Source organism: Aplidium turbinatum, chromosome 7 (genome assembly GCF_918807975.1).
Source record: "Aplidium turbinatum chromosome 7, kaAplTurb1.1, whole genome shotgun sequence".
NCBI classification, from domain to species: domain Eukaryota; kingdom Metazoa; phylum Chordata; class Ascidiacea; order Aplousobranchia; family Polyclinidae; genus Aplidium; species Aplidium turbinatum.
In genome coordinates this window covers 5,080,014-5,152,102 of record NC_137478.1, presented here as the reverse complement: position 1 = coordinate 5,152,102, position 72,089 = coordinate 5,080,014, and the positions used below count along the sequence as shown (strand labels likewise).

At 37.4% G+C, this 72,089-nt stretch overlaps 1 protein-coding gene across 4 annotated transcripts; it reads left to right on the top strand.

Annotated features, from left to right (window-relative positions):
• Nucleotides 1-32,761: 32,761 nt before the first annotated feature.
• Nucleotides 32,762-53,478, top strand: LOC145774123 (thioredoxin domain-containing protein 3 homolog). Of its 4 annotated transcripts, XM_082585279.1 has the most exons (23): nt 32,762-32,868; nt 33,199-33,256; nt 34,465-34,568; nt 34,863-34,934; nt 36,251-36,367; nt 37,205-37,283; nt 37,862-37,938; nt 38,740-38,832; nt 39,144-39,298; nt 40,573-40,713; nt 41,412-41,512; nt 42,158-42,302; nt 43,323-43,436; nt 43,779-43,918; nt 44,236-44,336; nt 44,859-45,016; nt 45,638-45,777; nt 48,381-48,425; nt 49,694-49,726; nt 50,141-50,233; nt 51,296-51,493; nt 51,524-51,766; nt 53,316-53,478. In XM_082585279.1, exons 1-23 carry the CDS (start codon nt 32,839-32,841, stop codon nt 53,339-53,341), a joined length of 2,463 nt encoding a protein of 820 aa, XP_082441405.1. In that variant the 5' UTR covers nt 32,762-32,838; the 3' UTR covers nt 53,342-53,478. The 4 variants fall into 4 exon arrangements, with proteins under 4 accessions (XP_082441405.1, XP_082441404.1, XP_082441403.1 ...); XM_082585278.1 differs by having other exon boundaries at nt 45,638-45,750; nt 51,296-51,766; XM_082585277.1 differs by having other exon boundaries at nt 51,296-51,766.
• Nucleotides 53,479-72,089: the final 18,611 nt, after the last annotated feature.

The following is a 72,089-nucleotide window of genomic DNA, read 5'->3' as shown; positions in this document are numbered from 1 at the left end:
TCAGATTACACATTAATCGCATATCATTAAAATAACATAGATTAGCCTACTATTTGAAACGTAATATTTGGCCCAAAAAATACACTTTTATTTTGATGTTGCTGTATTTATTATCTGCTGTTAAAAATTAATGCAGCAGATATTTCTGGCTAATCATGCAAATGCATTTTTTCAGATATTATTTGATCCAGTAGGTCTATTAAAGCTTTTTCTGGAAAGTCAAATCAACAGCCCAAATGGGAATGCTAACTTTTGACAATCCTTTGGCTGAAAACATGGAAACCCAGGAAGAGGAGACAAAAGAAAGTAAATTTACAGGTAACATTTGCGTTGAAAAAAAGAAATTTCAATTCTTGAATTGTTTTATCAATTTAGATTGCAACTAAAAAATATTTTTTTAAAGTACTCAAGGTATAGTGGCTAATCTATGGAAGCGTTTGGGGCAATCTCCGCCTTAAAGTAACTTTATTCACGGTGAAGCCTATTTGCACATTTATAGTCGAAGACCTACACACCATTAGCCTACGTTTTGTTGAAATCGCCCCCCACCCCTTAAAGCTATTTTATGGATCCGCCCCTGTGAAAATAATGTTCTCATCAAAATATTAAACTTGTGAAACCCAAATGCATTGAAGTACAGACAACGTTATCAGACTTTACATTACTTTGTTCCATTGCAATGTCATTTTAAATCTCAGATTGACAATTCAACACTTTACTCCATAAAGTTCAATTCTCAATACAACTTCATTTATTTAAACTTGAATCAATTCTTGTTTATGATGATAAACCATTACATATGATCACAGACTTACCAAGAAAGAAATTTTAATTTTTCGTTTTCAAAACCTACATCTTTTTCCGAGCTCATGCTTTTCTTGCTTGTTAATTCTATGGTCATGTGTAATGGTTCATCGTTTTTGACTGGTTCCCCAACAAATAATCTTGCATTTTAAAATCACGTTTACTTTTCTTGAAATTAAACGTGACCATCCAGTAAGCGTGCAAAACTTTTCCTCCACTTTCGAAACTCTCTGATTGCTAAACTAAGCCTTTTTTTAGAGTTTTCACATTGGCGTTTGTCATGTTTTGTTGTAATATATTCCAATTTCTGAGTATTTACAGATGTCACAAAGATGCAAATCTTTTATTTTATTAAAACTTTTTACTCGAAGAAACTCAATTTGTACTTATTGGTGACAGAAAGTGTGCATTTCAGTGATCCAGGTCCCAAACTACATTCGTTGGAATAAAGAGAACTGGTTCAAACTACTAGGAGCAGGATATTTCTGTCTTCTTTTTGCTGCTACTATCATTGCCACAATTGCTCTAATAAGAGTTAATGGGGTGAGCCAGAAAATTTTCTTGAACGTTTAAGTGAAAGAATTAGAAAAGTCTTTTATTATGAAAAAAAAATACAAATCAGCGCTTTCAAAAAAAGAATGCTTGTTTCTCGGCAGAACAACTCTTTTTACCTTAATTGAATGCATACAGACGCTGAATTAACCAAAAGAACCTTTAACATTGTAGCTGAAATGCATCTTGTGAAAAATAAAACCGACTTTTTAAATCAACTTCGATTGCTACGCATTAAAAATCCAGTATTCGTCATTATTTCTATAATGACGGGTGCTTTTAGTAAAAAAAATAGCCTACAATACTTCGTTTAAAACTGTTTAAATTTTCCATAACAAGAATGAACATAAGCTCAGATGATTTGTTCTTTTGTGTGGGCGTTGGCTAACACTGAAATAAAATTCACAAGTATTTGTTGACGCATGTTTTAGTGAGCCCAGCTTCATTGAATGTGAGATATTTCCTGACGTTTTCTTTTCGAAAATCTATCGATGAATTGCTTTCAATACTTTGTATCTGCCAAATCGTGCTGCGGATTGAATTGCTATTAAGTGCACGACAATTATATAACATACAATTTAAATATTGTCATTCACAACAGATAACACAGTGGAGTTTTATGTAACTATTCAATTTGTGCAAAAATAACATAAAACTAAGTGATTTGCTTACATGAGTTAAGTTTCTTTATTTTAGGCTTTTCATTTTTTTATTTGATTGACAGAGAGTTCCAATCCTTGTATTTTTTCGTATTTTGCAGGTAAGAATTAATCATCACTACATAAAAGAAATAGAAGATCTATCTCAAAAGTTAACTGCTCTTCAACAAGGTAGACTACACAATACAAATCATACCTATTTATTGTTACATTTGTTAAACCATTAAGATCCAATAAGAAGCAAACGAGCTGGGATATGGAGTTAGTATCGCAGAATCAAAAGAGTTATGGCTGGTTTGAGTCTCCCCTCGTGGAGTTAGATGGAAGTATTTTTTTTGCGACTCCACAATACTAAAAAATAGCACTGTTTGTTCTATCTATTGTACGTATGAACTTGAAGTGTAACTGCTCATAAAGAATTCTTAAACAATGACATCGCATAATACACTGTGACGTCATAATGATAACAAGCGTTGAATTTTAGCAAAGCATGCTTACCATGTGGCCCACAATTGTTATTAATAATGATCGTATATAAAGTGGTCCAATGAAATATTTCAATGACTAAAAAATCTAAATGTTTTTGAACCGTGTTTGCCCACTATACACACAGTATTTTAAAAAAAATGGTACTTTTTATTGTACAAACAGTTAGGCTATACAGTGTATTGTCTTAAATAGAGTGTCAATAATATTTTACCAACTATCCTTCATTGCAAGTAGAAGAGTGAAGAAAAAGCAATTCATGATTTTTTTTTTTAACACAAAGTTTCCAGTAGGCTACGTTTGAACAAGTGAGTTATTTTTGTTTCAGAATTCAAGTCTTTACCTTCCGTGAAAGTGAAATTCCAAAGTGACACAACCGACATCACCAAACAGAGTATAGGTGAGAAAGTCAAACTTGTTTGTCTTTTTGAATCGAAAATGGATAAGCATATGTGTCTACCCAGTAACGTTGCCAGGGTGGTCCATTTGAACAATGGTCTGGATAAAATTTAGAAGTACGAAATCTTTTCACAATGCATTTGTTTAGGATGTCTTGTTTTGGGGCCTGCAAATGTCGTTGGTATTGGCCCAATGCCGCTGCTCAATGGATCTTGGCCTATCACGGAAGTTCTTGTATTTTTGTGGTGCTTTTCTGAAGCGAAAAGCATCAAAAATCTAGTAAATTTTAATCAAATTGCTTTTGTCAATCCCCCCTCATTCTGAATTAAATAGCTCTAACTACCTTCAACTTTAAAAAACTAAAATACCATTTGATCAGTTGCTATGTCACAATACAACACTTTTTCACAAGATATCATTTATTTCCGGCTTTGGTTTATAAACAGAAAAAGACAGTTTTTTTTCAATTCACTGAAATATATTAGCCGGCCATACGGGCAACATACATCATCAAACAACTAGGCAAGGAATTAGAGCAAGTAAGAAAGGTAAAAAGTTTTGGAAGCAAATTTAAATTTTCAAACTTTTCTTTCATAATGCAGCTAAATTGTAACATTCCCGAAAAAGAAAATCTAGACCATTCCGTATACGACACATAAGTTTTAAGGCGTCATAGCTGATGTCAACAAATAAAGTCAAAACATTATTTTTTCTGTAAACTAGGTCATGTTGTGTAATTAATAACTGGCATTTATCAAGGAAGCAGTTTTCAAATTTCTGCCAAAAGTCATTTATCATTTCGTTGCAAAACATGACCAACTAAGGCGCAAAGAAAAAGGGCGTTAAAAGATTTCTGGTAACGACAAACATTCCTCAAACTTAGTTCGTTAGTTTGGCTTGGCTTTACTTAGCATTTTGTATTGTAGTTTTTCTCGAAGTAAATTGTTTTAATAATAATAATGCTTGCTTTTATATAGCGCTCTTTTTATATAGTTTTTATATATCCATCGCAGAACGCGTTGATCCCCAGCGCTTTACAAAGCAGTGTTTGCAATAACAACAGAAAATAATTTCAATGTTTATCACAGCTTTGGTGAAGCAGAGTTTTTTAAATGGCTTCTTAACAAAATAGGCAGAATAGGGTAGCAGAATAACTTACATTAGCTTACTCACAATTTAAGCAAAATACCGTATTGTTACATGAGTTTGGGGCTAAAACAAGTTTTCCTTGAGATTTTTTATGAAACTTTTTATGATTTTTATGAGACCATTCTTGAAGTTACTGTTACAGTGAGGTTCGTAATGGCATGTAGCCTATGCTGTTTCAAACGGTTTATTTGAATACCGTATACTAGAATAAGTTGTGTCTAGTAGAAAAATGCTTATCGGTAGCTTGTCACTGTAAGTTAAAAGCAGGTCAGGACGAAAAATACATTTTTGATAAAAGAAGCTTTGCAAGTTTAGCTCTACAATAGCCCAGTAGCACACAATTAGTCAAAGTATAAGTTTCTACATAACAGAAACAACTCTATCAGAAACACAATAGCATATCTACTGCAAATTAAAAAAAATATAGTTTTGTAGCCTACATTTTTCTAAATACTAAAGTTTGAAGAACATTTTCACAAATAATTTACAATCCCAGGGCAATAAAATCATCATAACGCCATAATTGAATAACTTGGTGTTTGCGATAGAAAAGTTATCGCAAAAATGTCAAGCCTTATTTTATCGGTTTCTAGCAACTATTGTAATCATTTTTCAAATCGAAGTTATCTGAAGATATTTCATTGTACTGATATAAGGTCTATGAGAGGATATTTTGGGCCTAGTAGCCTACCAATGAGATACTCGAACCCAAATCAAGACACGTTTAATTAAACGAACTACATTCAAAGAAATGCGGTGGTTTCTTCAAGTTTTATGGGCCCTAGTAAAGTTTGCGGCCCCCCAAATCATCCCGGTTTTGGGCCCAAAGATACCCCCTAGACTACTGCTGGTAACTACCCAATTGCAAATGATGGTAAATTAATCTTTTCTTTTCAGATTCTACTCAAATAAATACATTTGATTCTTCATTACAAAACGTTTTGCAAGACTTTAGACAACAACAGCAGCAACTTCAGCAGAACTCCAGCCGTGACGTGTCAAATCAAAATGCTGGTCAGTTATGCAATAAGTTTCATTACTTTAAAAGGCCTACGAAGAACGAGTTTTCAAGTTTCTACATGCAAAATGAGAGTACAACGTTGTGAGATTATATTAAAAAAATTGATTGTTTTTTATAGAATAGCTGGAAACTTAAAACTCAAAAACTTCATCTTTTTTATCAAATTTAAAGATTCAATTTACAATGTGTATAAACTTTGGTGATTGGAATTGTCACGACATCCCACGATCTGTGTTCTGGGCCAGACAGCAAATCAATCGTTTTTTACATTGATTTTTAGTGTTAAAAACGGTAGGTTTGTTGTCTTGGGGAAAATTTACATGCAGTTAAATACGAAGTTGATGGAAAATACCGACCTTAGCTTCACAAAAAGATTGAGCTGAAAACAATTGAATTCAAAAACGAATAAAGTAACCATACGAATTTGCAGACTTGTTTAATTTGCAACAGTAGTTTAACATGTATTGTCGTTTCTTATTTCAGCCATTGAAGCTCTTGAAACAAGAACTACTGACTTGATTGGTAATCTCACCACAAAGATAGCAGGGTTTGTTGAGAATGAAGCAGTGCAGCAAAGCGTAGCCCTCAATAAAACAATTGGATGGCTCAAAGATGGTAATACATTAGAATAGTTTTTAAAGAATACAACAATGACTATTAACTATCACCTTGTGGTAAAAATGGTGTAAAACATATTTTGCTACCGTTAGGCTGAAATTTTTTTCTGCACCTTCTTTCGTTTTGTAGTCAAGTACAAAACATTAAAATAGCCAATATCATCATCATCATCATGTTTTCGTTTCTGCCAATTCAAAGAAAAACAAAAACAATTTGCCAATAATTTTATAAATTGCCAATAATTTTATCATTTGCCAATAATTTTATAGACGTCTGCAAACGATACTGCATTTGCAACAGTAATGCTGAAACGAGAGCATGTTGTCACTGAAACCATTTTGCTGTTATAAATTAAAAATATATAGAAATATTAAAAGAAATTTCGGCTTACAACTGTTGCAAGCAGTATCGGAGGTGCAGAAAGTCAACAGATAGGCTATTTTTTCTGTAGCAAAAATCTAAAATGGCTTTCTTGCCATGAATTTATACTGCACTAGAATTTATAAAATTCACCATACTTTTTTCAGATTTAACTGGTTTGATTGAAATGTTCAACAAGTCTATAAATGACGTTTCAGATGATATCGGAACTTTACGGAAAGGTTAGTATCGTGTGTAGCCTATGTCATCTAAGTTTAGATTTTGTTTCATAAACATTTCATAAATCAAATCATAAGACAGAACGAAAAATAGCTGTCTTTATTTCGAAATTTATATACAGCAGTAATGCAATAAAACATTAATGGCACCTAACATTGTAAAGATTTGTATATTTATTTTAAAATTGATTGAGGTATCTGCAAAATGTTTAATCATAAATTAAAAACGAGAATTCTCGTTTCAAAACGATAATTACAAACAGAGATTCTGTTTCTATCTTCCTTCTTTTCAACTTTCTTATTTAGTATTTAGCAGTGGCGTAGCTAGGGGGGCGGGGGGCGGCACTTTCAGACTACAATTTTTGATTTTGAGTATAATCTGATAAAAAACGAGTTTCATTTTTACATGCTTTTTCTTGAAGGGGTGGCAAAATCTGAATCCGCCCCGGGTGGCTCATTCCGGCACATTCCCTACCTACGCCAGTGGTATTTAATCTCTTATTTTATCATAGTTTTCCTATATCTTGTATACACCAATAAAATGAACAGGGATGTTAATAAGAGTTAAACTTAGGGTCACTTCAAAGCAAAACCTATTGAACACGTTTTGAGATCCTTTTCTTCAGGCAAAGATTTCGAAACAGTTTTCCACCTTGGGTAATCTTTTAGTTTTTTACACCATACTATTCTACACAGAATTGGTGGAAGCCCGTAACACCACCTGGTACATGGCATACAACGGCTACAAGTATAAATTTGTTAAAACTCGCCAGTCTTGGGAAGCAAGTCGGAGAATTTGTCAGAATATGGGAGGAGACTTAGCAACTTATGGGATGCGAAGCTTGGAAATCAGAAAGTGTGTAGACTATGGCTGTTTGACTAGATGACTGGAAGGTCCCTTTAATGCCTTTTTATCGTTGCCTAAAAATTATTGTTTATGTTTTCTTCTTTTACATGTTATTACTGTTGTTTATGCAAAGGTGAGTAAACTGTTCCTTGTCCTTTGCACTGTTTCATATTATTTGGATCACGCTTTTAAACTTCTCGGATTTTATAAAAGTTCTCATCCAGCCACTGCAGCCACTGGATTGTATTGCTATCAACCGTTGTATCATAAATTTAGATCCTAGCTATGCCATGCATCACATTTTCTTTCACCCAGTTTTGTTTAATATTACAAATTCATTGTTTTAGACGTATTGCTCGCCAGTTTCCAATACAAAACATACGAACTTGGATTGGTCTTCATGATCTCAACCTAGAGGGAGCATATCAATGGATAGACGGTGTCAATGCCACAAAGGCAAACACATTTTGGAAGCCGGGAGAACCAAGCAGAAATGGAGCCGAGAAAGACTGTGGGCAAATTTTACCAGAGCATCGACAATATACAACAGATGATGAAGAATGTAGTGCCAGGCGTGTTGCTTTATGCGAAAAAAAGATAGTTTAAAATATTGTGCTTTTGTGTTATTGCTTTAATTTCAGCGTTTAATGTTTGTAAATTTGTTATATTGTAAATAAAACTTTCGTATTTGAATAATCGTTTTGGTAGCTTAATGCGAGTTCACCTCCAACCAAAGCGATTCATGTCTCTGATAACCGTGATTGTGGTGTTTAAACTTTTAGGTGTTGGTCCAGGAAACCTAATACCGGTAGTTCAAATAAGTAAAAAATTAAGTACAACAATTAGTAGTAACTAAAACAACCGAAGAGTGCCCATTGCTGAAACAATGTGATAATAAATGAATCCAGTGACGAAGTTAAAACAAAATTGGGGGGAAGGGGTCAACGTCATCCTTGAATTATAATGGCTTTATAACGTTGTAATACATATTTTTTTTGTGAGGAAAGCAAGATAAAGTTTTGAAGGCGAATGCCTTACCATGCCCTCGCGGCTACGTCTTTGACTAACCCTATACAGCCTGTTTCACTCTAACTTGGGATCATCAGAAGGTCTTTATTCAAATAGAACTATATTTGATCCATACAGAAAAAAAACAAAGTAGGCTAACTTCAGCGGGTTTAACATGATGTATTACATACACAAATATAACATAATTAAAAATAAATTTTAACGTTTTCGACACGTAGGCCGACGTGCGTCCTCATCAGGAATTAAATATCTGCAATATATACATGTGATCTGTTTTCCACCGTATAATGGTTTCTGATTTCCTCTCCTCCTGGGAACATGTCAGGACAGTTAAATTTCCTTTAATACGTTACTGCATTTTGTTACAATGAAGTTGATTTATAGTGGACATTTGGCTATAAAGTCAGGTGTTTAGCGCTTCTTCGCACTTCTGTTTGAGTGATGCCATTACGAAAACAAACCCAAAGATTAATCTAAACTAAAAAAAAGTCTTCTAATTTTCGACAAAAGTAAAGTTTGAAAATCGGAGGTGTTTTTGATTATCATCACAAAAGTTGATCACTTCTGATTGAGCTTATATAAGTTACAAGTTGCCTTATAGGCCTACTTGGAAAATCAGATATGTTTAGAAAATTAGGTTAATGTCAGTGATGAACACAAAACCCTAACTGTAGAAAATAAACTTTTGTTCATTAGTTTGATTTGCAGCACTAATGATTACAACATGCTTTCGAAGATTCAGCTAAACATAAATAAAAGTTCAATTTCTGCGTAAGTCCTATAGTTTTTATTCAAAATTGTGTTTGTTATTTTGATGTTGTCCATAAGTTGGAGGCAACCTTCTGGAATTTCGAAAACTGAATTGAAGTAGCCTACTTCGAAGCTTTGCATTTTACTGATATTATTTTATTACCACGGTTTTATTTTTCGTTTCAGTTTTATTATCACTTAGCTATTTAAAATCATTACGCAGAGAAAATGGCATTGCATTTTGGGAAAAATTTTTTTTTTGTTTGTTATCTTTCTTTTTTTTCTGCTCCCAGTAAGGTCAGTCTTGTTGTTCTTGTTCGAAGAAGAAGATCTGTTTTGTGGTTACATTTGTGAAACGTATACTGTTTGCAATCTTTGATTTAAGAACTTTTTGTTTCATATTATACTCTAAAAGTAACCTTGCTGAAATAAACCAAATGCTGCAATGAAAATAAATAATCAACCGCTCGATGGCGCGTTTGATTTATATATTTTCTAACATTTGGTGATCAAAAGCTCTATATTTTAGTAAACAAAATTATGAAATTGTGTTTTTCTGACCTGGCTATCTGTCACTTGTCCTGAAGTGTGAAACAGGATTGTTCTAGTAAATCTCAACACTAAATGCAAATGTATTACTTTTAAATCTAAAATTTCAAAGTAGGCTAAATATTTAGCTTATTATATACTTAAATTTCATTTAAGGTTGCTATAAGCTGTAGCTTTGGTACAACGTTCAAGCTTTTAGTCTACATAAAAGACCACAGGGCTTAGATTTCAAATCGTTTGATTTGATTGATTTGTTTTCATCTCATAAAGATTGACTGCAATGTGGAAATGAAATATTAAGTTATACTCATCAACTTCGCCTACATTTGAAAAACAACTTGATAAAAATAAATATAAACAAACGCCAAGCTTATGAATAATTTTTTGAATTTTTTGGGTTGTAATAACATTCCCATTTAAGGTCATAATATGATTTGTTTCATAAACAATTTGTTAGATTCTTTTTGAATGTGAAATATCTGCATGTATCTACAATTTCTATGGTACTCGTGACTTTCACAATGCAGCAACGTTGCACATTTCAAGAAAGAAAAAGGAAAGTTTTGGAAAGATTTTATAAGGTTCTAAAACATTCAACGAATTAAACTCAATGAATTAAAACGACAACATTTTTTCAAAGATTCATTCCAGACATAGCTTGTCAACTTTAACCCTATTGGAACTGACGGGCGGACAGGTTCCGTCCATACCTAAAACTTTCATCGATTACATAAAAGCTACTAGCTCAAATTAACTGAAGTTTTATGAATTTTCCTAAAAATTATTCATGTTGGGTTTAGTACTAAAATGACACTTTTGCGAAGTATAGTTTTTTAGTTATTAGCAGTTTTTGGCACCCTACTGCCAAAATTGTCTGCAAAACTAGTAAAACATTAATCATCGTGAAATTGAATAGGGATTGAGAGGGATTAATTCCACCACTGGATTTTGCATCAGCAGTTGTCGGAAGAAAGTAGCCTATGGCAAGAAAGTTTGACTAGACCGTGTGTGCCTTTAACGAAGAGATTAGCGATTTCCAGAAGATTATGACGGAGACATCAAAAAAATTTAAAAAGATTGCCAATTTTGTAAAAAAGCATTAGTTAAAAACTGGTAGAATATGTGTGTCCACTTAAAATTTTAACCAGCTTGTCAATAATTTTGTTCTAACTTTGTGAAAAAAGTAACCTCGTAACGTTTTTATATCAAAAGTTATTAGAAAATAAAAGTGTGGATGGAATAAGTCCACACGTCAGGCCATTAGCTGCCAAAAATAACTTGGTCCGAATAGGGTTAAGTAACGTCGAACACTGATGATAAAAATCTTCCACATAGAAAATACAAACAAAACAAACGACATGGGTTCATAAATATTTACTGTTTTACTTTTAAAAAACATACATACTATAAAATATAGGTCATATTTCAGTTTCAGGTTTGCCATCTATGTGTTTATATAGCTGTTAAAGCTGTTTAATATTGCTGCTATATGCATCTTTCATGAATGGAATGTCACCATAAACAAACTAAACGTCTCCATTAAAGTGTTTAGCTTCAATGCAGCCTTTTTATGGAAAAGAAAGAGCTGTACGTTTAAGCACTAAGTTTAAGAACGTCGAGAAACGTATTTGTTAAAATGACGAAACGCAGTCAGAATATCAGTCTTTTTTACATTGATTGAACGTTGACGTTGAATCAATGTAAAAAATGACTTATTTGCAAACATGGAGTGTCGCCGTCCTATTGAAGGCTGCGTATGGCGGGCATGCTAATCAGCAGCGTCCGCTAACAGTGTTATTCAATATGTTCAGTATTCGTTATTCAAAAAATCTATACCTACAACAAGCTTTAGCAATAATAATTAATTTGTATGTTTGTTACAGCGATGCAAAGAAAAATCCTTCGGTTGGTGATCACAGATTTTTGCTGCTGGGTTCCGATTTCTGTTATGACTTTTGCTTATTTCAACAACGTTTCTATTTCAAGCGTGGCTTACGTAGTGTCAGCCATTGTACTGTTGCTCATCAACAGCGCCTTGAATCTAATTCTCTACTCATCCTTTGTTGAGAAGTTGACAAAGAAGATCCGCAAAGGTGTAAGGAGACACTCTTACACGCGCTCTACAGTCACTGACGTCGTCTCGGAATCTAAACTTTGAATCGCAATCGCTCAACACGTCGAAAACAATCACTATCAAAAGATTTCATTGTTTAGCCAGTGTGTTTTGTGCACGTTATTGTAATAAGTCTTTGATGAACTAATGAAACAAACCAGACATGATCTTCTTCTCTCGTGTTGTCGCTATATGTCAGGGCATCCGTTGGTTAGCCACTGCCTGGTGTCGTCATCGATGGAAACTAGGCCTTCCATACCACCATGAGGTGGTCTGTATAGCCGGCAATCCTTGATAATGTTGGCTTCCGTCTGCACCTCACAAGCAGCACTCTCTGCCAAGCCCCAGCGCAACATGTCTGCACCATAGCGTCCAACACCAGTGAGCAAACGGTTACGCCTTGATGATGCAAGTCTAGAGAGGCCATGGCCCAGCTGGTTCTCGGGCAGGGATCTAAATACTTGGCGAAGTGGGGATGTGCTGCTTGACCATTGTTCACACCATGCCGCGTGGTACCACTGTTTGCTAGGGCTTCCACCAGAGGCTGCCAGCAGAAGGTCTTGTGCAGCGCGTTGAAATGGCTTTCTTGATTTTAACCGCTGCTTTGGTGGATATCTCAGCGTGGTTCGTGTAGCAGATGGCCGGGGTTTAGAGCTTTACGGCTCAGGGAAAGAACAGCACGTTGGCGCCGTAGTGCAGCTGGCTCAATGTTTGCAAGGACAGGCAAGCAGTCAGTTGGAGTTGGACGGAGGCAACCTGTGACAGTTCGCAGGCAGTTGTTGATTGGCACATTGACAAGGTCAGTATGGGCGCTTCTGCACCAAGTAGCAGCACTGTATTCAGCAGGGGCGTAGACTAAGGCTAAACCACTTGTTTATCTCTACCCCCCACTTCCGGCGCCTCTGCTAGTTCGTTGTGGCTTAGACCAATGGCGTAGCCAGAAAAAAAAACTTTGGGGGGGGGAGCAAATATTTGATGAATTGAAGAGAACAACAAAGTGTTCCTTTCAACAACATGAACTGGATTTAAGCCATCGCCATTTGATGTGCAGTGGCGTATCCTGGTGGGTTGAGCAAGGGAAGCAATGAAAGTGGTGGGGGGTTAGAACGTGCCGAAGGCACTCGTATTCTAGGCGGTCCGGAGGCATGCCCCCGGAAAATTTTTGAAAAATTACACTCAAATAATGGATTATAGCGCTTTCTGGAAACACTTTTAGGGTAATATTTGTATGAAGCTTATTAGCAGATAAACAGCTATTTACTTATTAAAGGTAGTTCTAACACACAAACGGGCAAAAACTGCGGCTAAAATTAGAGAACACCAACAACTCAGCTACACAAAAACTCAATAACTACACAAAAACCCAACACAGTAAGCCATTCTGAAATTGCTTCCACAAATTAGTTCAAAGAAACGTAAATCGCGTAAACTTTGCACGATTCACGATTTGCAAAATTTATTGGTGTCTTTCTGTGTGTCTAAAACAAGTCCTGGGGGTGTTAGGCTAATAGCCAGATGTCTTAGAAAACGTTATAAATTTCTACAAATTTTATTAAATTTTCAACAAAGAGCTCAACTTTGGAATCCAAACTTGGAAAAATTGGGAGGGGGCCATGGCCCCTTTCGCCCCCCCCCCTGGCTACGCCTGTGGCATAGACCACCAATAGCCTATAGACTTTGATTAGATTTGACATTTTGAATACTTAAGTAACCTTAATGCTTTTGTGTAAGGTGACGGTAATAGGCTATTAGCTTACGGAACGCCAGTCCAACTCTCGTAGTGTAGCCTACGGTAGTCTATGCTTGAGTAACACACTTCAAACACAGCTTCCCATGCAACAGTGGGATACTAAGTTATAATTTAATGAATGCAATAATTTTCAGAGTGCGCGTTGCTTATTGACATGCCGCTCATATACAGTCGTCGGCAGGACGACAACACCTCTTAGCACGATAATGGTGAGAGTTAGTCAGGACGCGGTAGTCTTTATGATAGCCTAGTCAACGCAGCAAACATGATGTTGAGCAACAGAATACGCGGTACCGTAGCCTACTAAACGAAAACCAACAGAACGTTGACAGGCCCGAAATCAACAATAAACACCCCTCAACAACGCCCTGCCGTGGGCTATCGGTTACTCAACGATATAAAAAAAAGAGTTCCTATAGGCTACAAGTTAAATATTTGTAGCTAGCCTACCTATACTTAAAAATGACCCTACTTTTGATTAGAAAAGCGCCGCTGTGAGCATCGCAATCGCTAAACACGAACACACGATATAACAACGGCAAAACTGCGTATAGCCTATGAGGTAGCCTAGCAGCTAGAATGCGATTAGGCATTCTTAAAAATTCAGTGCTTTCAAGTTTCAATTCCTTAGCGAGGCTCGAGACTGCGCTACGGTGTGGAACAGATTGAATGAATTCCAGAATTCTGACGCACAATAAGAGCGCGTGACGACAGAGAAAGCTCTTGGGTGCTACAAGACAAACAATACTTCAACTAGTGGAAAATTCATTTTGTTTATTTCGCTGACTAGGCCTATGTCAGAGGGTCCAAAACCTTTTCAAGTAGCCTAGGCTATTCGAAACTACCAGGGCCAAGCTTTCAAAGAATTTTCTTGGACCGAAGACTAATTGTCCACACACTCCCATCCCTCGCAGTCGTATCGCATAATCCCATCCCCAATCTTAATCTCATTGACCACACAATCTCGATCCCACAATCAATAGTCCAGTCGCTGAACTTAAAAAAATGGTCAAACCCGGAAAAAAATAATACCAAGCTGAAACTTTGCCAGGTGGTTCTATTGGTGATGTGGAGTCACCAAAAAAAAAGCCCCATGAATCCCCGTTGGGAATAGTGAGTTTTGGCCATTTTTCCATAATGGCCGCAGCCCCCATAGGACAAAAATTCGAAATTGTCTAAAATTGATGTTTTATACATCATTCGAAAGATAATTTCATACTGAATCACTTTTATAAAAGAACTATGGTCAAAAAATACACACGTTTGAAGTTATTAGCCATTAAATGCGGACTATAAGGCAGAATCCACCATTAGGCTTTAGCCTGGTGCTTTCCGCACTAGATATAAAGTCAAGCGAACAGCACATACATATGGGTGACTCCAGACGCAAGCGCGACTATGATGATTATGTAATGTTTAGAGATTGGCTTGAACAACGCAATCCGTTTACTTTTGCTGTTGAGCATCTACAATCCTTGACATCCGACTGGGTTTCTATATCTGGAGAAGATTTGGTTAATTGTGAGAGATCAGAAGAAATAGGAGCAATCATTCAAAAAACATTGGATGGTCAAAATTTAGCAACTGCAACTATTCAACGCAAAACCTGCATTAAACCACTTGAGGTACTTGGAAATGTTGTAAAGATAGACAAAGAACACGTAAATGTCATCTAATCATTCTTTTTACAAGACTGACCGCTGTTGCAGAACGTGAAGACGATGTTGAGAAGTACTTTTCATTCGAAATGACACCATATCCTCCTTCACTGTTCAAGGATGGACTTAATAATCAAAGCTGCTTTGAGAACAACACTAATGAATGATACAGAAGCTGTTGGTAAGGACCAGATTGATAAAAATTCATTGTATGTTGTTGATGGAGGTGCCCTACTTCACAGAGTCAGATGGTTGAAAGACTCAACATTCGCTGAATTGACTCAACTCTATGCAGGGCCTGATTAAGGCTCACGGGGGCCCGAGGCACAGCTAAGTTTAGGGTCCCCTGTTGGCAATCGCTTTCAATGCAATGCCATGTACTCTCTGCGAATGATCTTACTATCTATGATCTATTTACTTATCTATGATCTCTCCGTGGTCTTACTATGAAACTATTACAACTCATTCCTGACCGACACATGGTTAAGTTTCTGGCAGAGACCATCTCGAACCGTACCTTCATACTGCATACCAACGAGGGAAAACCCAGCAGACCACGCCGCCTGAAAAATGGCGTCCTCCAAGGGTCAACACTATCGCCACTCCTATTTAATATCTATATAAGTGACCTCCCATGCACTACATCGCAACAGTATGGCTATGCGGATGATCTAGCTCTTCTATATGCTCACAGGAACTGGCATGAGGTGGAAAGAAAACTTGAAACTGACCTGAAATTGGTGGCTGACTATCTGGACAAGTGGAGGCTCAAACTGAATGCGTCGAAAACAACAATCTCTGCTTTCCATCTAAATAATCGGGAATCTCAGCGTCAACTGTCTGTCTCGCTAAAAGGAAATTCTTTACCATACACTGCAAACCCAACTTACCTTGGAGTAAAACTTGACCGGCAGTTGACCTACAGACCCCACATCGAGTCACTCCGTGCCAAGGTTACCTCGCGAAATAACCTCTTGAGAAGCCTAATAGGAACAGGATGGGGAGCCCGAGCATCAACCTTGCGTACAAGTGCACTAGCCTTGGTCTACAGCTCAGCCGAATATGCCTCAGCTGTATGGAACCGCAGCAGACACACAAAAAAGATGGATGTGTGCATTAACGACACCTTGCGCATCATCACTGGCTGTCTCCGCCCCACACCTACTGCTTATCTGCCAACTTTGGCTGGCATTGCTCCTGCTCATGTCCGTAGGGAAGAAGCCTCTCACAAACTGGCTCTACATGCGAGACTCGATCCTCAACACCTTCTCTACAGTCACTCCCAAACAAATGGACCAGTCAGACCTCAACGCCTATCATCAAGGCGCCCATTCCATCGGTATGCTACACAACTTGTGGATAAGAACTTCAGCTGCATGGAAACATGGGCCCAAGAATGGAACGAGCTGCCACATATCCCTCCCCAGTTTTCAGTTATGCCAGCACTCTTCATCCCTCCTGGAGCAGACCTCTCAAGAAAGGCATGGGTCACATTGAACAGGATCAGATGTGACGTTGGCTGTACTGGAGCTAATTTGTTTAGGTGGGGGTTGCATAATTCGCCAATATGTGTCTGCGGAGCGGTAGAACAAACAATGCAACACATACTCCACGAATGTTCCATATTACGACCCCCAAGTGGAATCACTGGTATTCGACAACTGGACCCAACTATCGTATCTTGGCTGCACGAGGAGGCATTGCCAATCTAAGCTACTACAAGTCAAACGAGAGAAGAGAAGATGCGAATGATGTAATATGGGCTAACAAATAGTTCAACCAAAACTATATCTTCATAAATAATAATTTAGCCAATTTACTTACAACTTTCTAACAGTATGAACACTCTTATACTTGTTACAAAAATTATGAGATGAAAAATCTCTCTAACAGATTGAAAATTGAGCTTATTTCAATTTCATATTGGAAACACTAGCAAAATATAGGCTACACTTGAATTTGAACTAGCAGAGTTTATTAATGGTTCCTTGAAACCAGTGCTGGGTTAAACCCTTTGTGGGCCCCAGGGCCAGAATAATTTTGGGCCCTCTATTGTCAAACAGACCTATAATATTGTGTATATTTTCACTGCACCGACATGGAAATGTGTTCATTTCAATAGACTTTCTCACCAGTTTAGAAAACAACACAAGTGTAAGTAACCGCAAACACAGGTCTATCATTTCTTAGCGACACCTTTGCTCGGAATGAAAGCCAAAAGTGTTAACAATTCCTAATAAAAAAAATACTGGCAATGGAACATATCAAACATATCGGTCACGACGCGGTAATACCATCGTACAAAATTTTGACTGTTTGAACTTTGCCGCCCGGCACCGCGCAGAAAAAATCTGAGCATAAAACCAAAACTGTAGAAATTATTAATTTCCATTCAGATTTGGTAATCTGGTAACAATATTGTTTTTCACCATTTTTATGTTTTATCTGGCATCATTACTTGTTCTGTCAACCAAGGTAAAAACATGGTAATTGTAATTTGTAAACAAAAGCAGTGTAAGCAGTGGCGTACGCAGGATTTTCTCAAGGGGGAGGCCATTGAGAGTAGCGTAGCCAGGAATTTTGAAAGGGGGGGTTTTGACGACCGGTGGGCGAAGCCCGACGGCGTTTTCGCTTAAAACGACACCCAGCGGCGGGGAATCTGGGGGGCCTCCCCCAAAAAATTTTGAAAAACTACTTTGAATTTGGTGCATTCTGAGGGCATTTTCAACAAAAATGTGGGTATAAATATTCCTGTAAAATGGTGCTGTCAGGTGGCATAGCAAAAGGATAAGATCATGTTTTCTTCGGCATTTTTCGGAAATAAAGCTGTCTCTATGTTTTCTTGTTGTTAATTCCTGGCTGAGATGTTTGGTATTGGCAAAACTCGCTCTTTTAATGCAATTTTCTTTAAAATCAGGCAAGTTTTTTTTAGACTGAAACCATCATTCCCAAGCATAAAAAAACTGAAAGCATCATTCTCAATATCGTGACATCACATGCGTGTCAAAGTGGGGTTGTAACCCCCAAGGCCCAACCCCCCCCCCCTTTGGCTATGCCACTGGCCATTGATATCCCAGACGTCTTCATGATATCCCAGTATGGTTTTAGTTTAGACTTCATCCATTTTTCTCTCACTAATCACTATAATAGGCTTACAGAACACTATGCTACATTGGCATACCTGGGGTGGGGTAAGTGGATTGGGCCATGTATTTCGTATTGGCTTAGTCTATAAAACAACATTGTTACAGTAATTGCTTTGAAAGAGCAATGCAAAACATATTAAATGCCTTAATCTACGTCGTTAACTACTAAAACATTTTTATGGGGGGGGGGGGGCATGGCCCAATGCCCCCCCCTGCGTACGCCACTGAGTGTAAGGCATTTTGAGGATCAGGTGTTCAATTATTTTTATTGAACATTATTTCATTCCAAGGCAAAGGTTTCATAAGTTTATGTAGGCATTCAAGTTAATTAAAGTTTTTATGGTATGGTAGCCTAGGTTAGTGGCAAAAATAAACAGGTCCCTTGTGTTAAGAATGATTTTTGTTTTGTAACGCGTACAACATGTGATATGCCAGGCTTATAAGATATTTGAAGATAAGAGCGATTTCATGTGCATATATTCAGAAATGCATATATTCATTTATACAGAAGAACGTTTCTGCTAAAAGTACAGGACAGGTTTTTCCTGCTCGCAACATCACCTGGCCTAGTCAAGGATATTTACAATTACGGTATTGTAAATGTTAAAAATGAAATGATAATTAAACTATCTGAAATGCTATTTTGCTTACAGCTAACAATTTTTCAAAACAAAACACTTTTGTTGATGAAAATAAATTGCATATGTGAATTCACAAAGAGCCCAACCCCATTTTTTTATTTTACTTTTTGTGCTTTCCGATTTCTTTCAATGAAAAGAAATTGAATACACTATGTGAATTCAAAAAGGACCCTCCAGTTTTGTTGTTTTTCATTCACTATTTGTGCTTTCCGATTTATTTCAATGTCTTCTAAATGATTCTTTAAAAAAACAGCCAAATTTTTCAAAGATATCGGTAAACACATAAAAAATACCCTATCAATTTTTTAATTGATTTTGAAATGGGCCCAACTAGAGCAGTTGCACTTTAATTTCTCTGTAGTTTCTCCACAGAATCCTCACAGAGTAAACTTTTTAGGTAGGATGCTTCTTACCAGTATGTTTAAGCATATAATCATTATCGAAGTTTCACCACAAAAGTAAATGACCAAAATAATTAAAACAGTTGTGCCAAAAACACTCTGTGGCAATTGGGTCCTTTTTGAATTCATATATTCAATTGCATCCAACCTGTTATATGTTAAACACATTTTTGCAGATCATGTTACTAACGTTATCGCATTTTAACTGTAGTAATGGTGTTTTTAGAGATGTTTCAGTGTAGTTAGGGCCCAAATTTGTATATGAGGGCCCAAATTTGAGATGTTTTAATATAATAAGGGCCTAAATCATCTTCTTAATGGACAAGTACATGTGTGAACTTTAGCAACTCAAAAAACACTTTATACTGAAAAAAAATCAAAAATCATATTATTTGTGGGCCCCCTGAGATGGTGGCGTCTGGGCCCCCTTGACACGGCACTGCTTGAAACCTATAAAAGTATTGACGCCTACGGTACTAATGTAAAAAAATTGGGGGCCCCCAAAACCAGGGGGCCTGAGACCTGTGCCTCGTTTGCCTCATGGTTAATCGGGCCCTGACTCTATGTATCTTATGTTAGAAGACACTATGGTTCTGCTCATCCTATCTTTGATGATGATGGCGTATGAGCGATCTTTCCAGGCAAGATTGAAGGGCAGGAAATCATCAGCCACTCAGCAGTCTCGTCGTCCAAGACCCTCAAACCATGCGCACCATGTGGAGGCCGGTGAGTTAGGCAGTGGTGGATGACATGGTCTGCGGTCTGTTCCGTGGCACCACACTCGCATTCTGATGAAAGAGCTAGGCCCCACTTGTGCATGTCCGAACGAAAGCGGCCGACGCCAGTTCGCAGGCGGTTAAGCCTGGTCCACGCAAACCTTGCGAGGGACATCCCTGGTGGACGGGGATCGGCGTCGGGTATGAAGTCACGGAGCGTGGAGGTGTGATTTTTCCACTCCGTGTTCTACATGTGGTTCGTCCAGTGTGCTGCACTTAAACTAAGTTCTTCTGCGTTCTTAAGTAGTTGTTGTGCGGCAGGCACAAAGGGGCGTCTTGATTTCAGCCGCTGCTTTATAAGTGGTTGTCGCTTGAATGTTGCATGGAAGAGATGGTCGGGGTCCAGAGCGGGGCGAGAGAGAGAAATCGTGGTTCCTTTACGGCGTAGTTCAGCGGGTTGGATGCCTGTTAGGATGGGTAGGCAGTCCGTCGGAGTGGGACGCAGGCATCCAGTCACAGTACGCAATGCGTCGTTGATGGCGGTATCAATCAGGTGGGTGTGAGAACTACGACACCAGACCGGTGCGCAGTAGCCTACTCAGCGGTGGAAATCTTTAATGGAATGTTATCTTTGATGGATATAAATACGCTTCTACAAAGTCAAATGAGCATATTCGACAAACTGCTAGTAAAAAGTGTCCAAATGTTGGAGTGGCGCCCAGAAGTGGCGTCTATCAATTCTGTAGAGCAGTGGTTCTCAAACTTTTTCAGCTTGTGGCACATTAGAAAAAATATAAAACGCACGCGGCACACTTACAAAAGAAGAAAAGTTGCTTTAAAAAAAATGATTTTCACGTGTCAATGCGATGGATGTGCTTGTATATACCAATATAAGCTTCGACTGAAACGAGGCTGCATTGTTGACAAACATACTAGAATTTCATCGTCAATTTCAAGCAGTCTCTCTCGTTTACAGCTTTTAATTTCAGTCAAGATAGAAAGTGAGAAAAGCCATGTTCACATAGCCATGAAGATGCAAATGGCAATATAATTTTGCTTGCTTTTGCACGGATCATGAAATAGAATTTGGAAGCAGACAGCCAAAACGCATCCAAGTTTTTTTGTGGAAACAGCGTTTGAAAAAATGGGTCGTTTCGTAAATCAATGAGCTGTTCTTCTTCTGCAGAAAGATTGCTTGATTCATTGCTTCCAAATGGTGAGAAGTAATGTTAGCAATAGCTAACATAGCAGCCCAGTAGTAACGTGGCAATTACCCTGCTGTATCGGCAATGCCATAATTGGTTTCATCGTCACATGTGCTTATTTATCATCTATTGAAGGAGTTAAAACGTTTTTAAGTCGCATGCTTGTCTGAATGGCTTATTTTAAATATTTATACAGTTCTTTTCCAAAATTTCAAAAAGATTCGCGGCACACTTGAGAATCTGTGGCGGCACACTAGTGTGCCGCGGCACACAGTTTGAGAATCACTGCTGTAGAGGAAGGTCGGGTTAGTTGAGCCACTTTTTGCATTTTTTTTATATGAGTTGGTTTTATTTCTTCATTCACAGTGCTCTACCTTCTGCGTATATTAAACAATATTTGTAGGAAGTACAAGCCTTATTAAACGACGACAACCGGGTCCACAGGTGTTTAAAAACTATTAGTCAAATGGCTCAACTAACACCACGGTAAGGGTTAGTTGAGCCATCATTTATTATGTTTGAAAACACAAATTTAACCACGTTTCTTTTCCAAGCCTTAGTTTATATTCAAAGTAATAATATCAATGTATGAAAACAGGTTAACAATTGTTCCAAGAGTCGCTCGTAACTCAATGTGCAGATAAAATAATGAAGATATTGCTACGGCATCCAAATAACACCATTTCATTATAGCTTGACCACGTTTATGACCTTTTGTTGAGTTTTATGTAGTTCAAAGAGATTTATTGGACCGTAAACAGACTTATCCAACGGCTGCAATCTATGTAAGGTGTGTGGAGGTATCGTAAGCATTATAACGCCCTTTATACACTGGCTCAACTAACACCGAAGGCAGTGGCTCAACTAACACCTTAACTATACCGCCATGAAAATGTTAAAACTACAGCAAAACTTCATGGCACACTATGCCGCTTTTTATTCAGAACGTAGCTTGTTTGGTATGCTACCAAACAAATTAAATGAAACGGTCTCAGTAACCAAGTACAAAAAATATTATTGGACATACCTCTATTTTCAAAATATACTTTCCAAGGTCAAAACTCAACTTTTTAGCTTCAGCACCACATATAATATTAATCGTCAACTCAAACCAGATGGGAGACCACGCGATGAGAAACTTTAAGATCACATGATGATAAAATGTGGTTACCTCACCACATTTAAGAATTAAAGGAGGTGGATCAACTAACCCAGTGGCTCAACTAACCCGAGCTTCACCTACCAGCTACACAAGATCATTTTCTTTCGAATGAACACAACAAAGCTCAATTTATTGATCTGATTTCTGAGAGTTTGAAGAAAGATGGACAGCAAGTAACTACGGTACGTAACTGTGATGGTGATGCTGACACTGAAATTGTGGAAACAGCAATCGATCTTTCTGCAAGCAGACGAAATCCTATTGTTATTGTAGCCGACGATACAGACATCATTGTTATGTTACTTTATCATTGGAGGGAAGATTTTGAAGATGTTGTATTTTTCCAAGAAAAGGCTCAGAAGGGATGGAGCATGAAAACTGTTCCACCGGCAGCAGTGGCCGAGTGGTTAGCGCGTTGGGCTCGCAGTCGAGAGCCTGCATGTTCGACTCCAGCCACCCGCACTTGCTGTTGTTTCTCTGGGCAAGAAACTTTACGATAATTGCCTCTACCCAGTGATCGATTTCGAGTAATGGGTAGTACCAAATTTAAGTCATAAGTAGAGTAGATAACCGGAAACAGACATTGCAGTCGGCTGCAGCGTCGGTCAGGTGTACGTCGGAAGGCGTACACCGATGCATAGCGCTCAAGTCCGCTTTCCCGCAATGCAGGATAAAAGATAATAATAAAACAAAAACAAACAAACAAACAAACACCACCACTGGAGACAATCAGAGAACATCTTCTGTTTATTCATGCATAGTTCAGCTGTGATACTGTTTCGGCTCCATTTGGGAAAGGAAAAGTAAGCTTTCTCAAGCTTGTGAAAAAATCTGATGAACTGAAATATTTATCCATAGAAATGAGCGATGTTTGGGAAGACCAAGCTACGCAGAAGAGAGGCAATTTAAGATACAGTAATTTCCTTGATCTTTTAAACATCCATGTACGGTAATAAGTTATTATTTCATATATATTTCCATTATTAATTCTACTTTAGACATAGAAAGTATATGAAGATGGCAACCCAGGGGTGTGTTGGACTCCTTAAGAAAAGGACTGGAAACTGACGATCTCGGGGTTTTTAACTTGAGTCTGAATGATTAACTTGAATCCTGGCTTAAATGACTTCTAGAGAAGCTAGAAACACAATCTTGGATTTCATATTAGGGTTTTTGAGGATGGCGAGTTCAATAGTATTATTTTCAACACCGTTTGAGGTCATTTTCAAGGTCAAAATATTATATTTTAAGGTCAAATTACAGAATTTTGGTCATTTTTGCCAAATTTTGCGTCTAAATCGTAAAGCAAAACTGTTTGAAAGAAGTCTGTGACGAAATATGCTATTACATAAACATCATATGTAGTTCTCAACACTATGGCTATTATCTAAAAGAGTCAATGATTACAATATAACACACAAATTGACAATACATAACAAGATGACACTATAATAGACAATGTCTATCACTAGTTGGAAAGCTTTTCTTGCCCCCTGAGGCATCCCAAAGGCTTTTCTTTGTCACTTACATTGAGGACATAAGCTTTCAATTGAATGTTAGCTAAAGTAGTACAAGCAGCATTATACTACTAGCTAAAGGTGCATCTACAAAGGATAACAACTCAGCAAAATGAAACCGGCAACGCATTTCAGTCTTGCAATGCAAATTACAGCTTTGATTTCAATAAATTGTTACGTCACAAAGGCTTGGAACCGCAATGTTTTGCTAGGGCATATGAAATCACCAAAATATTTCCGAAAATAAATAAAAAGAACTTCAAAGAACTTACGCAGTGTAGAGAAAATATCTTACACAATAGATGCAGTAGGTGCACAATATCATATTTCGTCACAGACTTCTTTGAAACAGTTTTGCTTTACGATTTAGACGCAAAAATGGGCAAAAATGACCAAAACTCTGTAATTTGACCTTAAAATATGATATTTTGACCTTGAAAATGACCTCCGGTATTGTTGAAAGTAACACTATTCAACTCGCCATCCTCAAAAACCCTAATATAGAATCCAACATTGTGTTTCCAGCTTCTCTAGAAGTCATTTAAGCCAGGACTCTAGTTAATCATTCGGACTCAAGTTACAAACCCCGAGCATGGGAGGTTCCAGTCCTTTACTTAAGGAGTCCATGGTTGGAACCAACCAAATCCCGTCCGCCCCGATAGTTCAGTTGGTTAGCGCGTCACTTCTGGAACGAAGAAGCTTCAAGATCAAGCGGCGCTGGTTCGACTCTCGGGTGTGCGCTTGAGCAATGTACGTGGTCACAGCGGTAAACCATAATCTCTTCGTGGGAAAATTGTAACGTAAGATTCCCAAATCCGTTCGTCTGCATGCAATGACCCAAAAATAAACACACTTTCGAAACGTCTATTCAAACAGTGTATTCCAGTAAAATTAGCCCGAGGCTATCGAAAATAGGTGTAACGCCTACACCTCTAAAAAAACTGTCACTACAATACAGATTAATTGGATAAAAGACGGAACCTTTGTCCAGCTAGCAAGCACTAAGCCAACAGTTAAATGTGCGGCCAACTTTCAAACAATCATTTTACGAATGACCAGAATAGATATCAATATCTCAAATTCACGTAGAAAGTAACTGTGACGCAATAAATAAAAGACAATTATGAAGTCATTCCAACAGGTGTTTAAGCTGATGTAATATTTCCTGTTTAAACAGGCCCAAACAGGTCTTATGAACGATGGTGCAATTTTGGCACATGCTTTAGGAATTTCCATGACGTAATATTCAGTAGACTTGAACGGTTTTTATATGACGTTTGATTTGGTGAAAATTGTCGGGAACATAGCGGCCCCTAGTTATGACAGTCTGACATGGCATAACTAAAAAGAAATGACGACAATTGTGAGCCAATGAATAAAAACACATGATACACAAATTGTTTGAATCACTCACGTTTAAGTTAATACGCAAATACAAAGGGCATGCAAAGAATGAACAGCAATAAGAATAAACACGACGATACATGAAATTGGTACCATAGGTACACGCTAAATGACGCTATATACAATGGTTGCGCTAATAACCGACTGTTCCGGGCTCAGACAAGTATCGGCCACCGCAGACAAAACCAGGCTCAAACCCTAACACTTAGGTGTTCTTTACGGGAGCGAGGCACGAAATATCCCTCAACACGTAGTCTACTTTCACTTTCCCCGTACTCTCATCATAGTTGCAGACGGCAACTTTGGCTCTACGAACCACAGGTTTCCCTTTCCTAATTTGTGGAACTACCTCATGCACCCTCCCAAGTTGATACTTCCCACGTTTACCAATGTCTTGGAGAGAACCTACCACTACAAGTTGACCAGGCTCCAAATTCTCGGCCATTTTTAGCCATTTTTTCCGGCCCTGAAGACCTGGCAAGTAAAAATCGATCCATTTACTCCAAAACTGCTGAGAAAGTGACAAATTGAACCGATAATCCCTTCTTAATTGGTCACGATCATGTGGTTGCCCAACAGCACAGTATGGGTCTAAGTATGGGGTCAAAAGTGAGGCAGGGGTGATGACAGTAAAATCCCTAGGGTCGTCACTCAAAGGTACCAAAGGGCGTTCGTTCACGATCCGAACGGCACTGCCTGTGTACGTAAGCAGTTCAATAAAATTGGGCTTACGAGTTGAAGAGTCCAAAATGTGAAAAAATGCGATTTTAAATTGTTTTACCATTGCCTCCCAGGCGCCACCTTGCGCCGGAGCATACGGAGGTATAAATTCCCAGTTTATCTCTCTCTGTCTCAGGGCGTTGTGAAATTCAGCTGATTCTATCAACTCGGGTAACATTATTTGAAAGAAGCATTTAGTCACATCAGCCATGAGACCAAATCTACCAAGCCGAAATCTAGCCAAGACATCTACCAGAGGGTTTAACAAGTCAGGACCCGAAAACATTACATCATTAACACAAGTTCCTCGAAATTCAGACTTGCCATCGTAAACAATGCGCTTTTTTAATTGTGACGTCACAAAGTATGGTAAATACCATTCAAATCCCTTGACATTTCCTGCTTCACCCGCACGCTCAATATAGCCATTAGATTTAAGATCTTTCATGGTGTCAGTAAGGAAATCACGAAGTTCAGGTTGTTTTAAAGCTTTCTTTCTTAAAGCAGCAGCTCTATCTGACGCCAACACAAAATTGTTAGGTAGATCAATATCTTCCTTCAACGGAACAGGTATCTCAAATCGACCATCTTTCAACTCAATATTCGGTTCGACAAGTTCTCTAGCCAAAATATCATTGCGAGACAATTCACAGGTTTCATTTTGCAAAGTCAAATCCTGAATGACTTTATTCAGGTCTGCTATTTCCATATCGCGAGACTCAATTTTACGCTGAAAGCCAGAGATGACATCCGACTCTGAAGACGTCTGCACTCTGCACACTTTAGCAACGCTTTCAACTAAGGGTGACTTACCACCACAAGCCAACCAACCGAGAGGAGTGAGCAAAGCATGCGGTTCACTACGATTGTCACCAACACGCTCTTCTTTTGCACACATCAAATAAGCGTTGTCGTTGCCAATCAGTACATCTACAGTACTACAATCATTCAAATGAAACATATTCACGTCATGAAAATGACGGAAACCACTTAAATCTTGTTTATGAGGTAAAGTTTTAACATCGTCAGCCCAAGCTGGGTTAACCACCGAGGTTATATCACAAAACAGTTCATCAGTCTCTAACGACTGGATGTTGAGTTTAACAAGGTCTGCACAAGTAGGTTTCTGACCAGCCAGAGTATCTATTTTAAACGACGCTTTATCATACGGTTTAAGACCAAGTTCGCACACCAAGTCACTCGAAACAAAGGTCAACTGCGAACCAGGATCATGCTGACAATACATCAACTTCGATTTGCCAGTCATTGGATTCAAAACACGAGCAGCAGTAACGCGGTTAAAGGCTGCTTTAACATTTCCAATCTTAACATTACGCACAGGAACTCTGGCACCAGCATCATCTTTACCGACCGAATCCAGAGAATCACGTGACGTCACATAAAAATCATGCAGAAGAAAATAGTGTTTCTTATCGTTGTTAGGCCCACACTGACGACAGTTGTTTGCATGATTACAGTCCTTAACCATATGCTGGCGCAAACAGTTCAAGCATTTTCCAGCTTTCACAATGACATCTCTCCGACCTTTAGGTGTCAAGCGCAAAAATTCTTTACAATTAGACAAAAAATGATATTCAACTTGACCACGTGACGAACAACAAAAACATGCCGGCAGGTCTTTACGTCTAGCCTCACCACCGCGCGGTGCGCCAACAGCAGTCGAGTACTGCGAACTTCCTGACATGACATTATCATGGGGTTTTACCGACGTCTGCCTAACCGGACATGAAGGCAATTTTCCTTTGCCAAACTTTTTAAAATGCTGCGACTCACCAGAATCGCCCATTAGCATAATGCTAAAATCAGTCGACTTGCGCGTTTCCTCCCGTACTACAAAATCAAACAAACTCTGAAAGGTAGGTTCCTCAGTGCTACCATACTGATCACCTAAAAAGTCAAGATAACGCTGCTTAGCGTCAAACGGGAGTCGCTTAGCCAAATCCAAAACAAAACGTCCTTCTAATTTATCACGCTGACCATAAGCTTTCGCGTAAAGCAAACACTGCGACAATTCATCTTTAAACTCTTTCAAATCACTGGAAGAGATAGAAGTCAATTTGCTACCATAGCGATACTTTCTAATTTCTGGTTCTGCGAAAAGACCTCCACGAACTCCAAAACGTTGGGACAAGCGAGCTAACGACATTTCTATCCTGTCTTCCTCTGACAAGCCAGGAGTGTCAGAAACCAAATTAGCAATCGTTTGTGCAGCTGTTCTAACACAAGCTGCTTGCAACAAAGTCAAACGAGTTCCCTTAAAGGGCGAAGCTGCCATCAAGGCCATAACACGATTTTTAAAGAAGACAAATGGCATATTATTACCATCGTAACCAATCAAGGCCGCCTTATCGAAGAACGTCCTACTATTTTGGTATTCAAAAAAGCAATCCTGCTGTTGAGAACTCGATTTAGCGGGAGAAGACAAGCTATATCCCTTAATGGGCTGAGTGGGCTCAGTCACATGCACAGCCCGATCACGATCCTCACATACGTTAAAATCAGGAGACACGATACGCCTCTCACAACCACCCAAATTACGTGTAGCTGGGCGATCAAAAACTAGCGGCGCTGAAAACTGTGAAGGGGGCAAAGCATTACTGCTAATGGCGGCCCCGTGACCTGTACGCTCTGGGGGAGGAGTTAGGTTGTAATTTGCAGACCTTGGCTCTACAGCCTTCGGAAGACCCTTAGCCGCGGCCCTGAGACCTCCTGAAACAGCTTGAAAAGATGTGGATTGTACAGGTCCACTTACGGATTGAACAGGCGTGTGGAAAAGGTTAGGTAAATTAAACTGTGATTGATGTTCACTTCTGGAATGCCTAGAAGAGCCCTTCCTAGAGCTACGCCGGGAGCCCAACTCAGAACGATATTCAGCTAAAACTACCTCTTTACGTTGTTCGGCCCTCAACTGAGCGTCTTTGAGTGCGAACTCAGCAGCTCTAGCTTCGGCTCTCGCGGCGGCCTCAGCAGCTCTCGCTTCGGCCTCAGCAGCTCTCGCGTCGGCCTCAGCTCTCGCGGCAGCCTCAGCTCGTATGGCCTCAGCTCTTGCGGCAGCCTCTGCTCGTGCGGCAGCCTCAGCTCGTATGGCTTCAGCTCTTGCGATGGCCTCAGCAGCTCTTGCTTCGGCCTCAGCTTGGATCTGGAGCTCCTCTCGTCTTAACTGTAGGTTAATTTGTGCAACTATCCGTGACGAGCTCTCAGACATCCTAGTGCTTACATTTGAGGCGCTATCCTCAGGATGTATGTCAGCATCCAACCTATCTGACAACTCACTTTCTTTTTGTTCGAAGTTATTTTTTAACGAGTTAAATTCGGGATCTACCCTATCACGAAGTTCTGCTAAGATTGCAGAGTTAAAAATTTTACTCAAGAGAGCATGGAAATGCCGTAATTCCTCTTCTAAAGTAGATAAGTTAGATCGAAAAATTAACAGTTCCTGCTTATCACTCAAAGAAACTAGGGCCACAGAAAGTTTCCCAATTTGAGTCAAAATATCCCGTCTAAGATGCCGGGCCTCTCGAACTGACTTAGCCTCATCGTTAATGGGTCCCTCCCCAGAATGGCCTGCCCGACCGCAAAGAACATCATCAGGCTTAAACTCAGTCGAGTCGACGGCGGTCGAGTCCCTGTCACCACCGAGTGTAGACATATTAAATGTTAGGGCTAAATTTAACAATTAAAAAATTAAGTTACACAAACACACAAAATTACAGTAGTTATAAAAAACTTAACTGCAAAGACCGTAAAAATACAAAAAAGAATTTAAATGCACGATACCGTAGCTGTACGAGTATGTGAAGTCCAAACGTCCACAAAACTTGCTTGGATTCTTCCACTTGAATCTTCAAGCACAGATGGATTGCCTTTAATCTTCTTTCTTGCCAATAAATGTCAAAGTTATTTTTTCTTCTGTACCAAACTGAGAAGAAATGTCTTTACTTTTTAGCTTAAAGTTCTTCAGTTGCCTACCGAGAAGAAATGTCTTTAATTTTCTTTGCTTCTTTAGACTACCAACCAATAAGATCTTCTTTTATTATTTCTTTGCTTCTAAGTGCTTCTGTGCCAAACACTAGACAGAGAATCGTCTTTTATTTTTTATGGTCACAGCGGTAAACCATAATCTCTTCGTGGGAAAATTGTAACGTAAGATTCCCAAATCCGTTCGTCTGCATGCAATGACCCAAAAATAAACACACTTTCGAAACGTCTATTCAAACAGTGTATTCCAGTAAAATTAGCCCGAGGCTATCGAAAATAGGTGTAACGCCTACACCTCTAAAAAAACTGTCACTACAATACAGATTAATTGGATAAAAGACGGAACCTTTGTCCAGCTAGCAAGCACTAAGCCAACAGTTAAATGTGCGGCCAACTTTCAAACAATCATTTTACGAATGACCAGAATAGATATCAATATCTCAAATTCACGTAGAAAGTAACTGTGACGCAATAAATGAAAGACAATTATGAAGTCATTCCAACAGGTGTTTAAGCTGATGTAATATTTCCTGTTTAAACAGGCCCAAACAGGTCTTATGAACGATGGTGCAATTTTGGCACATGCTTTAGGAATTTCCATGACGTAATATTCAGTAGACTTGAACGGTTTTTATATGACGTTTGATTTGGTGAAAATTGTCGGGAACAGTACGTTAAGGACTGCTCTCCATTCAGCGGCATTTAATGGATGGAATAATTCCCCGGCAACAAGACTTCAACAATCGGAAACTTCATTCTGTCAATCTCGGTGACCGGGCCTGCGTCAATGATTCAAAGCCTCCACAAGTATGCGAAACTGTCAGGATTAAGCTCTGCAAGAAGTTTTAGATGTTGTTGTTTATATATTGAGTTATCCAAAATCAGTTTGAGGAGTAACTTTGGATGGGAAATTGTACACTTTTTCGTAAGCTCTGGTTTAACCATGGAGTAATTCATTGCTTGTCACTCCTTACAAAAATCCACCAGGCTAAAGCCTAATGGTGGAATCTACCTTATAGTCCGCATTTAATGGCTAATAACTTCAAACGTGTGTATTTTTTTACCATAGTTCTTTTGTGAAAGTGATTCAGTATGAAATTATCTTTCGAACGAGGTATAAAACATCAATTTTAGACGATTTCGAATTTTTGGCCTATGGGGCTGCGGCCATTATGGAAAAATGGCCAAAACTCACTATTCCATAAGGTGTTGCGACCGTGCCAAATTTTTTTCAACTCAATAACTTACTTCGATCACAAGCACGTTTTAACGTTCGCGCTTTGTCGCTTCTACCTTTTTCTTGACCTTTGCTATGTTGATGTGTACTGTTTTGATGATGGTCAGAAATAAAAAAACAACTGAACTGAACTGAACTGAATTCCCAAGGGGGAATCATGGGTTTTTTTTTGGTGACTCCACATCACCAATAGAACCTCCTGACAAAATTTCAGCTTGGTATTATTTTTTTCCGGGTCAAATCATTCAGCGACTGGACTACAATGGGCTACCTCAGAAATAGGTTTGTCCTATTTTTCAAGCATCTTTGATGTTTCATGTCATTCAAACGCTTTAGCGCCATCACCTGGATGATATTAAGTTGCTAGGCTACTCTTCGTTTTCATAAATTTTGTTGTTAGAAGTCTCAGTAAAACAGCTTTATAAGGTTTTTAGAGGTTGAAAAACATATGTATTTGTATAGGTTAAAGATATATTTGTATAGGTATAGCTTTAATGAGACAGCTTGATTTTTGCCCTTTATATCAACCTAATGAAAACGTTAAAATCTTTTAGTAATAATCAAAATATTCAATTTAAATGATAAGCTTATTCAGTAGCCTGTATTTTTAATAATGCAATTTATTTTTTATCTAAAAACATGCTTCAGTGGAAAATAAGAAACTGCCAAAGTGGCTAGACTATAGTATCACCAAACGTTGCCATGCATATAGCTGTTTCATGCAGGTTTTTTGCATCTATGTTGCTCTTGCACTTGCATCGTCATTTTCAATCATGTTTACAATCACAACAACAACAATAATATTGTGGTAGTTTGGTGTTTGCTGGTACAGCAACAAAAAGTATGTGCAGCTGTTTTAGCATCATCTTTTGCCTGCATCAATTCTCAGGCTACTTGTTTTAAAGTTTGTAAATTAAAAAAAACATTGGCATTGTTACCTCTTGACAACTGTTTTAAGGCATATACCGTAATGTAGTTTTAGTGAAGTGTCCTAGTAGAGGCATGTGCGGGGTCTGCTGGTGGTGTTGTATTTTATTGTAGTTATTGTTAAAAACATGGATAAGATCATTTGCTTTATCAGTTTTCAGTGTCCCTCTTTATCTTTTTGCATCATTTACATATACGGTACTGAAAGTCTCAGTGAGACTCTCACTAAGGGTTATCCAGGATTTTGACTTTTTTTTACATAAGTTATGAGCCCAACTTTGTGTGCTTGCAGATCATATTGTATTATACAGTTTAATTTTCAATTGATGCTCAAACCAGCACTGAACCAGCAAGCTAGATTATTAGCTTCATTATAAAAAAAAATGAAAATTTTTACTAAAAAGGAAAATATGATAGAGCAATCATGGTGGCTTACTTGCCTTTGCTCCTTTGCTGGAGTGTTTCGTATCTGCATGGGACAAACCTGTTGACATCAAGAAAATAGTATATTCCATTAACTGTTATTGAAAAGGGCAAGTCATCAAGTTGGTGCCACATTTTACGTATTTAACTCCTTCAAGTTTTGTATGTTTTGGCACTTTATATTGTTTTTATTTAGATTCAGATCTTATGTATGTTTTATATTGGATTTGTGTGAAAAGTTCCTTTCTCAATTTACTGCTGTCCCATGCGCGTTAAAAATTTACTTATTTTATACACAGTGTGTGCTATTGTAGACCTTATTTAGTTGAATATATATATCTCAAAGTTTAATGCACAATGGCCAAAAGAAAGGAGATTATATTACAGGTAATTCACCTTTTATTTTCAAACGAAAGCAAGTTCAATTGTGGTGCAGTAATCCTCTACCTGCTTATTAAGCCCAATTTGGTCCAGTGCGGATTTACTGAATGTATATGAGTGGCATCGCCTCCTATTTAATAGGTTCACCTGCTTAATAAGCCCAAAAATCGTCCAGTCTTGAGGTAGGTTTAGTAACAGGGACTACTGTTCTTTGATACAAACAAAGAACTTGCAAATTTATTCATACTATCAAACATATCAATTAGTTTGGTTTTATATCTTCACTTGTACTTTTATGTTATGAGTGGATAGTTCATTTTGTAACATGCATTTCAGGAAACTTTAAACAGTCAAGAAGCTTGGGATGATGTTATGACCAAAGAAAAATTGTATGGTATGTGAGACAGTGTTGTAACACTTTCTTGAATAGTTTTATGGTACTTTGTGTTGTAAATTTTCATAAGAAATTGTGGTGTAATTTGTACAGTATAAGATTTGAAATATGAAGATTTAAGAGTGTACGCATGATATGTATGTAGCTGCACACAGTGGCACACAGTTTCGGCCTTCCGGCCTCCTCAGTGCAGTAGGTACCCTGGGTATGGCCACAGAGATACCTCCGTGTGACGTTTTCCCATCTGTGGAGCCCAAGCTCCAAAAAATGGAACTACCGCCATGTCCGCCAACCTTGCGAAAGTGCTCAAACTGCCGAGCAGTGAGCTTTGCGCAATGCACAGCAAGGTGCATCCAGTGAAGTGCTCAATTGGCATAAGCCAAGAGCGTCCATAACTGCAGACAGTGGCACACCGTTTCGGCTTTCCAGCCTCAGTGCAGTATGTATGATATATCATATATATATTTACCATATGTGTACATGGCAATGGCATGTCAGGCCTCTAAGCTCCTTTATTTTTCCGACAACCAAGCATGGCCTACCAGAGCTTCTTCCCAGCTGCCAAATTCTCATGCCCAGCAGCCAAAACAAAAAATCTGTTAAACAATTGTGTTTTTGAAAATCCGTTAATTGATATCGTGTTTTTGCGTTTATTTTGATAAAAACAACGTAAACAAGGACCTGAAACATATTTGCAGTTGTAGTTATATGCCCTGCTTTCCAATTAGGTGTAGAGCTAGTCTTCAAGTTTTTATTGATCGTCAGCGACTTCTCGGCACCCATGGCCGCCAGGAGCTTAGAGGCCTGTATGTTCTAAATAAAGCATGAACATTTGCTTATTTAATCAACTGTGGTATCAAGTATGTAGCCTAACATATTATATAGCTAATAGTATTTTTGTGTTTCTGCTGTAATTAAAGTGCATTTGCAAATTGCTATCATGGTTTGTGTATAATATTTTTTTATCATTTAAATGTAGATTACTTATAAATTGCCCGATTTAGTTATGATTGGACCATTTCATCCAACTACTGCAGTAATATACAGTATATAAGTTAATTTGTTTTTTTAGCTGAATTAAATTTAACTTCATCTCGTCTGTCAAGTTCTTAATCTAAGGTAGGAATGATTTTTCAAACAGACTTTAAGCTTCTTTTTTGCCTGGAATGGTCTCAATTTCTACTGACATTTTTTCTATTCACTTCCAGTGGTTGATGCTCACCAGAAATGGTGCGGACCATGTACAGCCATTGTTGGCATGCTAAAACGAATAAAGAATGAACTAGGAGATGACTTGCTACGATTTGCTACGGTTTGTGTGACTTTCTTATCATATGCAGTTACATACCATTACTATATATTATGAAAACTTTCCATTAAATGATGATTTTTAAATCCTATTTGTTTATTATCAGAAGAAAATTTTCTCATTGAAGACATTCTCGTCATATAACACACTATTGTTAGTCTAGGAATATATAAACTTTAGTAGCCTGCTGAATCCAATTTTGTTATTGAAAATTTGACTGTTTGTATTCAAAGTATTAAAATTCATGTGTTGTTTCATTTGAATGTTTGATTTGATAATTTCTTCATTTAATGCCAGGCTGAAGTCGACTCCATTGACAGCCTAGAACAATATCGAGGAAAATGTGAACCAAATTTTCTCTTTTATGGGGTAAGCTGATGTTGCTCAAACATAAAAATAGTGAAACATGTTAGTTATTAATATTTTGTTAAATGTGTCTGAAAATACAACAATGTCTTTTTACATCAAAATCAGTTACAAGTTCACTGAAAACCTTAACAGCCTGTTTCACTTCGATAGAATCATCAGAATGTACTTATTCAAATAGAATTATTTTATACCTTTCTATGTTTTAATTTCGGCCAACATGTTTCATGAGCTTTTTTTATCGGAGTTTCAAATGCAAAATCAATATGTAGAAAACTCCACGTCCGGTAGTGCGCCATGCGCACTTTATGAAAAAATGGAGAAAGTTAACAATTTGTATCTCAAGGAACGCATTGCATGTTTTCATGAATAGTTTCTGAGTAAAAAGTCTTAAAACAATAAATACGGTATCATACTATTAATACTACAAAAAGTGTTCAATGCCAAGCAAACTGTTGTTCCTTCTTGTGTTACCAAAATGCTGTTAATTGAAGTACTGTTGAACAGCACAACTTATTTAACATCACCCAGATACAACAATTGTAAATTAAATGCAATGCCACTGCTAGTAATCGACTGATGATTGATTTAAGACATGTGTCATTATCATATTCAGCCAATGGTAGCACACTGCTGAGCAAAGGCCTTTCCTTTCTCTTGTCAACCCAGTCGATCGTGTATTTTTATGTGACACCATTTTGTTGTTCCAGTATGTTCCACATTCTTTGTCAATTTCATCTCTCCATTTTATTTTTTTCAATTCCTCGTTTGCGTTTGTTTTCCCAGGGTGTCCAAGTGTGCGTGTTTGTAAATGTGTAAGACACCTGTCTATTCTGTGAAAGTTGTAAAATCAAATTAAAAATTTCTAAAATATTACATTTCACTTGTATTACAGCTGGAAATTTTAAGATCCCGGTTAATTTCGGTGGCATTGTCTGCGTCACTAATACGTTTGAAAATATGTAAAACGTCTAAGTTTCAGGAACAAAGAGACTTCTGTAAAACACTTTATTAAATATGATTTAATTTCTATCACATTTAAAGTTCAGTTCATCTCATAAGGACAATTACAACAGATCAAAATGTTATCAAAAAATAAAGAGCCCAAATTGTAGATAACTAAATTCCTGTTTAGTAAACGTTTCGAAAACCATATTTATAAACATTTGTAGCTCAGTGAAGATGAAGACAGTATAGTTTTCGAAACGTTTTCTGAACATGAGTTTAGTATCTACATTTTGGGCTCTTTATTTTTTGATGAGATTAATCAAGCGTTTCAAGCATGTTGCTTCTCAGGTAAACGTTTTTGCATATTTTAGTGTGGAGAACTTATCGCTTGCGTAAGAGGATGCAATGCTCCTCTCATCCAGGAAACTATTACTTCGTCTCTATCAAGTGAACATAAAGTGATTGCTGGTGAAGCGGAACGTAAAGTGGTAAGTTGAAATGCCACCAACCAGCGTTTAAAAACACTAATAACAAATTGCTGAGTTTAACTTGGTTGGTTGGTTTTGAATCTTTATACTCGGACTGACAAAGCCTTGATAGGTTATTCCTGGTAGTTTCGCATACTTGCAGAGGCTCTTGACGCAGGGCCGGTTACCGAGATTGACAGAGTGAAGTTTTCTCATTGTTGAAGTCTTGTTGCCGGAGAATTATTCCATTCATTAGGTGCCGCTGAATGGAGAGCAGTCCTGAAATGCGTTGCTCAAGCGCACACCCCGAGAGTCGAACCAGCGCCACGTGGACTTGAGCCGGGCGCGTATTAATGAACTCTCTTCAGCCTAGTGTGGTTGAATGGATTTAGACCGGAAAGAAGTTGGCTACAGATCGAGCAAAAGTACTCTGCTGTCGGAATATAAACAATGAGAAAGCTATGAGCAGTGTAAACTTTTGAAAGATCAATATGTAAATTTGAAAGATTAAGTTGGTGAAACGTGGGAAATGATAGCTTGATATCTTACTTAACATCAGGTGGTAACCTAGTATCGTCACCAGAAGAACGCAAATTATTCTATTTATCAAATGCTTGGTGACAGTCTCCCTCTGTATGTGGTGTAAACTCCAAAAAAGATTCGTTTTGTTTGAAAGATAAGGTTTGATGTTTATCGGCTAGATTCACACTGGGCAGCAAAAGTTATTTCCATACCCGATGAAATAGTGAGATCAGTCTGATTTTTCAACCACTGTTTTTTTCAAATTTCAACCACACTTGTTTTAGTTTTTTTGTTATAAAACCTTCAGCCCAACCAAGTTTTTGTCTTCTTTTGTAGATCCAGGACGATTATAGCGAGAGTCCTGACCAAGATGAGGATGAAAGTGAAGATGAAGAAAGTGCTGATGAGGGTGTTGGTAAGTATCACTTTGATCACTATTGCATATAACAACGGTAGGCAAAGAATGACCCAGAAAGGAAATTAACCATTTTTACATTTATTTAACGTCTGCACATGAATTTCGTTTAATTCTTCAAGAAAACTGCAATACGTTACTCATTTTGTATTTTTTTGAATATTTTACGTTGTTTCATATTAGCAGCAACAATTTATTAATTTTAACTGTCCTTTTCAGTTTTCAAACGTAAAACAAGTCTAAAAACTGGTTAAAGACCCAAAATGTCTCAAATGCTATACATACAGTTTTGTTTTAACATACAGCGTACAGTATTTCGATTGGACTAGCTGGCTTTTCTCTTACAGTTTCTTCATGTACAATTTGCAGTACAATAAAAAGCATCAAATATGTAGAACACATGCGTAATTGTTCTTATATTGCATCTGAACTACCGTTCACTTGAGCAATACACATCATTTCTTCATGCTTGTAACCTCATCCGGAAAAATCTGTCCTATTTACATTGATTGAACGTCTGCAGACCTTGAATCAATGTAAAATGACAGATTTTGCCAGCTGGTTTGTGTATGTTGCAGTTCCAAAGCAAGTCACTGTTGCCCTGATCAAACCTGACGTTGTACAGAATGAACAGGTCGACGAGATTATTGTAAAGGTAAGTCATCGAATGGCAAACAATGCAATTTTTGCATCGTCCCAACGTCTGCTCACGCTGAAGCGATGAAGAAAAAGATAGCTTGTGCTAGGTGGAATGCTGTACTTTGCAAATAGGATTTCTGAAAAATGCGAAGATTTACTCAATTCTTTTTGTAACTCCTTGGAAAAGAAATATTTTTTCGACCAATTGAATTGCTGACAAATTGGATTGTCAAGAGTTTTTGTTCTCATTAAATGAGAATTTGCTTTACAATCAAAGTGCAAAATTGGTCATCACTCGATTTTAATCTCATCGTTTTCTATGTGTGGGAACGCTTGTACCACGCAATATGATCGCGAGATCAAATCAGTTCCATTATTCTCATTGTGGTTATCCTCCACTAGTCCCATTTTCTGACGCTTCTGAATTAGTTTGTTCTTGCCTCGATTTGTTTCGAAAAAGTTGTGTACAACTCTGAACTAAAATAAATTTACAATCTGCTTGCAACGAAGATGACTTTGAAAACCAAAAGAAAATCTGTTTTTTTTTCACCTGAAGAATCTGCATACAATGATCTGTTTTGTTGATTTTACATCGGTTGTTTGATTGCGGGAATCCTTATCTTGGGAGTGAGAAAAAATTTTGAGAGCTTAATCCTGGCAGTTTTGCATGCTTGGGGAGGCTTTGAACCACTGACGCATGCCCGATCCCCGAGATTGACATAATAGTGTTTCCGCTTGTTAAAGCTCATGTGAATTATTCCATCCACCAGGTACACGGTGCACTATCCCTCTTCTCAACATGTTTTTGTATTTGCAGATTCAAGAAGCAGGAATTGAAATCTTAGCCAATGACGAAAGAATGTTGACTGAAGAAGAAGCTACTGAGTTCTATAACAGCAAATCGGGAGAGGTGAGCATCTGAACCGAATCCTTTTGAAAATTTATTGTTTGCAAAACCCATCAGTGGTTTTGTTCAATGTTGTTCAGGAATATGAGCACTTATAAGTTTTTTTGGTTTCTTATATAAATTCTGTCGTTCGATAAAAAAGGTTTAGCTATATAGTCTTCCTGCATAGTTCAATGGCCCTTTTTAAATTCACAAAATTTAAATGTCAAATTGTTTTCTTCCCTTCTTCATTTTTTCCAACCTAACATACATCTCGATTAAAATCTCATTTCTTATTGACAACAAAACTTTCAGAAGAACACTTCTCTTTTTAGAGCTACTTTGATGACCTCATCAAGTACGTAACTAGTGGACCTTGCCGGGTGTTGGTTCTCACGAAGGGGGAGACAGGAGAAGGGGTGGTGGAATTATGGAGGAATATAATTGGACCTTTTGATGCTGCTGTTGCTAAAGATGAAAACCCAGAAAGGTAACAAAGAAAAAGTAGAGAGCATCTCACTAACCACATTCAGTTATACCTTCCAGTATAACTCGTCGTCACTGAAAGTTTTATTAAAATCCTTTTTTAAATTAACTAATGATCCAAATGGACACGTAGTGCGATAAAAAATATAAAAAGAGCAAAAAGTATCTAGCAGTGAATTGGCGAATTCAAGTTTATTATAAAGCTTTTGCTACACAAGTATGGCTTTGTCGGTATCTAACAATATTTTCTGACGAAGCTGCACTTGTGCGGCGCAAAGCTCTGTAATAAGCTTGAATGCCAATTCAGTGCTAGATACTTTTTGCTCTTTTTATATTTTTTATCGCACTACGTGTCCATTTGGATCATTAGTTAATTTAAAAAAGGATTTTAATAAAACTTTCATTGACGACGAGTTATACTGGAAGGTAATAAAATAGTTTTAGTGGTTTAATTAAAAAACCAAAATAGATTTTATATTTTTATCACTTTTTATGTATATTTTTACTTGATTGATTGTGGACTGAAAAATCTATTTTGAGATCTTAATCCAGGCAGTTTTGCATACTTGTAGAGGCTATGAACTACGGATGCAGTTCCTGTCACCGAGATTGACAGTGAAGTTTCCGTTTGTTAAAGTTTGGTTGTTTGAAAGTGATGTCATCCAATAGATGTTGCTATATTGAGACCACTTTTTTAAATACTCAGCTCAAGCGCACATCCCAAGAGTCTAACCAGCGTTGCTTGGTTTTGGGTAACTTCGCTTTCAAGCCGAAAAACGGGGCTGGATATTTGTAATCGGCAGCGTATTTGTAATCTGCCGTTCGCCGCAGCAGATGGGGTTTATTAACCAATCAGAATGCAAGATTTAAATCAGCTGATTGCAGTCATGTGACTCTTGCACGTCAGAAACTAAATTAAGTGAACGTTACACCATCAGCAGTATGGCTTAGCGGTTTGAGGGTTAGAGAAGTAGTCATTTCGATGACGTCAGTTTGATTCCCACACCTGCCATTCTTTTTTTCTTCTGCAACTACCAAACCAATTCAAAACAAGAATCAAATCTCTAGCTAAATGCTAGAAGTGCCACAATGACTGCAGTTAGCTGCTTCATAGGGAACATTGCCCTTTGTTAAAGTGTTTACCTGTCAAAACAGAACATCTGCTGCAGCGGCCTTATAGATAGCAAATAGGCCTACTCATCCGGGCAGACTTCATTTAAAGCAGTTTTTAGACGATCCCAATATGTTTTAACAACAATGCTTTTGATATTTTTCCAGTTTGCGTTCGATTTATGGTGAAAACGCCACCAAGAATGCTCTGCACGGGTCAAGTTCCCAAGAGGAAGCTGTCAGAGAATTAGGGTTTTTCTATCCCGATTTTACCCCCCCAACCTATAGCAGTGGAAGAGCTCTTTCAAGGTTTGTATTGACAACTTTGTGTTTACGCCTATGCCAACCTTTTTGGCGCTAATGTAGCATCAAAACAACGAAATGGATTTGCTACACTCGGCGCAAATGTGCTGGGAACTGTGATTTTATTTTTTGAGAAATCATTTGGCTGTTTTGTCCCTGGAATTTCTGTCCTTTTATTCCATAGTCGGTCTTTCGTGACCATCACTTGCCATTTTTTTTTGTACCAATTTCATTCACTTGCCTTTGCCATAAAATTTACTCCTAAAAGTTGAAAAAACACGTCAACACTCAAACGTTTTATTCAGAGTTGTAGATGACACGGGGCAGGAAGGAAAGCTGTCCCTCTTTATGGAAAGCTGCATGTTTCAGCTCTGTTCTCTCTTTTTACTTTCACCGTAACTCGAGAATTTGATAATGTGTCCAGTGCTCTTTTTTCTATGCTTACCTCTTTGGAACGAGCCTTTAGTTGTTCAACTGCTGACTTTAAAACCGATGCAACTAATTCTTCTAGCACGGTACTCCACTTCTTAGCCAGAAAAGCCATTTTTGTAGCTTAAACATTGATTGACGATATTTCAACACAAAAGTCACTTTGTTAGATGATGCTCTCACTAAATACAAAATTCCGTCATAAAATATGTTTTTAAACAAATCTTTAACATTGAATCTTGGTGTAAGGATGTATCTTTGATTTCTACCTCCAGAGCATCAAGCAAGAGGAGCAAGGTACCATCCGCCAGACCGAAGGAGCAACTGAAGAGGACTCTTGCGATAATCCGACCAGACGCACTCCGGAAACACAAAGGTATTTGTGACAACTTCTGTCCTGTGTATCAGATGTTTGTTTATGTTTAAACAATGTCCTTTCGGCAAGAGAGTTTTCTTTCTTGTACCAAAGGCAGGCAAGACAAAACAATACAACAGGGTTGAGCATTATAACACTATGTTTTACATATTTACAAATAGTTTTTACAGTCGAACGTTTTCGGCTTAACTTTAGCCTTCATCAGGATGTCATGTTTCACTTAAGCTAAAAGTTACTTCGGGTCTAAAAGTTCATCAGAGATTTACCTTGCACTTCAAGCATTAACTGAAGTAAACAAAACGCGATGTTTTATCGAACCTTTTTCCAAGTTTAATAGAAGGAACAATCTCCGCCTATGCAATTTTACTAAAGCTTCAAAGATGAGTGAAAGAGCTAACACAGAATATAAGCTCGAACAAAGCACCGAAATGCGCTGTAGAGGCGAAGTATTTCTTTGCTGCGAAATGTTGTGTAAGTTTTATTTAACAAGACTTAAGTTTGTCAAATCGGCTGCTACCGTTGATTGAGATGTCCATGCTTCATCTTACATCCATGTGGTCATATTTATTTTCTATTCCGCATGGAACCGAGATTTCGGATGAAATTAACTAAGAACATCTTGCTGATAAAGTCTTTATTTACCAGATGCGATTTTGCAAAAGATTGATGAAGCTGGCTTCAAGATTGCGATGCAAAAAGAGTTGACATTGACAACCGAGCAAGCGGAAAACTTCTACATAGAACACAAAGACAAAGAATATTTTGGCCCCCTTGTCAAGCAAATGACTTGGTATAGTGGTTGATATTTTTTACCTTAAAGCTATTTACTTCCGTAGTCTGTGAAATTCTGTGATGAATATTGTTATTGAAACGGACGTTTAACTATGTTGGCCTGCGTGGCCGAATGGTATGAGCATCTTCCCGGCGTTCCAAAGGTTTTGAGTTCGATTCTCTTGAAAGGCATGTTTTAGTAAGACGATTAATCACATGGTTTAAGCTGAACTTGAGTAATAGCTTCCTTGGCTTCTCGTCCTTTTCATCTAAATCGTCTTTCTTTAGACATATCTTAATAAAAAAAGTAAAACTTTCTTTTTAATCTGCTCTCCACTGGCATAAAACCAAGATCCTTTTCATTTTCTGCTTGACATTTTAACGGTAACTTACGTGTTCGCAGTTTGTGCCATCATGGCCACCTGGAGATGCGGCCTGATATGTCACATTTTGCAGATTTTGATTACAGCTACTGCTAGTGCTTGACTGACATTTTTTGAGATGTTTTTACTTTTTGCGGTTTCCTAATGACAAAACACTTTTTTGTTGGCTTGGGGAAACAGTAGCTAATGAGAAAAAGTAAGTTGAAAAACGCAAAATCAGACTGTTATTGAAAATTAACAGTCTGACTAAAATCTACAAAATCAAATTTTCTTTGTTTTTCAACATGTGAGGATGTTAAAACCTATTGCGTCATCTAGGAAAAAGAGTAAAGAAAGCTTAAAAATCTAATTTTTAGAAAAATTTATTTAAACGTTCGCCCAAAGTTAGAAAAACCTGGAAATTTCTGCAAAATGTGACAAATCAGGCCGTATCTTTAGGTGGCCATGGTGCCATTTAGAAATAAAGCCACATTTCTGTGAGTGTGAAACCTTTTATCTAAAAATTTAGCTCTTGAAAGAATCGCAAGCATCATAGCTGTGAATCTCCTATGGTAACTAATGTGGATTTGCCTGCAAGTTTGTCTCCCATATCTACGTAAAAGTGGATGTTTGATGCCACTAATAACCTTTTAACTGAAACGTACTAATCTTTTCAGTGGCCCTGTATTGGCTCTCTGCCTTGCCCACCAAGAAGCTGTGGATAGGTGGCGGGATATGTTGGGACCAAAAATTGTCGCTGAAGCTGTAGAGAATGAACCAGAAAGCTTACGGTAAGACTTAACTAAGTGTTCTAAAACTGATGCTGCAATTGTTTTGACAGACTACATTACATTCTCCGATTGTTTGCATTCGTGAAAAACCTTTTGTCAAAATCTTCTCAATAAATAGAACACTTTGAAGAAGAACTAAAATTCTTATAATACCATAAAAAGTTTGAGTTTCGTCTTTAGCAGCATGATCACGACTTTTTCTACAAGCGTAGATAAAACGATCTATTTCAACCTAATTCTGCTCGTGCGAACGCGCAGCATTAGGTTGAAACAGATCGTTTTATCTACTCTTGTGGAATAAGTTTATGTTATGAGCTTGATCAACGAGCGGTGTGTTTTCAGAGCCCAATTCAAGGTTGACGACGAAATCAACATGCTGCACGGTAGTGACTCACCCGGCCAGGCAGAAGCAGAACTGGCAAAGATCTTCAAGCAAGACCAAACCCTCGCTGTCATCAAGCCTGACGCCATGTCGGAAAAAGGTGATTTGAACTACCAAAACTTCACCATCACTGTTACTTCTCTGCCATTGCAGTTGAGCAACCTTTACTTAGCGTTTAATAATTACTTCTTAATTGCGCGTCATTTAATGTTGAAATAACATCGTTAAATGAAATATAAAATATAATTTGCAACAATAAAACACGTCAACAAGCCTTGCTTATCCTTATTTTTCATACCGAATTCGATGACATTTGATACTAAAATAACATCATGAAATAAAATATAATTTTGCAGCTGTAAAACACATCAAGCTTTGCTCATTCTTATTTTTTATAACAAACTTGATGTGTTTCAGATCAGATCATAGGAAAATTAAAGGAAGCTGGATTTATGATCTCCTGCCAAAAAGACATGAACTTGACCAAGGAAATCGCTGGTGAAATATACAAATCAAAAGTGAGTCTGTTATTTGGACAACTAACAATTCAATGCAGTTCTCTGAAACCACCACCTCATTCACACGTCACAAGTTGATAAATTATTTTCTTATTTGTAACCTTGTTGTTTTTAAGCTGACTACGATTGTTGTAAGCCTCAAACTGCTTCAGCTTAAAATCCTCAGTTTTTCTACCAACCTTGCTTTCCATCCATGCACAAACTTTAAACCAACTGACGGATCAGTTTACCTGCAATGGGATTTTAAACCATGTAAAAAGAAGATTTTGTTCAAGCACAGACCCCGAGAGTCGAACCAGCGTTGCTTGATCTTGAGGTCTTTCCGTTCGTAAAGTTGGCTTGCTCAACCAACTGAGCTACGTGGTTGGATCGTTCGCAATGTAGGGCAGGTACCGCACATGATCCAGTCGCTGTTTTGCATCGAGACGCCATATAGGTTGTGGATATAACTGCAATCAACTGCATTCAAACAATGTAAGCATATCACCTTGCACTGCTTTCACATGTATGTACTTTTTATAGGAAGGAGCTGAGTTTTACGATGACCTCATCAATCACATGACCAGCGGCGACACGCTGATGATGGTTCTGTCGGCTGAGAACGCAGTGGAAAAGTTGCGTGAAATGATGGGACCTGCCGACCCGGAAGTCGCAAAAGAAACCAATCCCAACTCCCTCCGGTATGCAAACACACAACACACACACACGTACACACACTCTCTCTAACTAAGTCGCAGGATTGTAAATACATTACAGCAGAATCAGCGTAATATTTTACACAGAATAACTAGGCCCCTTCCCAGAGTAATCATCAGTGCATATACTTTTTAGAATACAAGTTTATTCACCATTTGTTAACAAACAAATCTGGTTTTGTGTGCATATACCTATAATATTAGTTTGCCATACGTGAAAAGAACATTGTGTGATTCGCATTGAGCTTGTTTGGGTAAGTTCCCCGTACATTTCTAAACATAACTTCACTGGCGTAACAACATTCATTTTTAGTTGGTTTAAATAAACAGTGTCAGCTCGTTTTGCTTTTTTTGTCAAAACTTAACGCTTTTTGTGCCAATTTTTGATTTCTAGTTTCAATTGTCTTACAGTCAATTTTGCTTATATTGAGCTTCTATTGCGTTTTGGTTTGCACGTGCAATTATTGTATGGTTGTGTCAATGACATGGTTAGAGGCCAAGTCATTACTTCAGCTTTACATTACAACTTTTGCTGTTGTATCGTATATTTTCTTCCTTTCCAGTTGTGTTTCATGATAACATCTTCACTTTTTTTTTTCAATTCAGAGCTTTGTTTGCAAAATCCGTAATGGAAAACGCTATCCATTCCCCATCCACACAGGATAGCGCCGACGAGAAGATTCGCTTTATGTTTGGAGATGTGCATTTCGACTGGGATGGTAGTTCCATGCACCAACCGTCAATTGGTATAGCATGTTGCCATTTGATTTCCAGTCTTGTAGCCCCTCACAGTTTCATGATATTTTCATTTGTGTGAGGGGCTTTACCTGTGTATTTGTGTGAAACACTTTTCAGTTATGATGTTTCATGTCAGTTATTTTTGAAATGTTAGGTCGATATTTTTACTGTATATTTTGGACACAATGATTCAATATTTTCATATCGATACTTTTTCTATTTTTAAGTTGTGTTTAATTTTTCTTCAGGTGTTGGTTTTGAAATATTATTGCTTATTAACTGGATTTCCATCAGTTTATCAGCATTCATCTTGCTTTTCCATCATCTGACTTTCCTCCCACTTTGGATGAAGTCAGTTGCAGATGATGTTCCTCTACATCTTTCTGTCCAAAATTCATCTTTCCTCAACATCCACCTCTTTAATATTTGTAGGAAAGCGATGCACCACTGTCATCAGGCTCATTGCCGCATTCATGAGGTGATAATGCTTTTCACAAGAGCAAACCTGTCTCGAACCAGTTAGATCAAGCTCAATCCACAACGAACAGAAGTTGGTCGCTTCCATTTGAATATACACAAATGTGTCAGTGGGTTCACTTCGCTGACATTCGAATGTGGCGCCACCGAAGGAACAACCTGCTGACCACGTCATTCTTGAATGTCCCTACGGAATGCACCTTCTCTGACCTAGCTTTCTACCACTTGCTCTCAACGTTGAAAACGTTTATCGTATACATGTAGAAAGTGTAGTCAACTGTGATATGGTTTAGTTTTCCTTTGTTCATTCCCGTTTTCAACTGTCGCATCATTTTGCTTAAATTTCTTCTTACAATGTGTACCAGTCATACCAGTCTTGACTTCTCAATTTTTCTTAAGTTTAGGTTTAATGTTTAACTTGTAGGTTATACCACCATAAACTGTATAAGCATTGGCTTTCTGAACTATTTTGGCTGTGCAATTTGGGCTATTTTTATGCCCTTACATAATTGACTGAATTAAAATGTACATCATTATCATCCCAATTCCATTTGGTCCCCTCTGGTGAGGGTGGCCGATTCTTTAGGTAGTACGCGGTTTGACGTCTTTTGTTCCCCGTATTGCAAGGGTTTGACGTCAACAAATTTCGATCCGGCTTGATGGCGGCTTTCCATGCACTCCTATTTTGAACCTTGACCGCCACAAGTTTCCCTTTTCGGAAGTTGCTCGGCACGTTATCACACCACTTCTTCTTTGGTCGTCCACATGGATTACACCCTTCTACTTCCAGCGACTAAACTTTATTAGGCTAGGGTCCTCTTGCACTCGTTGTACGTGGCCGTGCTAACAGAGTCTCCTCCACCGTACGACTTCTTCTACTTGGTGGATGTCAAGCCTTCTCAATTCTTCACTTAATACTTTGTTCGCCAGTTGCTTTGAGCATATCTACCTCACTTTCCTTGCAGCTATTTTCTTCACTCCTTTTTCTCCATCTCGCCCTTTTCATGTATCTTTCAGTCCCGCCTTGTCTGTCTTATCCTTCACTTATTCCTTCCATTTTTATTTTTCTGACCGTATCTCCAGTTAAACAATAAAGTCTACTATAATACTAACACTACTGAATTTAACATGGATTACATTTTGTTTTATTTTTGATATACTTTTACTGTTCCTTTCAACAAATAATTTACAAGTATGAATTTTTGTTTGATACTCCATTCTATACTTTTCATTTGATATTGTCTTGCTTGATGCGCATGGATATCTAAAGGTAGGCTCCGATTTTTCAAATTTAGTATAATTTCAAAATTTGGGCCTTGTTTGATGCTTGAACAAAGCATAAAAAGTGTAGGCGAACTATTAAAGTGTTTTTTGTTTTTTTTGTGGTACGTTTTCTACAATCACTTCTTTCCAGCAGGATTGAATATATCCTTCTGGACATACCCAATCACATTTTTTGTAACTTACTGCAAAAAAGAACTAGCTTAAATATATTTAAGAGTTTTTGCGTTTCATTTTTTGAGACTTGTCAACAAACCTAAGCAAAAAAATATACAACAAACCACTTTCTAACATCCTTCATCTCATATAATAAACTTTTTTTTTGTTACTTTATTTCTAAACTTGAGTTTCTCGACTTTGTAAGCGGGATTATCGTCAGTTTTCCATGAGCTGTTGGAGCCAAGGGTCTATCTTTTTGCCATCCCATTTTGGAAATATGTTCTATGACTAAGACGCATCGGCATGCTGCAGAAGAGTGGCCATTCCTTGGTCACATCGCTCAAGACCCACAGATTTTTTGCTCCATTTATCGCTCGGTTGAGGTCTCCAGGACGGACGGTCATAGATTCCTCTTCAAAATCTTATCAAATCATCTTCTTGTCTTTATCCTCCTATAATCTGATTTCTTTGTTGTGGCTACCATCTCCCCCTTTGACATCCTCTTCATCTCTGTTTAACTGTTACGTTCTTTTCCCACGTAATTTCTCCCCCAATTTCTTCTTTGTTTGAAACTTCTTTGCCACTGCAAGGGTCTAGGGGCTTTGCCTTTTACCACCCCTGGGTGATAAAAGGGTTCTCATCATGTGACCCAGAAACCGGTTTTGAAGTTGAAATTTTTCATTTTTGTTTCCAGATTCTCCGACTGGAAAATCTGAAAGTTCCCTGAAAGAAAAACAAGGTAGGAAAAAGCTTGTTCTTTGTATAAAATCGACCACGCAACGAAACGCATAATGTTGACTGATTTCCAACCAGTTATCTTCAAGTTGAGAAAATCTTGTATAAAACTTCATCCAAAATGCATACATGTACTATAGAAAGTTACAGCTGAGATACAGTGTACTCGAACATAGCGAACAGCTCATGATCGAGAACAATGGCGCATTGTATCCAACTCTTAGTCGAATAGAATCAAACTTGAATCGACGATACACTAACAGTACTTCACTGACTTTACAACATGTTTTTCGGTGACAAATTTAACCGAAGCTTTTTGTGTACAGAAAGTTAATGTTGAAATCTAAGTGTATGTTCCTTAAGCAATACTTTCACCTTGCACTCGATCATAAATTTACGTATAGTATCTTGGTTAAGAGTACCACAAGGAAAATCAGACCGGGAATTGAACATTGAACATTGGATGTTTGGTTTCATCGATGCTCCATCTTGTTTGTAATGTGAAATACACTTGTACTGGCTGATAGTGACACCTGAGGGGACATTCGAAAAAATGCCAGGGCTTTGCAATAGATATATAAATACCACCATGGCCACCTGGAGATGCGGCCTGATTTGTCACATTTTGAAAATTTTGATTACAGCTAACTGCTAGTGCTTGACTGACATTTTTTGAGACGCTTTTACTTTTTGCGGTTTCCTAATGACATAAAACTTTTTTGTTGCCTTGGGGAAGCAATAGCAAATCAGAAAAAGTAAGTTGAAAAACGCAAAATCAGACTGTTATTGAAAAATTAACAGTCTGACTAAAATCTTCGAAATCAAATTTTCTTTGTTTTTCAACATGTGAGGATGTTAAAACCTATTGTGTCATCTGGGGAAAAGAGTAAAGAAAGCGTAAAAATATAATTTTTAGAAAAATTTATTTAAACGTTCGCCTAAAGTTAGAAAAACCTGGAAATTTCTGCAAAATGTGACAAATCAGGCCGTATCTTTAGGTGGCCATGATACCACTATTGCGAAATGTCACTATCGCCGAATTCTACTCTAATTTCCATTCAAAATGCGTCTTCCCTTTTGACTGTGTGAAGCAGGAGACGTCGTCCTGAGGTAAACTGAGTGACAACATTTGCCAGGAAGTTGCTTAAATGAATTACAATCAAAAATAAAAACTACATGTCTGTGATGCAACAAGCGATGTCAGTGCACGATTCGTAATGCGTTTGGTTTATCTGTTAACTAATAATCAATCAGATAAAATGTTTATTTCAGATGAAGAAGCCGCTGAAGAAAAGGCTGATGAAGGTATTTTGTGATTGTGTGGTTGCCGATGCATTTACAGGATATGTTGCGTGTGTAATAATCTTATGGATTGTTTGTTGTCGCTCTACAACTGTTAAAGGTATTTTAGCTACAGGACATACAGTATTTTTCATTTTCTATCATATTTACAATATCATATTATTATCAGAATTATCCTCACTGCATTATGCAAGAAAGAACACAATCGGTAGGCCTACAGTTTTTAAAGTCTTTGGTTTAACTCTACCTGGAATCGAACCCAGACCTACCAGCACTAGAGCCGAAGGCGACAACCACTCGGCCACTGAGCTGGTCATTTTACGCTTGTGACTCAGTTTCTCTGGATTGCGTCAATGTTTGCTGTATTTAAGTAAACATCTGCATGTCAAAGGTAATGTTGAAAAATATTTATTCTAGACGGAGAGGCTGTGGAACAAAAAACCGAAGAAGTGGAACAAAAAACCGAAGAAGTGGAACAAAAAACCGAAGAAGTGGAACAAAAAACAGAAGGTAAAGTGCATCAATGGCATGTTTGACGATGTGTTTATGTTGTTGGACGTTTATTTCACGTACGTTTGACACTGCTTCTCTACTTTGCACTGCATGGCCACTTTGCACAACATACCTAAGATGACACCACTTGGAGTTTCAGCGTTACCAACGTAAACTTCTGCTTTCGTTTCTTAACTTTGTGCACTTTTAATTTCGAACAAATGTGATTCATTTTGCTTTACGTGAAGAGTTTGCTGTGTATCTCATTTTCTATAGTGGTGAAATAGCTTGCGCTGCTTAACCACACAAATCTGTGTATTAGAAGATAAACAGTGATATTGTATTGCTCTTTCCTATCTAAGTTACATAGGCTTTTAACATAGCCAGCTTTCATACTTTAAAAGCATTGGGCATTATTTTAGCACAAGATAAAGTAAACTGTCGCAAGTTGTATTGTTTTGTACTTATTTCGATTTATCGCCAATCTGACACGACTAAATTCTTTTGGGAGCTGGAGAATTACTTGTGCACCAGAGCACAGAACCGTTTTTCTGAAATATCTAAAATGAAAACAGTGTTGCTGTAGTTTGTTTAATTACACTAGAAGAACTGTCCGTGTTTTTATACAAGTTGCCTGGTGAATAGTCGCACTCAATATTTAAAATGTCGATTTACTCTCAATAAGATTTTTGTCACTTGAATCCTCAGGTTTGTGCCACGAACTTCGTTTGTAATTTGATTGTTTCTGCAAAACCCCGAGCCAGATCGCATATTTGCAAAGAAAATTCAAGAATAACTTTGGACGTCCGATCAATTGTTTAAACGTAAATTATGTCGATATAAAAATGCACACCATCGCTTGTAAGGCCAACTCTTGCTCTTGAGCAGACTTGCGGGTGACGTCAGCACAAGCTATTTCACATTGTTTTTTTTTTTTGCACTGATGTGATACTAACCAGTTTGTTTTATTTTATTTCATTGCAACTAACCGATCTTCGTCAACACATCTTTCCTTTGGGGTGGCTTCACCATTCAACACTTGGCATCCCGGAATCTTCACTTCTTGGTCCGACATCACAGAAAGAAAGGATGTTGGTGATGAGGAGGAGACAGATGCAGGGAAGAATGATGCAAATGTTGATAGACCAGGTTCTCAGGCTAGCAGTAGAGGTCCTGTCGTTGATGCAGAAACCACTAAAGAAGAAACCAACAAAGAAGAAGCCATCAAAGAGGAAGACCCCAAAGAAGATTCCACCAATAAAGAAGACACCAAAGAAGGTGTCAGCAAAGAAGATGTCAGCAAAGAAGATGTCAGCAAAGAAGATGTCACCAAAGAAGATGCCACCAAAGAAGATGCCACCAAAGAAGAAGCCACCAAAGAAGATGATGATCAACAAAAAAATGAAGTTGCAGCTGAGGAGGGTGCTCTTCCTGCAACATCAAGTGATGATCCGGCTCCTATAGATTCTCATCAGCAAGATGATACTTTAGATTCCAACTCTAAACCTCCAAGTCCGCTTCAGGAACCCCGTACTTCATCCCCGGAGAAAGGTAATTCACCTACACCCAGCAAAAACCCCTCTATTCCGAATTCCCCATCAACAGGTCAAAGGTCTTCCACCTCGTCACCCAACTTACCCCTTCAAACTCACTACCCTTCCCGCACCCCAACACCAAATGAAAAATCTAGTCTCCGCTCTAGATCAGGCAATAGTAGTTCGAGTTCTGATAGCGAGCACAGTAAGCATAGCGCAAGTGTAAGTAGTGTTAAGGCCTTAAAATGATCGTAAAAGTTCCCTACAACCATCTACTAGAAGTAAGTACCTCGTAGTCATTGGATATTATTCACTTGAAGCTTATATTTTCCGACTTGTAAGCACTGTGAGCGTCATGCAATCATGGCATTCAGCCTGACCATCACATTTTGTTGACTGCTGCTAACATCCGGTTAAACTCTAAAATCTTGAAATTACATTTGTGAAACTTTTCCTGTCTGATAATGGTATGACTAATTAACTATTTATGTTGTCATTGAGAAGGCAAAGAGGACAAAGTGTCAATAATAACCTAGAAGCTGTGGCAAATCGAGTTGTTTCTTTAGGTGGTCATTAATTTATGATTATTCTTTATATTGACTTTTTGTTTTGGTGCAATTACATGAAGCCGGGCTACGTTTTGCATTAAAATATCCTTTCTTTCGTACAAAAACGCAGCAGAGGTGATTCAAGAAGAAAACATTTTTACAATTTTTTCACTGACCGATTTAAAGGGATTTTTTTTGCTGCTGAGAACATTAATCTTACTGTTAGCTCAGTACTCTTGAACCTTATTCCCAGCCAATGACAATAAAATGACGGATTTTGCTCTCTGGGTTATCATTGCTAAACTCTTGATTTACTTTCGTGTTTGCCACGAAACCCCCCGTTAACTAAAATTTAGATCAAAACAATAACGTTTTTATTGATAGCATAACAATGAACAAGTGACGCAGCAACTATCTTTTTTTTTTTCGGCTACTGACTGCACTCAACCTCTTGTTTAACTAATTGGCCTACTTGGAAGGTTAATGCGACACGGTGATCTAAAAATTTACAATGTCGTATCAATACAATGAAGCCAGAAATCAATTCCTTTAAAAAAAACGAGGAATTATTGCAGAAATCTAACAGACTTCAGTACATGTTCCGCGGAACCCCTGTTGAAGAGCACTGTGTTCGCTTATTGCAGTGACAGGTTTTACGTTGCGTGGATAGCATACGAACTTAAGGGACCTTAAGTAAATACATAAACTGCGTGTAAAAAAATACTTTTGCGTTTTGACAATGCGTGTTGTGATATTCAGTGATATCTTCATTTTTGTGTGAATTTGAAGTTGATGTTTTTCTGATATTGCTGTGAGAATTAGTACATCCTGAATTTGGCTTGCTTAAAAGCAACTGAAAATCTCCACCCAGCTCAAAGCTATCTCTGTAGGCTAGTTGGTTTTGTACAGAAAGTGTGATTTTCTTGCGTTTTTGCTGGGCTATTTATTGAATCATGTTTTGCACTGACATAAAGTAGTTGATTTCACATGCACTTAAAAATTGTACTTTTTTTATAGATTTACCTCCTGCTGAAGACGAATAAGCAAGTGGCGACGAAATCCTGGAAAACTTCAAACGAATCGCAATTTCAATGCCAAATTTTATACCGTACTGTTTTATATCTACAATATAATACATGCCTCATTCAGTTTTTAGCATAATACATGAACATTTATATTTTCCTGTCTTTGCTGAATTTCTGTTGAACCGCATCTCTCCCACCTCTGGTGAAAAACTGAATGTTAGGCCAAATGGCACTAGCCAAGTTAGGCCAGTGGTACTTGTGACAAACTGAATGTTAGGTCAAGTGGTAGGGGAGACCGGGGCTAGTTGTAACATTTTTTGAATTATTTATTATATGTCTGTAAAAACAAGTCTGAGCAAATTTTTTGGAGATTAGTTGTATAGGTAAACTATTTACGCATATTATTCCACCTAAAGCCCTGTGATATGAATTAAGGATTTTGAGAAAATTGGCCTAGAAAAACTTCAATCGAGCGTTACAACTTGCCCCGGATCTGGGGCAAGTTGTAATACAGGCAGAGGCAAGTTGTAACAGAATATTTTTGCTGCTAATAAATAGCAAACACTTTACTGAACATTCACTTTTGCTCAAGAAAGGTTTATTCACTCCTCAAGGTCAGAAAATGTTCACCAGAAGGTACACACTGAAGCAAAACTGCACACAATATAATAGGCATTTCAAAAATTCACATTTTTCCTTTACTCCTCACAAAGGTGACAATAATACTTTGGCAATCCCTCGGTACATTGTGAATGCGACCAACCATGGCACTTTTCACACCTGACCCAGTTTTCTCCCGGTCTACTGTTCGAATACGCTCGAAAGACATAGGCCTACAGGTGTTCAATGTTTTTTCTTACAATCAGTAAGCTATCTTAGGTAGGCTAGTTAAATTTACCTTTAACTTTCTTAACCAGTCTGTACAAAGTCACATGGCATATGTTGTAATCTTTGGCAATTTTTCGAATAGACTCATTTCCAGTGATGCAGGTGGAATCTTCCCACGTTCACTTTTTCTTTTATAATTACTCATAATTGTAACAGTTACCAAGTAATCTAGCTCATTTACTGCCAAAGAACATAACACAGCTCTTGTTACATCTTGCCCCAATAGCAGTTAGCCATAAACTGTTCGATATTTCACCAATAAAATGCCACATATTTTTGGTCACCTTTAATTTTTTAAATACCTAAGTAAATGGTTATATCAAAAAACAAAGACCAGCCCTCTAGCTTACTTTTTCTTGTCGTAGTAACAACAAGTTTATTTTTCTAAAATTTTACTTTCAGTAGGCAAAAAATGCTTTTCGTTATAACTCAACTGTACGGAGAGATATTGAAACGAGGGTTTCTCTGTAACTTAGCTACAATACACTTGATAGAGGGCGCAATAGAGAAATACATTTTTCTGTTTAGTTGGGGAGAAAATGATAGTGTTACAACTTACCCCTGTTACTTTTAGCCCCGGTCTCCCCTATTGTAACGCAATTGAGCTTATGAAATTGTAACCACTGTGCCTTTGCCCTTATCTTCACCCCATATGACTATACTCAATAAACGATTTTTTTATGTTAAATTTTTCCGAAAAGATTAACTATCTGCTACGACTTTGCTGCGAGGTTTTAATACATAGCCTTAGTGACTTATAACTTGGTATTTTGCATCACCAGAGATTTTCTGCCAATTTAATTCAAAGTTTCAAATCGTTGTCTTCTTCAATTTATCAATTCTATAGTTGTAGACCCCCAGCTTATTGTTTTTAATCTTTTGGCCTAACGTAGGCTATGTTAGGTCCACTTGCACACCAGTGCTTGTTCATTCCACAGATGCTATATGTATTATGTATTGTAATTATATATGACATTTTTTTATAATTTTGTAGCCTACTTTTGATATTACGAGAAATGTTTTGTGATGTTATTTTCTGATGAACATTTTTTATTGAACTGTGTTTAATACATTCCTCAGAATAGTTGGGCTTTGATCAGCTTGTTCGTTTTGCTCTAACTTTATTGAAAATCTTTTTAATTTGGCTCAGTTGTTCTTTAACTCAGATCTGTTGTGGTAATGTGTGGATACGTTTCGTGAATTGCTGCTTGGGGGTGCTGCCAGGTTACAATGGTTGTAGGTCTACGTTCTTTTTCTTCGTTGAACATATGTTCAGAGTTTGCAGGGTGACAGCAACACTAAAGTTTTCGAAAAAACATTAGGGACTTAGTAAGCTATCTCGCACAGACTTTTGTATAATTTTTAAGAAATTGTTACCATCCCCGTAACACCACGCGACAGCTTGCCAATAATGTTCATTCAAACTCTTAACAAGTTTATCCGATAAAGTAGGTTATAACCTACCTGCCATCTATGTTACGGCTGTGGAGCTGGAAGGATTTTGGCATGTTGGAGTCTTCAAAAACTGGCTTGATACAAAACGATGAACAATATTTATTTTTTTGTTTCCAATCTATTTTCAAAATATTGTTTCTTGTTCTTTGTATTGTGCTTTAAACCTTACCAAAAAATGGAAGTCTTGTTCTTGTCAGCTGTTTGGATAGTCATTAGTCACCGTTTCAATTTCGATCACAATTTTAGTGAAATTAAATTTTAAAAAAGAACAAAAACTTAAAAAGATCTGGCAACACTGAAGTCGAAGTCAGTCATAAATTGAGGAGTGTCGTATATTTTTTACCCGACTCCACAGCCCTGGTTACTATGTCAGGCATATTTTCTTTGAAACTGTTTTTAAATTGCATGAAACTTGATAAAAGTTTGACAACTTCCTGGCAAGCTCCAACAGAATAATCGTTAGGTTAAAATCGCGAAGACATTTTACTCCGTAAAACTTGCATTCTTGTCCACTGAATCTATGGCCGCTTAGAGAATAATTAATTAATTATTGCTCGGTACAACAGCTTCGTTGGTTCCACGCCTGACTTTACGAACGAAAAAACTTCAAGACCAAGCGCTGTTTTGACTCTTTGACGGCACTTAGTGGATGGAACAATTCACACACAAAACAATCAAAAACTTCAACTTGTCATTCTCAGTGACCGGATCAGTCTCAGTAGTCCAAAGCCGCTATAGGAATGCGAAACCGCCAGAGACTCAAGCTTTCTCAGTCCAAAGATAAACATTCTATCAATCAATTAGTTTCAAAAACATAACAAAAGTAGATTGTTTGTCAAATCTTTGGTTGATCCTACAGATAGCATAGGCTACCCCTGATTTAGAAAAATCTCATCCCAGCAACTAAGATAAAATATAACATTGATAACTTTGTTTGATTACTTTTTATTGTTTTAAAATCTATATGACCATATTAACCAATCAGTAGGCTACACACCTTATTGAGGTTTAAAATTTAAAAATACTGTTTTATCCTGGAAATTGACACAACTTGACACAACGTATTTATTTATGGTAGCTTTACCAACTCAGTTTTTTTTAAGTTTTTGTTTTGACCCAACCTGGAATCGATCTAAGATCTCCCAGTACTAAAGCCTGAGGCGATAACCACTCGGCCACCGAGCTGGTTGAAAACCAAAAATGAACGTTCGGCTACGTAAGAAACAATTAAACGCAAGGGAATCGGCAAGCTTTTGGAAAGCAGACTGGGCGTAACTTTGCGCTGTTCAACAAGAAGTTTTCATTTCCTGATCAGATAGCCTAGGAAGAAGAGTAGGCTAAGCTACCAGTAGCCTATAGTTGGGCTACAAAATAGACTGAACATCAAATTATCTCGTCATTCGCTATGAATACTTCAGTTTGCTAAACATAGCCTGGTACACAATTCTTTGTCTGCTACGTGGCCGAGTGGTGAGAACGTCTGCTCGATCGACGTTCGAAAGGACGTGGGTTCGACACCGCTCCAGAGAACTCGGCTGTGTCTTAAAAATGACATTCAATGGCATGCCAAAGAAGGTGAGCAGCTGACTCGAAGTTTAATATTATGCTGCTTCCTGTTGTGTTAGTCTACTGCATGTTGTCGCAAAGGCCGCGCAATAAAACATGACTATTATAATAAAACAGTTGATACATATTTGTAAAGCATAAATGTTTAATTAATTAAGCTTTTTTTCCTGACCATTAGCCTACAGCAAAAACAATCAAAAGCACGTCAACAATCAACAGGGGTTTAGAAAAACATAGAAGCAAGAAAACCCGATCGTTAACTTGTGGTTGACCGAAAGAACTTATTTGTATGTAAAAAAAATTGACACGGTCGCTACACCTTTAGAAAGTTAAAAGGGATGTGGTGATTTGTAAAGTTATTAATCGATCAAACAAAAATGGAGGACACCATTCTTGAGTTTCATCCTTGGTTGGAATCATAAGTGGTGCATATCCATGTGGATATTGTTAACTTGGTGGCTGAAGGAAAGCTAACTATCCTGCAAATGAAGGTTCTTAAACTTAGCAGTGATAGTGCGTAGGATAAAAAGAATTCTTTTTGCTTAAATTCACATACTAGTAAGAAAAACAATCAACCAAATGTTGTTGTGCATGTGACATGTCGTTTATGAGCGCATTTTCTTTGTTGTTTGAAATGAAACATGTTGTTGAAAACACGCGATCAATTGTCATCGAAAGTGACAGCTTCGTGGCTCAAGTGTTTAATCAGCAGTCAGGACAAGGAATGCCATAGGCTCTGCCTTTCAGGTTCTGCTCATAAATTGCCACTCGTGCCATTACACTTACAATGAAGTGCATCAGGTTCTGAACCACAGTTTAAGTTTGGAATGCAGAGCAACAACTTGGACACTAACGTGGAGTCATCAGAAAATTGGTGGACAGGCTAGTGTTGCAGAAACAGGTTTACAAAAAGTTGATTATTTTTTACGGTACGAAGGTATTTGCGACGATTGTCCACACAGAGATGATTGAGAATAAGATGTTTTGTAACTTGACAGTTTTAGCTGCCATTACTCAGTTGGAATTGTGGAAAAACTATAGCTAGGCCTACTGGTATTTGTAAAGCGTCGACCGGAAGTGAGCAATAACATAATCAAATGGCCGAGAAACCGCAATAAATGTTAAATTATTTAGATTGTGTATTCTAATGTCCGTAGGCTACTTGAAAAAGATGAAAAAGCATGACATGCTAAACATCAGTACAAAAAATAAAAAAGATCGATTGTTGATAGGTTAATATTTTTTCATAAGTTATCGCTTTTTGTTTAAATTAGCCAACCTTTGTCTTTATTTCTGTTCTCATTACTTCGACAAACGTAAAAGCGTAATCGGCAGGCTTCACTTGCTGTAATTTATCTTTAGAGCTGTTTTTCAACTGTGATAAGAGGTTACGAAGACATTGTGCTCAGCTCAAGGTTCGGATTTCCAAATTTCGGTTCAAATTTGAATTTGTTGTTTATTTCAAAAACACGTTTTGTCTTATTCTGTAAACTTGTCGGCAAAGTATTTGCCCACATATAGCGCAACGATAAGCAACACAACGTTAGAAATGAGGGTGTCCAGGTTTTCTTGTCCATCCCACAAATGACTCACTCCATTAGAATCCGTTCTGGTGCTACATCGAGTGGACAATCTAGATGTAACTACAGGTAAATGCAGCAAACAAGATAACTGTGCAGTTGCTTTGACAGGGGGGTTTCTAGGGGTAGCCTACTTTTAGACCCTGCCCGAGATGATTTTAGAGGCTCGTGATCGTGACCTTTCGGAGGGCGTCGAAAAGACTACTTGAACATATTTACAGCGTATTCTTTGGATATAGTCCGTTGTTCTTAGAAGTGTGTTAATTTGGGACTCCAGAATTTTATTGGTATCGGCCCAAATTATCCTCGTAACGACCCTATCATTCAATTCAATTTATTTTTCATTGCTGGCGCGAACATGTAGAGAACGGCAAAGTAAACACACGAATTTGGCAACAACAAAAGGGAAAGATGGCAAAACCAAAAGGTTTAAAATATGCAAAAACAGTGTTGGGATGTCACTATCTTTAATTTGCACAGCCACAAAACCTGGAAATGAGATAGAAAAGATAAAACTTTTTATGCGATGACTGTGGTAAAAATATTCCTCCACAGCAAAAAAGCATTTTCAGAACATGCAAATGTGACCATAGATAGAAAGAGATCTATACAGTATTGCATAAAGAACTTGCAAGCAGTTGATAGCCTACCAGTTTTGTTTGATGGTAGCTAAATATTTTCATAGGTTTTGAAAGGAAGTTTTCCAGGGGTAGAGGAAAAATAAAAAGGTGTTCAAGTAAAGTTGTTGCACGCTCTCCATTATTGAAATCGTATAACATATTGCGTCGTGTTGCCCGAGTTTATCGCTTTTATGGCTATCTATGCTGGGGCAGAAAAATTAAAATTAAAAAAATGTTGCCAAAAGTACAGGTAGGCCTACCGTATTTAAAAAAATGTTTAGAAATGTGATATTGGCGTATATGGTCCAGGCGTTGCACCATCAAGAGAGTATGGTAAAAATATTCAAGCAGTAATGGTGAGTGGTAATTTCTTATATGAGAGCAACAAATGATGTAGCTTAGCCTATCCACCTCGTTGCATATGGGTCTATTGTTTAAGTATTAGCAATGCTTCACAACCGATTGAAAGTCTTAAACAATACAGTCTATATTCAGTTCCAACATGCAAGAAATTAAAGTTGCCAATGAAACTTATTCATTTGCTGTCGGCTACTTGTCGTTATGGCAACAATGTAGCTCAAGACTTCAAGCTTCCTTCTTGCACTTGAAACATTGGAATCATTTTTATTGTTGCTAAGTTTGTTCGAAACAAAATACTAACAATTTTAGTAAAGAGGTGATTTTTCTGAACGAAATATTTATAATATTTAGAAACTGAATTGTTTAAAGTGTAAACGGAAGTAAGAAACTAGTTAAAGTCTAAACCTTTCGTAGCAATATCGACCAAACTTTCTCACGAAAAGCAAATCTTATCGTGTAGTATTTCGACCCTAGAAATGTGATTAAGAGGGCCTTATGTTTCTTAAGGGTGTTCTTGAAGCCGTCTAATTGGTTTACTTGTTTTAGTTTGTGATTAAAAGTTCTTGACTTTCTGGTTTCAGTCATATTGAAACTTTGTAGCTATTTCGAAGTTCTATTGTTTACTATACGTAGTTGAGACCTCTAAAGATATTTAAACGATGAAAAGATTTCGAAAAAAGTTTCATTTTTTGTTTATTTTAAGAGCTCTTCAAATAACAAGCAAGTGGAGAACTACCCTAATAAACACTTTCAATTTTTCCACCAATTCTATTTCGTGGATGAATAACAACTTTAGTGTGTCATAAGCGCTTGTAATGACTTTTGAAGACTCGCGAGCATTTAAATCCGTTTTGAATGTCAAAAATGCAATCAAAAAAAGCACTTTGCTCCATGGAAACTACTTTCTGTGTTTTACCACCATCATAGCCTATTTATGTTGCTAGCAACTACCCAGATAGGAAATCAACCGTTTTTTTTTCTCTATTGATTCAACGTCTGCAAACTGTTGATTTGCTGTCTGGGTAGTGCAGTTATGTTGTTTTTATCATTATGCAATTACATTAGAGTTGCCTAAACCAGTGCTTCCCAACCTTTTTCGGTTTGCGACCCACTTTTGATCCAAGTTTTATTGCGCGACCCACTTTTAATGCAAGTTTTATTTTGCTACCCACAATGAGATATGACATCGTTATTAAGGCATCTTTACTACTGGCGTACGTACTGAAATAGTTAATGGGACACAACACATCTAATTGTTACGTATTTGTTACATTGTTGCATAATTGTTACATAATGATAATGCAATAATTTTCTCGACCTAATAGAAAATAGAGTGCACAATTCATGAAAAGTCAACAAATGAAGTGAAGATTAGTGATGGCGAAATAGCCTACTGTTCAAGACCAAACTGCGACTTGTAAGATCCATAGTAGGCTAATGTCAGTATTTTTTAGAAAATTTTAACATTCGGTAACATTTAGAAATGCTTCGCGACCCACCTGAAATAGCTTCGCGACCCACCAGTGGGTCGCGACCCACCATTTGGGAAGCACTGGCCTAAACGTTAGCAGCCTCAGTCTACTCTACAGTCTACACGGTTAGCAGTGACATAGCTTATATCGTTTATAGACTAGCAATCAATGTACTGTAGTAAGACCGACTATAGACTATGCATTCTAGCAACTCTACGAGAAAAACTAACAGTAGAATGTAGCTTATAAGTTCTTTACGGTTGATTAAAATTTAAGATATTTCAAATCAAGAATTCGTTGCGACGCGAAATGTCTTTATTCTTTGTTTCAAATCAAGTTTACTGGTGTGTTTCATTTCACTCAAATGTCATGCTTATTCTTTTCTAACACGCCTGATAATAGCTGTTTATTTTTGAAAAATATACGCAAGTGCGGAAATGTTTATTTTTAGTTTAATCCAAAGCAACGGGTTGGTTCAAAACGTCTTCAAAACTTGTGATTTATCCTAAATATTGCTTCCACTTCAAATTCAAAACGCTATTTTTGTTGTTGCAGTAACATTAGCAATCTTACACTTGACAGTTATAAATGTCGTTTTACACGGAGAATGCAACCAGGCCAAGCCTTGAATAAAAACTATCAAGACTTTTCCGCCAGCCGTCAAACCTTCATCAGGGATCAAAACGAAAAAGAAGACCCCTGCCTTGGTGATCTGCCAGGGCAAGTCTGTACTTCAACTGTCGGTAGACATTTAAACAATGACTGTAGCATGAATGTGAGTGTTAAGCATTTATTTCTTTTGACTACATGTTTTGAGTGTGACGGTTGAGTACGAGACTTTAAAATTAGGAAAAGACACAATAAGATAATCCCCTTTCTTCAAAAGCACTTTGCAAATCCTGGTTTATTTTACATTGCGTTTTGTCGTTATAGAATCTTAATCGTAATTGTTCACGCGTTGTTATTCGCATAGCATCCACTGTGGCATCCAGATGGGCTGTAAAAACAATCAAAAAGTTTAACTTGGAAAGTAACCTACTGTAAAAAGAGATTACAAATTTCTGCATTTATGATTTATAAACTTCTTGGAAGTGCAGTTAAAGACTTGAGTTTAAAGACTATACTAACACCACTACTTTAAAGTTTTTGAGAAAAAAAGAAGTTTAGAGTTTGCAAAACTACGGTACATCAAAACACGTATTGAACGACATTGTTCGGGTTGATGTGACAAAATTAAACGTTTCACGACATAAGCTTTCACACGGGATGGATACTTTTACCAATAAACGGCACATTTTTAGTGTAAATCGAAGTGTTAGAAATTATACTTGTAAGTAGCCTGGTGTTTAAACTGAGGTCTTCAATTGGGTTTATCGTATTTTTGTACAAGTTGCAGGTCAAAATTTTTCCAAAATTATTCAATACGTGTCTTAATTGTTTAGCCTGAGAGTATAGTCCATGGCGTACCCTAACTTTGTAGATTGCAATTTACGAAACAAATTTGCTACTTGTAGAACATAAGAATAAGCGTATTAGCTTGAAGTCTGAATCTACTCCCTATGCATTTGTTGTATTGTAGTATGTACGGCAGACTTATTGAAATTATACCAAAGGCAGGCAAGACACAACAATAGCACAGGGTTGAGCATTACAACAATGAAATTCATTGTAGTTTATAAATATTTACAGATTCCTGATGAGGACTTAAGTTAAGTCGAAAACGTTTGAATGTTGAATTATTGTAAATATGTAATATACTGTTGTAATGCTCAACCCTGTGCTATTGTTGTGTCTTGCCTGCCTTTGGTATAAAAAAGAAAACTCTCTCCCGAAACTATATTATTGAAATTAGTTAAAAATTATCTATTCTTTTACACCAGCGTGTTGGTGCTTTTATGCGCACAATATTATTTTCTGTTGTATTGTCTTTGCAGAATCCAGGAGATATTGGCGATCACAGTTCTGCAGTAAGTATGTGATAACACCAACAACGATTAAAAATCTTTATGTGCAAAGGTGCTGTATTTCTTCATGGCTATCATCTACTCTACGCAGTTGTAGGATAGGCTTTGTCGCTTTAAGCAACTGTTGAATGGTCGAAGCGCTGTTTGCATGTGGTGATTTTAAGTAAAAAACTGTGACTAAGTGAAGCCTTAGCGCGTGTATGAGATAGCGATAGATAGAGAAAACAATTAACTTATCCTTGGCTATTTGTTTTTGTTTGTGCAAGCAGCAATAAGAACACAAACGTAGCCAGAAATTCAATCAGAAAATTATAATCTTATGTAAGCCAGTTGTTCAAAGCTAAAATGAAAGATGGTGCAGTGTACCCATATATGAACTTTATACACACCAATTTTGTACAAAAATCAAAGTTAAAACTAGGGCGTCACAACATCCCATCGATGATTGATTACCTTCTTAGGTAAACCATTTAGCCTACCATTTAAACTACTGTAGGTTACTTCTTTTATCACTTCAAATAAAACTTCTTCCTTATATTTTGTTGCAGTTTGCTGGCATGTACGAGTCTGACGCTAACTACAAGTGGCGTAAAGTCAGAGGAAATCTGGATTTGTTTGTTATGGAAAGAAACGAAAGGGTAAGAGATTCTGTTACACGAAACAAAGCGTGTTATTTATACCTTGATGCTTACAGTAAAGCCACTGTACGAGCAAATTATGACAATCCTATAGCGGCAACACTATACGCTGCTGACAAACTTGAAAAATTTTATCATAATTAGAAAGGAAGCTAATTTTTGTGTCACTATCACAATCTCTAACCACATTATTTGGTGTCTCGCCAAAGCATAGCTTTGTTTTCACAAAACAAAACTGATGCTTTTTTGCCTTGTGTAAACGTTTTGGCTACGCAGCCGATATGTATTAATTCCTTTGACAGTTTTGTTGAAACAATTTTATTAAATTTTTAAGCGTTTCTTTCTTTGTCAATTCTAGAAGTTGGCAGGCTAGCCTTGAACTACAGAACAGTATTTTACGCATAGTGCACTCAAGCGAGGCTTTATATCACCTGGAAAATACCTGAGCTCGATTGACAACTACCGCTTTGTGATCAATGTTTTTATGTTTGGTTCCGGCAGGCATCAGAAGCGTTGCGGTGACTTCAGAGCTTTAAAGCCATGGCGGCCATTTTACTTCATTATTTATAAGACAAAAATCCAAATTTATACACAACTCAGTAAAAAAAACGCCGTATCGGTGATTTACTATGGTGTTTCGAAAGTGATGCATTAAGCAATAACTATTAGAAGTCATAATTATTATTATAATTATTGCGAGGAGGAGATTTGTCACTGCCCGAAGCTGAAGTAGCCTACTTGAGTCTGACTTGCAGTTTCGAGCTACGAGAAACCTTTTCCTTGCCATATTGAAGTTCTGTACCACAAACAGGCCCGGATTTAGGGGGGGGGGCAGAGGGGGCAGTTGCCCCGGGCCCCCCGACGTTTGAAGGGCCCCCATATGTGGAAAACACTTTGATTTTGTGTTATTTTTTTCCTTTTGGCCTTTAAAGTTTCTGCAAAATGCTGTGCAGTACTGGACTGATGCTACTGTAGACGTAGAGATGGTTTTTCGCGCCGTAGGCTTGAAAAAAATTTTTGCACGGGGGCCCCCCGATCTAAAAGTGCCCCGGGCCCCCCATCAGCTAAATCCGGCCCTGACCACAAATCAACTCTTCAATTATGGTTTATATTACTATCATATTATTAATAACGCCATTATTTGTTACAATTCGTGATTTACTTATTATTATGCGAGTGTCTTGGGTTAAATCAATCAAAAGAGCATTATCATTGAGTTATGTTCAGCATTTGACATCTTTGCAATGGAAGTGGCAGAAAATGTCCAAGTCGAGAAGAAGAACTCCTGTGCATGAGGTGACATTTCATATGGTTGTCGTTTAGCTTATCGTAGTCACTGGCATAAAGAATATGACGTTTTTTAAAACAACTTTCTCATCATTGAGACAATACTAAATTTTCTGCAATTCAATTTTACGACATTCGAGGTCACATAATTCAAGTGCCTCAAATAAGTTTAATATCTTCACTAAGAGACTAACTAACCTTGTTAGGTATGTTTTGATAAATTTTGAACTGTTAGCGTTTATTTCACATGCATCTAATTGAAACAAGACAAATATGAAGACTTGATAGAACTGAAATCTGTAGGTTACTTCAGTAAAGATATTGCTAGTTTAATAAAAGTAATACTGTAGCCTACATAAGAGAAAATTAATTCTAACTGATTAAACGTTTTGTGCTGAACAGTAAAATCTCACCAGTGCATTTGATTTTATTTAGTCAATGAATTCTTGTCAATTACTTTTACATTGATACGATCAAAAGTAAATAACCATTTTTAGTATTTTTACACGATTAAATTTGGCTTGATGCAGTAGCAGGCCATCTGTGTTCAGTGTGTCTTGTGAAATAAAGCAACTATGCAATCGCATTTGCACGAAAACAGCAGTCAGTGTAGAAATGAACACCACTCGCAGCAATAGTAATGTAACTGAACTATTGTACTTAATCTTTACACAAATGTTTAACACTTTTTTATACTTTTCACCAGTGTCATTTCAGAGAAATATATTTGATGATAAAATTATTTAAAGTTAAGAATATAGCTTAACTGCATTCAAAGGTGTTGAATTGCCACCTTATCACTATAACACATTGTCTTGACTATTAAGTGTTTTACATTTTAAGTAGCAATTTATTGATTTTTGGTATTTGTATATGACTTCATTCGTTCTACTATGTCAAGGCGTCAATCATCTGCTGCTGAAATGTATTTAAAGGTTTAAATGTTTTAAGTTGAATGTTGTTGCGATGCTCTTACTTTTGTTCTACAAGCCACCAATATAGCGAGTTCAATCAATCTATCATGTTTTGATTGATATGATATTCTTTTCTATCCAATGCTTACAAACGTTTTTAATCTTTTTCTTTACACTTGTAAAATAGCGTTTCCAAAATGGTTCCTGTCTTTATTTTTTCATGGACATTTTTAGCTGTGTTTCATAAACGTCAAGCGGAATTTTCCCGATTTTCTGTCAAGGTGAAATGTAATTGAAAAAAGCCGATTGGTCTTGTTTTGTTTAATAATCCCTTAATATTGTTTCAAAATATGCCCAAAAAAGACAGTTTTTACATTTTGTTGCCAGGCATGGACAGTTTCCCCTTCCTTGACTTCCTAAAAGCATTTTGCTTACTTTCGCTTAACTTATGGTAATAACCAAATATACAAACTTAAAAGTAGTGACCCAGTTAATATTAGCCGTCAATAATAATAATCATACTCTTCTCACAACAAAGGGCTTCTATAACGAGACGCCTGGTGCTTCAAGGGGTGATGACGTGTACAAACAGATGCCAGAATCAGCGCGTACTCGTTCGAGAGCTGAATCCAGACATAAAATGCGAGAGGTTATTATAGGCCATTGCCTTTTTCTTCATCAGTAATTAAGACTTGGGTAGTTCTCAATGACAAAGTAGCAAAGTGCTGTCAACAGAAATGGTCTAAAATACCATACCATACGCATACATAAACTGACTTAAATTTGAGATTTTAAATACATTTTCGTCTTATAAAGCTTATGAATTTTTGAAGATTTTAACAATCAAAAATTGAATAAAACGTTGTTAACTTTTTAAGAATTAAATGGACCCAGCTCTCATAAAATCATACAATAACAGTGGACTATCAACGAAACACGAAATTTACAATACATCTTTAAAACATTTTTCATAATTGTTTGTACCTAAGGAACTGGACGCCTACTTTTACGATCGCTGGAAAACAGCGGATAGCCGGCAGCAAGACCGCAATAACGTTAGAGATAACAGAGTTCACGAAGAGCAAAATGAAACAAATCCTTATCAAAACGCGCCAGGGCGAGATGTAAAGTCTCGCCTTCCAGAGTATGCCGCAAATAATGAGGGTCAGGTAAACAAGCAAGTAGGGCCTAGTTTATTTTTAAACAGTTATAAGATGATGGTCAAATCAAATCCCGTAATGACTACCAGTAAGATACAACTTTGCTCAACCTGCCATTTAGCCCCGTAATTTTAGGTGTTTAGTTGTTGGCTTTTACCAGCACTATGGAGATCATCTTCTATTAGTAACAAGACAAGCTGATGATGGAAAGCCGAGTAATCAAATGTCTGTTTATTGCATTTAGCCATTGCCATTTACCTCAAATTCGACGATGTACATAATTAAAAATGTGATTTTCAAAGTTGTAAGGTGTTGTAAAACAATAAAAGCCGTAAAATTACGCTATTCTTGCATGATAATTATAACGACATTGCCTTAACAAGCTTCCATGCCTTGCAGCCACAAAACAACCCCTACCGCAATGGGGTTGCTGATACGACGAAATGGTCACGCCACGGTTACAATCCTGAACAGAACTTTGCTCCCCCAACTGGTAACTATCCAGCAAACTACCAAAATATTCCAACTCGACAACCTCCTTATCCTGGAGCGCATACGCGCGGATTAAACATTCAGGAGCCGTTTATAGACCAGAACAGACGTGCTGAGTACTTGGGTACAAACCTGCGTCACAAGCCTTACAGTCAGCAACAACAAAATGTTTCGAACTACAACCAAAATGCGAGTGCGAACTGCAACCCGTACTTGCAAGAGGTTAGACGAAGCGCTAAGCAGAATGTGCTATAGAGTTGGTTATAGGTGGAGTTGGAGAATATTGCACAAAAAATGTAGTTTGCACAAAGATTGCTGAAGAATGCACAATCTTTAATGCATTTAGTTTTGAATGGATTAAGTATTGAGAGCTTATTTCACAAAATTTCATTTTCACAACTCTATTGGCATGTTCATTTTCAGTTTTAAAATGTCTGAAAAATTTTACTCAAAATTGAAACTGCAAAGAAAGTTCTAAAGTGAGGCAGATACTTTTAAGTACGACCACTTAGTCGCTACCTACCAGCAAACGAGTTACACCAAATAGCTTACAACTTCAACAGTAGACTTCAACACAGCCAAATGTAAGCACTTTTTAATCAATGAAAGTTTTTGCCTCTCAATTGCTGGATAAACACGAGTTTGAAGCAAACATCTTCAAAACTCAATTCCGTTTTATCCTGTTTCATCTTGTTATAGCAACACGGTTTAAAAGATATTAAAGGAACCTGTAAAATGCATGGTAGCCGACATTTCATTTTCATGCATTTGCATTCTCACAGAACTAAAGTTGAAGTGTAGTAGTTTCAAGTTCAGTCCGTCTGTTGTGATTTTCTTTGTGTTCAGGGTTGTCCGAATGTCCGATGATGGAAGATTTGAATTAATGAGTGAAAAGCTAAGAAAGTCTATTTTCATGTCCACCTTTAAGCATGTTAAGCGTCAAACATTGACTATCTAGCTAGATAACACTGGTCAACACAACTTTTCTTGCATGGAGTTTTTCAATGGATTTAGGGTAATTTTGGGGTGCTGAATCCGAATCTGACCTCAGATTTATCCTATCACATCAGGTTTGTGAGATATGATAACAGCAAATTGTTACTTTTGTCAAAAGTGGAAGATTTGACGTTGCGTTTATTGCACATACACATTGTGCTATATCCAGAAATCCAGGCCATGTAGTACATAAGTAGCTGAAATACACCCACCAACTATAATTTTGATACCAATTTGTTTTCTAAGCAACATTATTAACCATGCAGTAGTAACAAGCTAAAAGGGAAGATAAAAGTATAACTGACCCCCACCCCCGTCAATGTTTTGCATGAAACCACAAAGATTTAAACAGGCCTATGACAATGCTTGTTCAGTAACCTTATTTAAGCTGTTTTGGCCTGTTTAACACTAACCTTTCGTTATAGCACTGCATATGTTGGTGGTAAACGCAACGCCAAATCTTCCACTTTTGGCAAAAGTAGCGATTTGCTATTGTCATATCTCACAAACCTGACGTGATAGGATAAATCTGAGGTCAGATTCGAATTCAGCACCCCAAAGTTACCCTAAATCAGTTCTCAAAATCCATGCAAGAAAAAAAAAATTTTTTTTGTTGACCAGTGTAATCAGTCCTTTTTTACATTAATCTAACGTATGCAGATGTAATATCGATTTAAAAAAGACTATTCTGTTTGCTGGGATACTCAGTCGCTTGTTTCCAATGGCGCAAAACAGACGTCCTTACCAGTATTGAGTACATGTATTTATCCCTTGTCTGCCGTATCTCGTGTATTTGTGAACCCAGAATAACAATCACTAGCGCAGTTTGGTGATTGCGTGTTAAACTCTAAAGCTAAGTGAAAACAATTAAATGTACATTCAAGGCCTTTGCTTTTTTGATTGTGATTTGCACTCAAAGACGTTGAGAGGATATTTTTGGCCCGGTACCAATGAGATTCTCAGACCTCAAACCAAGGATAACTGCATTATTTCCAAAGAATACGCAGTGGTTTCTTCAAGTTCCCGGGAACCTTGGAAAGATTCCGGGCCCCTAAAATTATCCCGGCTCGAATCCAAAAGTACCCTCTGACCCCCCTTGTCTATACTAATGGGTATACACTGTATTGTATTTGTAGAGTGAACAGTTATTTTAATACTTTTGCCAATTTTGTGACTTTAGGTGAAGGTTTGTTTGGTATTGATTGTCTATTTCACTCAATCTAGTTTCGAAGTTCATCATCCTGTGGATGTTGTCTAATGCACGCTTGTAAAGTTTCATCACATTATTTGGAGTATAAGTTAAATGTCTTATAGCCAATTCCATCAATCGATGCATGCAAAATGTATTTTCTTTGCTGTAAAATGCTATATCATGCTGTAGATTTTTCAACATGTCGTATCTAACATAAAGTATTTAAGTTATGCGTATAGTTTACCGTTACATATTCCTCAGTTTTGTAATCAATTGTTGTTTTACTACAAAAATGTAAAACCAATAGGCACACAATTTCAGGAATGAAGGTATTTGTTTTTGAAAGAGGCACAAAAAACATAGATGCGCGTGTTTTAAAAATATGTTAGGCTATATCCCTATAATGTTGCGTGGCTTTATAAATTTTTGGTACAACTAAACGAACTACTTACCCAAAATCTATCACTTTGTTTTTGACCCATTATTAATGGTATTCAGTTTTTAGTTAGGTAGGCTATATCGCATGACAATGATAAAAATGGTTAAATCAGTCTCATGCTTTGTATTCGACTGTAATCTATTGCACAATAAGTGATCTTTTCTTTAAAAATTACCAATGTCACTTAGATGTATTACTTTTTTCTCTAGTTTGTACGCTTATAGTTTTTAACTATTTAAAATCACATATTCTGTATTTTCTAATCTGTATGATCTGTTCTATGTCTAAAGAACCAAATTCCATATGATCCTTACTCGAGCGGGAAGGCCCGTTACCCACACCCGGCTTACCCACCTTGTGACCCCGGTTACCCAAATTACGGATATACACCAGAGTACGGAACACCAAGTCACTACCCTCATCCAGTCTACACCCACCAACACCACCACCCAGATTACCAATACAGTCCAGCTTTGATACACGAAGGAGTAAGTATTGAAATGGCATTCACAAGCAATAGATTTACCCTTGGCTTAGATTGTGGTGTTCTGAGCTACATATTATAGGAACAGTTTTCTGGACTGCGTGCTTACCACCACAGCTGCGTGCTTATAGTGAAAGTGTAACTGTTTACTTTGAACATCCGACAGATGCTCGTTCCGCTAATTTAATGCAGCTAAAATCAATGTAAACTCCTCGGATAGGCCTATACATTTTCTTTTGCAATTGTAATAAGCTTGATAAGAGAGGATAGTTGGTCAGTGTCACTTTAAAAACGTGTTGCCATTAGAAAAACGATAGTTGCAGTTTCATGACATTTTTATCTATTTTCATTGTATTGTACAATTTTTAAACGTTTACGTGTAATTACAAAAAAGCAACGATTTTTAAAATTCAGAACTGATAATGACTTTGTTTGTGAAATTCAGACGTAGCCTATTACAGGTTTTCACAATTAGTAAATTATTATTTTGGAACGAAAGACTAAAAAATCAATTCTTTTAGAAAGTTGCAACACCTTACGCCGATCCATGGATAAAGAAAGATATACCAACTTGCGCTCATCATTGTGGCACTAAGGTAATTTCAAGCGGTATTTATTCAACAAAAACTTTAAAATCAAACTTTGCACGACTTGTATACCTTGCATAGCATTACAATATATCATCACGGAAGTTAGATGAATCATGGTTAGGGATATACTCGCTTTCCCATCTGTTGCACCGGTATGACAAGATGTGTCGTAAAACGTAACTAAAAAGCTTAAAGCTCGACAGCAAAGACTGCGTTAAGATTTCAGACGACAAAAGATTCGGGGTTGGTCGCCTAAAGAAAAATAAACTGTCCATTTATGACCATTTAGAATTTCTAAAGTATATGACTGGTAAGTTAAGCCATACAATTTCATCAGGAACAAGCCATAGCATATCATTGCTTGCTATATGAAAAGTTGTAGTAATTTGTATGCGATTTTCAAACTTAGCATACTTTTTTTTATTTTATGTATCTTTTACAATTTAATGGAATCACAACTCATTTGCCTATTTTTGAGCTATCAATTTTTCTTGAGCTTTATACATTGTTATTGTTATATATAGTCGTGCTTGCCTCATTTGCTATACATATTATATATACTGTAGCCTACTATGCTTGTAGTAAGCTACTGTATATTGAGCTATATGCTACTCAATGTGGTAAAATTAAGTCTGGAATAAACTCAACCACTGCAAAGTTTGGTTAGTG

Coding starts and splice junctions, on each gene's coding strand:
- LOC145774123 (XM_082585277.1), top strand. CDS start 32,839: ATGGCCAAAAGAAAGGAGATTATATTACAG. Junction 37,284..37,861: donor AAGTGCTGATGAGGGTGTTG/GTAAGTATCACT, acceptor TGTATGTTGCAG/TTCCAAAGCAAGTCACTGTT. Junction 38,833..39,143: donor ATAACAGCAAATCGGGAGAG/GTGAGCATCTGA, acceptor TTCTCTTTTTAG/AGCTACTTTGATGACCTCAT.